Raw genomic sequence first — 72,089 nt, 5'->3', positions numbered from 1 at the left:
TAATGTGGACCTTTTTGGCTTATATGCTCTATTGTATGTTGTCTATGGTGTTCTGATGTATGAGTTACTTTTTGATAAATACTTGAGGTGCGTGCAAATTCTCATTTTATTCATTGTCCAGGGAGGAGGTGATTTTACTATTAAAGGCATTTGTATATTTATATTCAGCGACTCAAACAATCTTCTAGCTCTAATTGGAAAAGGTGGTGGATGGTTATCTATAAATACATCTCTTAATTCAAAATAATTTTTTTGTTGGAGAATCACTAGTTTGAATTCTTAGAGCACTTTTCATTATTACTAGCAGTTCACCACATTCAACTTGTAACAATGATTTTGGTGACGATCTAAAGGCTCCTGAGCATATTCTAAGGCCTTCATTGTGAACAGGGTCTAATATTTTCAGCGCTGTGCCCGATGCTGAGCCATATACTTCGCTTCCATAATCAATGATGGACAGACCTGTTGCTTTATGCAGTAGAGTAAGGGTATGTCTATCGGCTCCCCAAGTAGTGTTTGATAGTTTTCTAATTAGATTTAATGCTCTTTTACTTTTAGATTTTATACATGTAATGTGGCCTTTCCAGTTCAAGTGAGTATCAAATACTAATCCCAAAAATTTTGCTGTTTGGCCAATTTGTATACTGTGGTTTCTGATTTTTAAATCTATTTCTTCACCTTTTTTCCATTTTTTATTTTTATAACACATGATTGCTTGAGTTTTATCTATGGAAAATTTAAAGCCTACAGACGAGGCCCATTCATCTATTTTTACTATGCTTTTATTAATGATTCGTTCTGCATGTTTTATTCGAGATGCTGAATAATATATGGCAAAATCATCCATATACAGGTTACTTTTAGTGCCAATAAGTAGATTTTTACTGATGTCATTAATTGCTAAAGTAAACAGTGTGTCACTAAGGACGCTTCCCTGTGGAACACAATTTTCAAGTGGAAATGTTCTAGACAGATCATCATCAATTCTCACCTGAAAACCGTGATGTGTCAAAAAGTTCTGTATAAACCTAGGTAAATGTCCACAGATGTTGTTGTTTTGTAAAGTTTTTAACATAGCATACTTCCATGTAGTATTGTATGCTTTTTCAATGTCAAAGAAGACAGCTACAGTAATTTGCTTCCGTTCAAAACCTCTACGTATATGGTCTTCTAAGTTAGAGAGAGAATCTAATGTAGATCTGTTACACTGTGACCCGAACTGAGTGGGAGTCAGAATTTTATTTTCTCGAATGTGCCACGTTAGTCGAGCATTTACCATTTTCTCTAACAATTTGCATAAGCAGCTTGTTAAAGAAATTGGTCCATAATTATTTACATTGCTGGGATCCTTTCCAGGTTTAGGGATAGGAATTATAATAGCTTTACACCATTCATCTGGAAATAAATTTCGAAGCCATGAATGATTACAAAACTGTAATAAGTATGACTTTGCCAAAGGTGCTAAGTGGCAGATCATCTCAAAACAAAAATTGTCTCTTCCAGGAGCAGACTTATTGCTGTTTGAAAGAATATATTCCAACTCTGACATATTAAATTTTCTATTATAATATATATCTTCTATTGTTTCAAAATTTATTGCTATTAATTCTATTTCATTTTTCTTAGAGCAGAAGTGTTCATCTAAATTTTTATCACTACTTAAATTTGCTAAATTTTCTCCCATTATATTACTTATTTCTTTTGGATCAAGTGTTCTTTTCCCATCTTTTAATATGGCATGTCTAGGTAGTTTAACATGGGTACCATTTATTTCCCTGAATTTTTCCCAAATTTTTTGTATAGGAGTATTATTAAAGAGATCTGATACGTATTTCCTCCTTGAAATGATTCTTCCTTGAATTATAAGTTTCTTTTTTAAATTTAGCAGATATTTTGTTGTATAGAGGTTTTAACGTATGAAATTCTAGTAACAATATAGTAATTTTTTGTACATTTCCTTCTAATTTCGGTAATATTTTATTTATTTTACTAAACTCTCTATTAAAATTATCTAATCGTCTTCCTATTGAGTGTTTTATATTTATTAATTCTGTTAACTTTTTGGACCACCATGGAACTTTGTGTTTTGTTGGATGGGGGTTTTGACTTTGGTATTGTTTTATCAGCAGCATTTTTAAGGAAATCAATAAGAAATTTATTAGTTTCACTATGGTCTTTTAACTATTCAGATGGTGGGATATTTCCAGTGTGCATTTCATATCGCTCCCAATCTGCTTTACAAATGTTATAGTGAGGGGCATGTTTTGCAGGATTATTTTGTAATAAGGAAATTAATATTGGGAAATTATCAATGGTGTGCAAGTCACCAACTGTATTCAAATCTAATCTGTCAACTATACTTGTTGTACATAAAGTTAAGTCTACTGAGGAAAATGTTCCATGTGCTTTTGAAAGATATGTGCTAATTTCATCATCATTTATACAGCACATGTCGTTTGAATCCATGAACTCTTCTATTTTATTACCTGTTCTATTTGAGTTTGTAAAATTACAGTCCCATATTGGATTGTGAGCATTAAAATCACCTACTATTAATGTAGGTTCCTTGGTATTGTTAAGTAAATCTGTAAGTTTATAAATGTCGTAATTTTTATTTGGTTGGTTGTATAAATTATAAATTATGTAATTATCGCTTTTTATTCGTATTTTAATACTTGATATTTGCAAGTCAGTATAATTCACAGGTACTCTGTCATGACATACTTTGTTATGTATATATATATATATATATATATATATATATATATAATATCATATATATATATATATATATCATATATAAGTGATAAATAACAGGTATATATATATGGACCCATTCAACGACTCCAGTCCATCAAGATGGCGCGGTGGTAACGCCCACTGGAGACGGTTCCATGTCAAGGGTTCTTACCTGTTCATTTATCACTATATAAATTCCCCTTCGATAATTCTCATCGGATACTCGAGGCTTTTTAAAATATATTCATCATAAATTATTTATATATATATATATACAGGCAGTCCCGGTTTACGACGGTTCCGCCACGACGTTCGAGGTTACGACAAATATATTCATCAGAAATTATTTCCGACTTCGACACATGTTCCGCCGATCCGACGGAAGAAATTTGGCCCCAAAACGGCAGAATAATCATAATTTGAAGGTTTTTTTATGTAAAACTCAATAATAATGCAGTTTACGTCGTTTTCAATGCACCCAGAGCATTAAAAGTAAGGTTTTCTTATGATTTTTGACGATTTTCGACGATTTTCCGGTTCTGACGATTTTCGGTTACAAGAACGGAACCAGAACCCACGGAAACTGGGGACCACCTGTATATATATATATAGCAGTACCTAAATTTCCTTCTTTTTCTCTAGATGTAGATACTAAGGTATATCTGCCTATTGTTGATATTGTTGACATGTTGTAAACATAGTATCATTGGTTCATATTCCCTTAGTAATCGTTGTATTTCTCCCAAATGCAATCTGGTCTGTAGACCATTTACATTCCATTGTATAATATAATTATTGAAAGTATTACGTTAGTGTGTTTAAGTGTTATTTTCTTTTTGTGGATCATCAATTTGCATTTTTTCTAAAATGCTTACAATATTTATTTTTTTTTCTTTATAAGACATTGTGTGTCCAATGCACATACAGCCCTTTTCATGGGTGTCTAAACTAGTAGTTTCTTTATTTCTATACCTTATAAAATTTCATACAGTGTTTGATAAACTGTCCTTTGTTATCAGATAATTTTAAAAGTACAGATATCTTCCAAACACCACTTACTAAAACATTACCATGCTGGAAACAGAGCCAAGTCATACCTGACAGAGTGGAATAACTTACCTCTAGATCAATCATTTCCCTTGGCATTGGTGCCTCAGGATTTTCACCAGTGTCGAGCACTGGAATTCCATCCTTCCGGATCTCACGCTCAAGATAACGTAGCTTCCGCTCCATCTCATCACACCTTCGTACTTCATTAACGAACTTACGTTGAAATGCATTTACGTCAGGATTTAACTGAAAAGGATCAATGTAAAAGGTTAACTCAGGTTTCAAACTTCAACGTATTTCAATGAAATAAATTAACTTCATATTGTAAAATTTATGTACATGTGGCTTTAATTTTAGAAAATCAGTTATCTATTGTCCATACATCGATGTTATCCACTAGTTCCAAAGCACCCAATACAGATACATTTAATATTATTATATAGGCTACAGTAAACAAAAATAAACAAAAGCCTTCTGTATGGTTGTCAATGTTGAGCAAGCAGAAGAAGACTATTGTAATGCTGTTAACAGTTATTAGCACAATGAGAAAGGGGTATTATGGGGGTGGTAGGCTGGGTAAGTGCTTTGGGAAAAGGGGGGGAGCTGGGTGGGGAGGGCTAAGAGGGCCCTTGTTTGCATGGGAGCTTTCATGAATTACTGGCCTTAAAGTAACAACGACATTACAGGTCATTTTGTTTGTTGCTTTTGCTTAGCTTAGTACTGTAGGAGGAAGGAGGGATAAGCTTGGGTAAGCACCTACTGGGTGGGAGGGCCTGGAGAGCTGAGTGGGGAGGGCTGGGCAGGCCTTCATCCAATTGAGAGCTTTTGCAACCGTTATTGGCTTGGCTTGACAGCAAACTGTCATTTACCATATCATTTTGCTTATTGCTGCTGAGTGGCTGAGAAAGATACATCATGACTACAATAATGTCTGGTAGAAGCTATGTGGGTGGGGAGCTCGTGTGCTTCTAAGGTTTCGTGTTATTGCTCAAAAGCAACAATATTATTACACAACATTATGTCATGATATCTTCATAAGTGTTTCCTTCTCTCAATGGCTGCCTTCACCGTTACCAACACACTTTGTAGCAAAGTGCGCTCCACTAATTTGTCCAGCTGTGTGTTATTTCTCAGTAATCATGTATTAAACAGTAACTGTGTAGCGCCTTGTGGTGCAATGGTTCCTGCACACCTGATTGCTTTTGTGGGCATACCTACAGTGTTGCAGATGCTGTTATTGCTATGTGTGGTGCTCTGTCTTTTGTGCATGATCCCACCAACTCTTAAGGGGGCCAGGAGGGTGCTTACCCTTCAGAAAAAGCTGGAAATCATTGGGATATTCAAAGCCAGCCCGTCTATGGCTCACATCATGGTTGAGTACACCATAGCATGGTTTACCTTGCAGGATATTAAGCATTCCATGGACAAGCTGAAGAAGTATGTAACGGACTTTGGGAAGAAGACATCCAGGAGGCAAGGCCACAAGGTCATGGCCATGTCTCACCAAGAGAAGACTGAACACTCAACCTTGATCTGGGTCAAGAGCAAAGGTCGACTGGGGTGCACGCGTGTGTGGTGCTGAGTTGAAAGTTGCAGCTACAAATTATGCAGTTATGCATGGGGTTGCAGACTCTTCTGAGGGTTGGTTGTTCTGGTCCAAATTTGATGTGGGCTTTCTGACAAGAAGACTCAAGGCAATGCCTTGGATGTTTCCAAGGTGGAAATAGAGGAATTCTGGCAGATGTTAAAAGACTTGATGAAAAAGGCTTTACTTTGAGTCAAATCTATGATGCTGACAAAACTGCTCTATCTTACTGCTCCTTGTTCACTAATACTGGCTGATAAATAGGAAAAGAATTTACCTGATCACATGCTTTCAAAGTGAACATATGTCTGGTTTATTATATAAAAATGATTCTGGTAGTCACTGTTTCAAACAATAGTTGGACATGTGAAGCAATCTTGTGTCCTGAGTGGGTTGATGGCCAGTCTCCCAGTGATTCGGTATCATTCAGCGGATGATTCCATGAACATTTTTGTAAGGCAACCCAAATGGTTGGTGATGAAGGTTGTATTAGGGTCATGTTTCCACCTTCTAATACAACTGCATTCATACAACCAACGGAACAGAGGATCTTGGATGATTGAGTTGAAGGAAAACCCCAACATTGACTACAATTGTTTCCCCAAGGCCCTGGAGATGGCTGCAAAAGGTCAAGAAATTTGGTGGCTGGTGACTGTGAAGCAGAACTGTCATTCTTTTTGATAGCTTCTTCATACCACCATCTACCCAAGCCCATCACCATTTACTTTTTGTTAACTCAGTCATTCAGCTTTTATTTTGTGTAGTGCTGTAAAGTGTTTTGTCTGCTGTTTTGAAGCAAACAGAGAATGTATACTCTGCTGAGAAGAGGCAAAACAAAGGGGGAAAAAGGTATGAACTTAACATTTTCCATCCTCACTTTTTCCCAAATAAAGTTTTAAACTCATAGCGTATGGTAGTGTACTTATGTACCATATTATGTGTTGTTGATATGCATACAGTGTAGTGTATGGATACGGTACTGTTAACTGACAAAATAAGGAAAAAAGGGTAGGTAGGAACTTATGGTTTTACATCCATACAGCATTTTAAAGTGACAAAGTAGGGGAAATAAGTACAGTACTGTACAAAATTACCGTACTATTTTATGTACAGTTATTTTTACCATACTGTACCTAGAAATTTCCAATATCCGTAAGGGCCTTGGACTTATTATTGCTAATAAATGAGGGATTACTTATAAGAAATACTTTCCATAATCAAGTCAATTATGGTATCCCTCATGTTTGTGGCAGTTCTATAAGTTATGAATTCTAACTTGGTGGTCTAGTTAATCAACCTAATTGATAATCCTTATGTTTGGTCTTTCTCAGACTAGTACTGTACTAGTAAATCTGAACCAAACTTTAAGTTGACCATACAGTTCTTTACAATAAAACCAGATATCTTCATAAACTTCACATAAAGGCAATATCCCACCTGTCTATCTAACACCATTACAATAATTCTACAGACAACACTTAAAATTACACAAGCATTCCTATCAACACAATGTGAAAATGCTTTGTATTCACCTGGACCTGCTTAATTTAATCAAAACTGCTAAGGCAATGTAATACCTATTTATAACTAGTGGTAGTTATACATATGCTGTCTTAAAAAGAAATCCCATATCCAGCAGTATAACCTCTTCTTTCTTGAGAAGATATCACTTCTTTTAGGGTCTGACATAAGGTTTCTCTTACACATTCTTTCACTTTTCCAACAAAAGCTATATCAGGACTAAGTCCATGAACTGAGTGACTGAACTTTTACCCTCAAGTTCAAACAATATAAAAATGAAAAGAGGTCATAAACTTCCATAATGAAAAACATCATGCTCTGATCATCATGACTTTGTGAGGGATTCAAATAATAAAATAGATGCTCTATGAAATGAAATAAAAAAAAAATAATCTTGAAAGCCCAATGTCTTCAATATTCAGCTGACATCACAATGTGTTTCCAAGTCACGTAGGAATACAGTACTGTACTACTAATCTTACGCCAAACTATCATAATGCAGATAACCTAAGCTTTTACTTGAAGAGAGAAAAAAAAAAAGACAAAAAATTCTCATATACAGTACTGAGTTTTACTACTTTACAGATAATTTTAACAGCAATGTTCACTATTTAAACTGGATACAGTACATGTAACCACATCATTGTTGCACTTACATCTCTGAACTGCACCAACCCAAGCTCGCCAAGCTCTGACACACACGTGTATGCAGATTCACTCTGAAGGAAGAGCTGGCATAAGGCCATCTCTTCACTCCGAAATAACGACCCCATGGCTGCCTTTTACTGCACACACCACAGCAGCCACCACCTGCAAAAAAAAAAAAAAAAAATTCAAAGTTCATGTAAGATGAAGACTGAATTCATTCACAGATCTAGAGAAATCAATAAATGCTATACAAACAGCAAAGGTAATACAGTACAGTTCTGACCCAGACCTTACTAATGCCCAAGTAATAAACAATAAGAATGCAGTGTAACATGATTATCATTTCAGTTACATTTACTCATCATTAATTATTCCTCCTCAAAGTACTACGTGAATGCTAATATGGTTACCAATGAGTTCCCCTCAAAAATATGAGTAACAGATACATAAACATGGGAATTAAATAAGTATAAAGGTACATGACACAAGATTTCCAAATGCTATATCTAGTAATGTTTCTGACAGATTAATTTTAAACTTCTTGCTAGTGATGCTAATGATAAGAAGACCATCTTTAAGTTTCAAAATGCTTAGCTAGCTATAAAAGGATGATGGTTATTGCAAATCAAGTACAGTAATATCTTTACCACTTGTGCACACTAGATTTAAACAGCGCTGATGCCAATGGAGGCTTGTAACAAACTTTTATCTTGACTCAGAAGTTATTAATTGGGATGCTCTTGATAAAGAACACTTCTGTACACATCATATTGTAAGTTAGCCAAGCATAACTTTGATTCAAATCTTATTTAACATAGCCTAGGCTAGCTTAGACAAGCAAGCTAATAGTACATACAAAACAAAGGCCTAGAAACCTTCACGTTAGGTCAAGTTTAAATTAGGATATAGGCTGCAGTCGGCCCCCTGGATTCATGGGCTCACGATTCGTGGACTCACCTCTTCACGGATTTCTCTATGGAACATATATATATACACATTATTCACAGAAAATTTCCCTATTCGCAGTATTTTTCATAGAGAAATATTCACAGACTACAGTATTTTCATATGATTTCGTGACTCAATGCACTTTTTGTGATAAAACTATTAAAATATTAAGGTATAAGCATTTTCAGAGGGTTTTTTGGTGTTTTGAACTATCAAAATAGGCAGTTTTGGTGTTTTGAACTTTCAAAATAGGCAGTTTTGGTGTTTTGAACTATCAAAATAGGCAGTTTTGGTATTTTGAACTATCAAAATAGGCAGTTTTGGTGTTTTGAACTATCAAAATAGGCAGTTTTGCTGTTTTGAACTATCAAAATAGGCAGTTTTGCTGTTTTGAACTATCAAAATAGGCAGTTTTGCTGTTTTGAACTATCAAAATAGGCAGTTTTGCTGTTTTGAACTATCAAAATAGGCAGTTTTGGTGTTTTGAACTATCAAAATAGGCAGTTATAAGTATTTTTAGAGGGGTTTTAAGTATTCACAGACTTTAGCTATTCACAGGGGGTAATGGTACACATCCTCCACATATACCGGGGGTCAACTGTATACTATTTTACTTATTTCTAGCTCAAACTGAATTTATGTCAGAAATGGTCAAATGGTGGTAATTTTGGCAATTTTTCCCAATGAAATGAAGGGAACGGGTAAAATATTATGTATTCGTCATGTAATCACCATTAATTATGTAAAGCTCACATCATTTCTAAATCCAGTATTACTGTACTGTTTTTAACATATCCATTTGGAGTTCCTGACATTTAGAGGTGGCATTCACTATTCATTAGTGTTCGTAAGAGCTTTTTTCTGTTCAGTAATAATTACCAGTTTTTTCTAACCAATTGAAACTTGATAAAATTCTTATGCTAAAGTACCAAGATACTTTATAAGTTCTGCCAGTTTTCAAAAGTTACTTTATTTTAAAAATGATTGCCTCTTGTGTAACATGTGATGATGGTAATCTTTAGTGACATTCTACACTACAGATGAAAAATAGCTTTTTATCCATAATAGAAACTTGGTTGGATGAAAGTTGATTACCCTAGCAATGGAACAAGAGGAAATTTTTGCCTTCTAGCTGTATAACTCCCAACCTCAAGACAAGAATTAAGCTGAGTACATAATAACAGAGATGAGGGTACTCCTCTTGCAAGTCAGAACCCAGTGAGCAATTTACAGTGGTGATGAATCTCTGGAATTTATTTTATGATTTTTGGAACTCTAGGACAGATTAGGATAGGGTCTAAGGAGGGCAAAGTCCTCAAAACCAGGTAAGGACACAGCCTCATAAAAAATATGAAGGCTCAATTACTTTTCCGAGTACAGTACGTATAGTGACATTTACCTGAACACATTCATTCCATAATTTCTTAGACAACAGTTAAAACCGGAAGGAGCCTGAAGTGCAAGTGCTATTCATGAGTGGTTCTGAGCTTCTGTTTTTCTGTTACATAATAATTACCTACAATATCCAGCCAATAAAAAATTACATTTTTATGATAAAATAGTTTTATATATATTTACCATGTAACTACATAGCTAGCAGTTTCTAACTATCACGGCAGCTTAGTTTTGAAATTTGCGGTGGTGTTGTACTGTTTTGGTGTAGGTAACTCGGTCCGGCCCACTTTCAGGGAAGGATAGGTACAACACAGCTGAAGAGCTCAAATTGTTTGTGCCCTATGTCCATGAGAGGGGAGGAGGGAGGGCTCTGATCATGTAGCTACTTGGTACGTATATATAAACCTTTATTTTATCAGAAAAATGCCATTTTTGTATAAATAACTTACCAAGTAACTACATACCTGAATCCCACATCAACAAGAGGTGGGATACATGGACATATACTACTCAAAAACACTCAGTAATGGAGATGAATTTGAAATAGAAAAGTAGCTAGCATTGGTAAAATGCTTGTTGCAACCTTACCTAGTGAGAGAGCTACAGCAAGAAGATACTGCCTCTGGTCAGTGCTCATCTCAACCTGTAATGGCGTGGCGGTAAAGACAACGGGCCCCTCTACTTCAGTAGGAGCTTTGCAGCCGAGGATTACTCCAATGGCTGCCAAAGCATTACAATATAAAACAAGAGCTCTTGCCCTGGGTGCAGTACCACAAAAACAACCAGATAACTTAGTTACTCACACACCACATAAAATCAAATAAGCACTTCCCATCCATTAAAAGACAACGACTGGTGGGTACTCCAGGTACACATTAATCCCCAAGCTCCCCATAACTCGACAACCTGGTGAGGAGATAGCAGAATAGAAGGAATACCTCCTATCCTTCTTCCCCCAATACCATGCCAGCCAAGGATAACGGACCTAAGGTACTGCAGTTATCACATACTGTTTCTACATCACGTAAATAGAAAATGATATTTTAATAATAAAATAAGGTTTGTTCATACTTACCTGGCAGATATATATATAGCTGTATTTCTCCTAAACCGACAGAATTTTGCAACTCGCTGCACACGCAGTGTGGCCAGGTGAAGTACTCATTCCCGCCGCTGGGAGGCGGGAATCGAACCATTCCCATTTTCTATTCAGATTTTCTAGTGCCAATGTCTCAAGAGGGGAGGCGGGTGGGCACTAAAAATATATATTTCGTTAGAGGCATGAACAAACCTGGCTTTATTATTAAAATATCATTTGTTCATGACACTTACCTGCCAGACATATATATAGCTGAATCACCGTAGGGGAGGTGGGAAGAGACAGAATAGGATTTAGGAAACAAATAAATGTAGTGGCGATTGACGCCTGTTCCTTACCTGTCAGCATAGCTGACTTCGAGGTTATCTGTCACCCAAGCCTGCTTGCTTTTTCTAGAGTCTCCAGCAAGGTAGGGGACCTATAGTTGAGAGATCTAGATGACCTGTCCACGGAGCGTGACTTCACAATAGGACTAGACTGATGACCACAGAGAGGAAGAAGGAGCAACGACCAACCACCTGACCGCCCTATCTAAGGTAATGAACCTAACATAGGCTAAAAAATTGGGACGTCCATCTCAATGGCCACCCAACAACCAAAAATACAACAACAAGATTAAAAAATACTACCTAACCCCTAAAGGATAGGATGAGTATTGCCTCTTCTCCCAACATTGTGTCTGCGAAACGTACGGTCCCAGCGAAGAGCAAAGTTTCAAATGTCGCCTTCACATCCCGCAAGTAATGCGGTTTAACACTGAATTACTTCAAGCAGAAGGTGGCACCAAGAATATCATTCAGAGACATATTCTTTTGAAAGCCAACGTCGCTGGGAGTAGCTCTAACTTCATGAGCCTTTATTTTCAGAAGTCTCATGTCACCTTCTAGGCAGGAGGAATGAGCTTCTAATAGTATACTTAAAAAGAATGCTAAGGCATTCTTAGACATGGGAAGATCAGGTCTTCAATCTAACACCACAGACTGTCCTGATGAGCCTCTAGTCTCCTTGGTCTTAAGCAGGAGAACTTGAGAGCTCCTGACAGGACACAGGACTCTTCTGACTTCTTGCCCAAGCAACCCCGTCAAACCTTTGATCTCAAACGATTTGGGCTACAAGGATTTGAAGGATTTTCAAGCTCTGGCTAAGAACAGTGATTTAGGGAGCATACAGCATTAGGACCCTAAAGCCAATATGTTTTGCTAATTTATTGCACTTCACATCCTCTTAGCTGTCGCCAGAGCCGTTAGGAAGACAGCTTTCCCAGTCACGTTCTTAAGGGAAGCTGAAGACAGAGGTTCAAAAGCACTTGACATAAGAAACTTCAGGACAACATCCAGATTCCAAGAAGGCGTCCTGAGTTGAGGAATTTTGACAGTCTCAAGGATCTCAGTAGATCAAGAAGATCCCTTGTTGTCGCATGTTCGTGCCGCCTCTGTGCCTAAAAACTGCCGATAGCATACTCCTATAGCCCCCACAGTCGAGACTGCCAGTTTATTCTATGCCTAAGATAAAAAAGGAAGTCAGTTATTTGTGGTATAGAGGTCGTGGTCGCAGGGAAACTCCTTTACCCTGCATCTCCATCTCCTAAAACAGCCCACTTGGGTACTGGTAGAATCGCATTCGAAGAAGGTCTCCTGGCATTGGCGAGTGGCCTGCCACAGCTCTGAAAACCTCTGCTTCAGCCAACTTCGCGACAGTCTGAACGTTATCAGACTCAGAGCGGAGAGGTTTGTGGACCTTCAAATGCGGCTGCCTGAGAAGGTCCACCTCGTGGAAGCGTTTGGAAAGTCCACCAGGCCGTCCTCCAAATGCGGGAACCAATCCGGGCTGTAAGGGGCCATAAAGTCATCCTGCTCCTTCTGACGTTGCACTTCCTATCAATTTCCCAGGATCTTGAAGGGAGTGGGTGTTTAGTGCCTGAGGCCTTCCAGTCCCAGAGGAGGGCGCCCATGGCTAACGCCTCCTGGGTCTAGGACAGGAGAGCAATAAGGGGTCGGCCGTCCGGACGTAGAAAGAGGTCCACTAGAGGACGCCCCCACATCCTCCACAACTCTAAACATACCTCCTGTGAACATTAGTCCACTCGGCCGGTAGTGTCGATTTTGCCGAATCGAGAAGGTCTGCTCGATATTCTCCACCGCAATGAACCTCGTGAGAATAGTGACCCTTCGGCATGAGTCCAAAGTGCAGGATCTCGCTAGGATGAACAGGGAATCCAGATCGAAAGTACCCCTGTTTTTTGAGGCACCCAGAGCTGTGGTATTGTCCGAATTTACTTGGACAATTCTGCCTGAAACTTGGGCTTCGAAGAATTGAAGAGCCAGAAAGATAGCACCCAATTCCTTGAGATTTATGTGCCAGGACACCTGTCTCCCCTCCAGGTGCTCGACTTCCTCCCCTCCTCCTAGTGTTGGTTCCCCATCCTTCCCTGGACGCGTCGGAAAACAACACTAGGTCGGGGCTCTGAAGACGAAGAGAAACCCCTTCTGCAAGCTTTAAGGGGTCGAACCACCACCTCAGATGATCCTTGATTAAAGGAGATATCGTCAAAGTCTCTTCCAGATTCTCCTTGTCCCTCCAGTTCTCCGCCATGAAAAACTGGAGCGGTCTGAGATGAAGCCTCCCCAGGGAAACAAACTTCTCCAGCGAGGAAATGGTCCCCAGTAAATCATCCATGCCTCCTCACCGAAAGCATGTTTTTCCCTAGAAAGGACTTAAACTTTTCCTGCGGCAGCAGCTACCGCTCGATGGAAAAGCTCGGAAGCCACTGAATCCATCTGAATCCCCAGATAGACGATGGACTGCGCCAGCCGGGATCAGATGGGACTTTCTTGGTTCACAAGAAGTCCCAGGACTTCGCCAAATTCAGCGGCCAAAGTCAGGTCCTGCAGACACTTCCCCGGTAGCAGTGTCGCATGAGCCAATCGTCCAGGTAGAACGACACACGAACACCCGCCTGTGAAGCCACTGCAACGCGCTTTTCATGATCACCGTGGAAGATCATGGGAGTAGTGCACAACCAAGCAGATAGCTCTGAACTGAAGACTCGCCCCCAGCACAAACCTCAGGTACTTCTTGACTGAGGATGGTATGGGAACATGGAAGTGACATGATCCTGTAAGTCCAGAGAGACCATCCAGTCCCCTGGTCTTAAGCCCTAGAACCGATTTCTGGGCTGCCTATCTTGGAATCTTCCTTCGAAATAAAGCCATTCAAGACGCTACATCCAAGACCGGCCCCCCACTCTCCGACTGTTTCGGGACTAAGCACAGCTCGGTTGTAGAACCCCGAGAATCCAACTTCAGAACTTGTTCCACGGCTCTCTTCTCTAACAACTGCTCCAGGAGGTCTAAAAGAATCTGTTGCTTCTCTCGGTGGTAAGAAGGCGACAGATCCCTGGGCGACGTGCAAAGGGGTGGTAACATGAGAAAGGGGATCTTGTAACCCTTCTCTAGAACACTTAGTGACTGGCAAAGGCTCGCCGCCTCCAGGCTCCCGGCAAATAAAGAAGCCTGGCTCCTACTGGGTGTCTGGAGGCGAAGGAGTCACTTTTTCCCTAGGTTTAGAGGGGGCTTTCCTCTGGTGAAACCTTCTTCTCGCGGAGACGCATCTAGAGGTACAGTTCCTCCTCACAAAGGGCTTCTTCTTCCTGGCGGACAAAACTGAAGCAGAAGAAGAAGAAGGAGCTGGAGGACGTCTCGAAGAATGAGCTAACAGATCTTGCGTGGCCTTCTCCTTAAGACTTGCGGAGATGTCCCGAATCAAAGACTGGGGGAACAGATGGTTGGACAAAGGGGCGAACAATAACTCTGTTCTTTAAGTGTAAGGAGAGACAGAGACTTAGCTGTGAAGTCGAAACAAGGCCCTCTTTCTTTAAGAGGTCTACCAAAAGTGAGACGCCAGTTCTTCAGATCCATCCCTGACTGCCTTGTCCATACAGTTAAGGACACTCAGGGAGAGCTCCTCAGGTACTGAATCCGAGTCTGCAAGATCTAAAGCCCCCAAGACCAGTCCAAAAAATTAAACACCTCCATGGTGCGAAGAGACCCTTGAGATGATGATCTGTCTCTGACAAAGTCCAAGAAACCTTAGCAGTAGACAGATGTGACCTTCAGGAAGCGTCGACAAGACTGGTGAAATCCCCTTGAGAAGAGGAAGGAACTCTAGGGCTGATATCTTCTCCCGTCTCATACCACATACCAGCCTTGCCGGAAAGCTTAGACGGAGGCACTGCGAAAGAGGTCTTGCCATGGGACTTCCGTTCCTCCATCCACACGTTGACTTTCTTGAAAGCCCTCTTGGTCGCCAACGAGGAAGTCATCTTCAAAAACCCCGGCGCTCTCCTTGCTTTGGAAGAAGCTAACTGAGAAGGCGGAGAGAGAGGAGCCGAAGGTTTAAACTTGTCTCCGAACAAGTCTTTAAGCAATCCGGTCAAAACTTGATAATCGGAAGTAGAGGAAGCAGATGAGGGCTCGACGTCAGCAGGATCCGAATCGCCAGAAACCTCTCCCGCCACAGCCGGAGAAGCAACCGAGTCACCCAACACTTTAGGGGAACGAAGGCCTTGAGGTCCGATACGAAGAGATCTTTCTTCGCTTCCCAGACGAAGATAATGCCCGCAACGCCCTGAAGAGCAACCGAAGGGACGCCCCAGAGCGCCCTGGAGAGCGCCCTGAAGAAGCGCCCACACGGGCGCCACGCCAAAAACCAGAAGAGCGCCCTGGCTCTAGCCGGCCCTGCACAGAAGGCTGGCCCTGAAGAGCTGCCAACAAGGCCCCGGGAAGCAGTCACAAGGCCACGTTGATTTAGTCACGACGGGAACTTGAGAGCTAAGAGAGCACAAGGCGACGACACAGGCGAAGGAGACGGTAATCTAAAGAGGGAGCAGGAGAAGGAGACTTCTTGACCTCTTGACAGGCAAAGTCAAGTCTCATACTGACGAGGAGCAGAGTCCTCCTGTAATAAGAGAATACAACTGCCGCTGCATCTCCAACAAAATCTTCTTAGATGGAGAAGAATCAAGTCTGGGAGGAGAGACAATCCTATGGGAAGACGATGGGCGAGGGGGATTTCTTCCTCACAGGAGCAAGAAAGGTTCTCTCCTTAGAGCGACTGGGGCGCTCAGAAACGTCCTCATCAGACGAAATCCTAGTCCTCTTCTGCGGAGGAAAAGCTTCAAAATAACCAGCAGACGAAGAAGACTGACGAGAAGCGTCCTCTTGAACACAGCTCCTCTTGAGAGGACGAGAGTCCTTACGAGAGTTCCACCCCTTACGAGGGGAGGACGCCTCGGAGGACGAAAAGCAGTCCTTGAGAATGCGCGCCGAAGCACGATCTCTGGCAGCCTGAAGCGGCTAAATAGACCTGCCAAAGGGACGTCAGATCGGTGGGAAGCCCCGCTCTTTCTTGCAGCTTTCTCTCGACATACCTCTTCCTGAGTCCTGGGTCTGACACGTCCAGGCCTAGAAGCATTATGAAGTCGATCTGGACGCCCCTCCACAACACTGGGGAGCACTACACTCACAGCACTTTTGAAGAGATGTCACTTTGTTTTCGAGCGCACGGATGGAATTCATGATCTCCGCCAGGCCAAACCCTCCGCAGACACAACATCAGGGCCCGAAGGCAAAACCACAGGGACAGGTGCAACATCAACTACATTAGGATTATCAGGAGAGGAAATAACCTGACTTTACACACACTCCTGGAGGAAGAAGACCTCCTGACCCTGTCGCTCCAACTTATGTAACATAATGTAATCATAAGACTTCCAGCTCGCATCTGATAAAGGTTCACACTCCTTACATCGATCATCTATAAGACAAACATGCCCCCTACACTTCAAGCAAACCAGTGAGGGTTCATCAAGCTTTCGCAGCCTCACCTACAATCACTCATGCAACATACACGAAACTAGCAGAACTAGGTCCAGACATATTTAAAGAAAAGTCATACAAAATCAACAACAGTCCAGAAAAGCTGCAGCTAATCCACAGTCCAAGATTCAAAACCAAAAGTCAAGAGAATACTTAAGTGGGAATAAGCAAGTTAACGAAATCCAGAGGCGGAGGTACTGTAACAGATGTTAACAGTACGGCCGACAGAGAAAATCTGAATAGAAAATGGGAATGGTTCCCGATTCCGCCTCCCAGCGGCGGAATGAGTACTAACCACCTGGCCACACTGCATGTGCCGCGAGTTTTGAAATTCTGTCGGTTTTCGGAGAAATACAGCTATATACATATCTGCCAGGTAAGTGTCATGAACAAACTGGTGAACACTGACTTGCACCTCCAAAAAGTGGATTGCACAATTGTGGAAAGAGATAAGTTGCGTTTGAAGGCCAGTGAAGTGGCTACTGCCTTACTCTCGTGGACATTGACTTTACAAACAGGAAAGTCATTTTCTCGAGTTTTCGAGTGAGACTCGGAGATTAAATCCTTCAAGAAAAACGGCAAAGCATTCATGGACAGCAGACAGGATGGGTCCTTGAACGAGCACCCGAGGTTAGGAGATGTACCTCCGATTCTCTTAGTTCTCTCGAGATAATGCCTTAACGCTCTTACTGGACAAAGAGCTCTCTCTTGGTCTGTTGGTATGAGGATGTCCGTCAAGCTCTTGATAGTGAACAAATGGGGCAAGGGATTGTCCCACAATGAACGAGCAGACCTCATCTCCTTGCACAAAACCAATTTTCTTGTTCAAGGCCCGCAGTTCACTAATCCTCTTAGTTGTAGCCAAAGCTACTACAAAGATTGTTTTCCTAGTTAGATTCCTAAGGGATGAGGATTGAAGAGGTTCAAATGGAGGGCCCGAAAGCCATTTTAGAACAACATCTAAGTTCCAAGACATCACGGCTGTCTTTTCTTGTTTCGAAGTGTCTAAGGACTTAATCAGATCACTGATGTCTTTTTCTGCAGACAAATCTAAACCTCTATGCCTAAAAACTGAGTTTAGAGAAAGTCTGCAATTTGCACTATAGAGGTAGAAGTAGAAGAGACGTCATGTCTTCTACACCAGCTGCGGGAGACTGCCCACTTGGCCCCGTAGACCTTAGAGGAAGACTGGCGTCTATACTTTGCAATCGCCTCTGCAGCCGGTCTTGAAATGCCCTTCGCTCTGACAAGCTTCCTGACAATCTGAAGCCTGTCAGAGCAAGAGTAGATAAGCCTTGGTGGAACCAATGAAAATGCGGTTGCCTGAGTAGACTTCGTCTCTGTGGCAGAAGTCTTGGGAAATCCACCAGTAGCTTGAGGTGGTCTGGAAACCGCTCCTGTGGCCAAAATGGAGCTACAAGGGTCATCGCCGTGTTGTGTGAGAGAAACTTGTTGAAGGCATCTCACCAAACTGAATGGTGGTAAGGTGTATACATCCAGGTTCGACCAGTCCTAGAGCATTGCATCTGTTGCCCATGCAAGAGGGTCCGGGGCTGGCGAACAATGAAAGGGAAGGCTTTCGCCATCGTTTCCACAGGTCGGTGCACACCTGCAGATTCAGTGTCCATTCCCTAGGTAAGACCTGTTGGTAATGACTTAACTTGTCCACTAAGACATTTAATTTGCCATGGATAAATCGTGCGACAATCTTGGTGTGATTGCCCTTACCCCAGAGGAGGAGATCATTGGCCGCTTCGCAAAGGGAGAAGGAGTGAGTCCCTCCCTGGTTCATTATGTAAGCTAGTGTAGTTGTATTGTCCGAATGCACTATGACTGTGCTGTCGAATGCCGCTGCTGCAAAATACTGGAGGGCCAAGTAAACTGCCTTCAGCTCCTTCACATTGATATGGAGTCTTCTCTCGGCTTGGGAACACGTCCCTGAAACTTCCATATCCTCCAGAAGAGCCCCCTACCCCAGATCCGATGCATCTGAGTATAAGGTGAGGTTAGGGCTCAGAGGATGCAGTGACTTCCCTTCTGAAAACCTTCCTTCTATGAGCCACCACTGGGAAAACAAGAGAGTTTGGAAGGGTCTTCCTGTGCCAACAGGCCTTTAGGAAGAATTGAAACACTCCTGTTTGGAGTCTTCCCAAAGGCACGAACTTCTTGATGGAAAGAGTGCCCAGCAAACTCATCCATTTGTTGGCTGAGCATGACGGGAGAGAGAGGAAGTTTCGTACTGTCCAGAGGCAGGATTTGACCCTTTTGTTGGATGGAAAAGCCTGAAAACTCAGAGTCGATCTTCGGGACTAACTGAGACTTGTCCAAGTTGATTAAAAGGCCCAACTATTGGGCCAAGAGAAGTGTCTTCTGAAGGTCCTCCGTGCATCTTGCTCTTGAGGGGAAGCATAGGAGCCAATTGTCTAGCTATAAACAAATGTTGACCCCCATGAGATGGAGCCACTTTGCTAGAGGGGCAAGAACCTGGGTGAAAACTTTAGGACCTGTAGAGAGGCTGAAGCACAGAGCCCACTCTGCCCTGGAATACGAATCTTAGATACTTCCTGGAGTCCGGATGTACTGGTACATGGAAGTATGAGTCCTGCATGTCTATGGTTGCCATCCAATCTCCCTGGCTGATGGAAGACAGGGCTGAATGGTTTGTTTCCATTTTGAATTTTGTAGTTTGAACAAAGGAATTCAGGGCGCTGACATCCAGGATAGGCCTCCAATCTCCCGATGATTTGGGGACGACAGACAGACAGTTGTAAAAACCCTCTGTGCTTACGTCTTTGACCACTTCTATAGCTCTCTTCCTGAACAGAGACTAGACTTCTTGTGACAGGACCGAAAACCTCCCCCATGAGCCTATGGAGTAGGCTGTCAAGTTGATGGGAGAGGACACTACGGGAAGTTTCTCCCTGAACGGGATGGAATATCCCTCTCTGAGGACTTTTAAGACCCATGGCTCGACATTTCTGGCTTTCCACTTGCTCCAAAAGTGGAGAAGCCTGGCTCCCACTGGAATATGGATGACAGGATCCTCACTTGCGAGAGGAGATCTTGACTGATGACTTCTTAGTAGGTTGAACTGACTGAGGTTTGTACATGGGAGGGGCTGGAACTTTGCTCTGCCGCCTCGAAAGGGCTGCTCCTGCAGCAGAGTGACTGTCCTTGATGTAAAAGAGACCATCAGAACAATGCCCTGTCTCCTCAGGAGACATGGATGAAACTCGATCGTAATTAAAATGGGAGAGAAAGTATTTTAACCAAAACTACTGGGCATGAAAGAACACATTACTGTTATTTTTACATCGATAAAGAATAAATACGTAAAGCTTGTATTATGATGAAATCAAGTGAAAATAGTGAACGTAATCTTGAATTTTTTTACACAAAACAAACGCCCCCAAACGGCCATAGTCATCTACTAACGAAAATAGATAAATTAATTTCACATCGAGACGTATTTTAGCTATATTTCGACGTAAAAACACTTCGTATAATGAAAAATAACCTTGCCCCATATAAATAAAGTATCTAGAGATACATTTACGCTAACTAGAAGCAAGAAAAGCTTTCTAAACTGAATTAAACACGGCGAAATAAACGCCGCGTAAACCAAAACATCGATCGCTATAATCATAATTTATAATACAAAAGCAATATAAGAATACAGTATGTACAATATTATTGGATACAGTGAATTAAGGCACAACATTTTAAAAGATCCATGGAAAAGTCATTTGTATAATAGGTTATGTGAATATAAAATAGAGTATAATGTAGGCTACGCCACCATGTGTGTAAACAATATACCATAGTATAGGCCAGCGGTTTCCAACCCTTTCTAATTCTCGGACCCCTTCATTGAATGGCACATTCTCTGCGGCCCCCCCCTTCCTTAAATACTGAAATCAGTACAATTTTCATATTTGCAAAACATTACTTTCATTATCTTTTATAATTGTTTAATAATTAATTCCTTAATATAGAATTTGAAACAGTTTATATATTTAGACAACTAAATTTCATATTTATATCTGAAATATTTTCTCAGTATTTTGAAATTCTGAATTCCACCATAATTAATAGTTTTCAGATATAATTATCCCCTTCATCAAGCCCTTCCAGCCCGCCCAGGGGGGCACTCCCCACAGGTTGGAAACCACTGGTGTAGGCTAAGCTAATTCCTGTTTGTTATTCAATTTCTCTTTGTATTGAATTATCATGAGTCACTTTGCATGAAGCTCCAGAATTAGCTGATATTAATTACTATACCGTGTATGGAAAGAGTATATTTTATAGTGTAGGCTAGGCTACCATCGCCCGTGAATATGGGGGTTTACTGTAACTGTATAATTAGCAACACAATAATTAGCATAACCTTCTCAGTCAACTTCAAGTTGGGAGGGCCTTTGGCCCCAAACCAGATAAGGTTAGGTTGGGTCGACTGTACTTAACCTCAGAACTGACATGTTACTATATGCTGGGTATCCTGGACTGCTATCGCACATGCATAGTGTTCTAGGGGAACTTTTGGTAAAAAGTGGAGTTTCCTTCACTTGGGGGGGGGATAAGTAATGTGCCTACTAGGTTAGGTTGGGTTAGTAAAGTTACTTTTATAATAGGTTTCCTTGGCTGTTCCTTCTTGAACATATGGCTCCCTAATGACTTGTGCATGAGTGGAACCATTCCATAACAACATGACAGTCCAGTCTTTCTCCCAGCGATTTCTCCCACCCAAGCCTTTGTGTTCCCAAAAGGTCCCAACCCATGATGGATAGAGATACAAGGGTAAAACTTTACTTCATTTGCACAGACTGATTCCTGCCAGTTGCCAACCGGGACAGGTTACCACCTTGTTCAGGGGGTCCAGGGGGGGCAAAGCTCCCCTGACCAGGTCATGGCATGTCCCCCTCAGTTAGGTTAGGTAGGTAAGATCTGGTTAGGTCAGGACCTGGAATTATAGGAAAGGTTATGTGTATTTATGAGGAACCTGTCCCAGTCGACGACTGGTGGGAATCAGGCTGTGCGACTGAAGTAAAGTTTTACCAATATGACTGACAATAAACACCACCACCTCCTTCATCAGCAACACTCAAAGTGGTAGATCTTAGTAGTAGCTCCGTGGCGGCAATTTCCTTCTGACTTGACTTTTTCTACAGTTGTTTGGTTGCTAATTATGGATTTACCTTCAATTTTTGTCACACAAATGTAATGAACCTGTAACTAACCCCTGAAGTCCACCCAGCAAGTGGTTTCCATATGCGATCTTCACAAGACAGAGCATGGGTACGTCTGTTTAATGGTTCATATCCCGTCCGGCAAGTGCAATAACTTGTTAACATATGGGTAACCGTCCTGGGCCAGTACTAAACACGGCGAAGGGACATTCTGTTTGGCCGACAACAAACAAATACACCGCCAATATCAGAAGCCCTAAAAGTGTAGAAAAAGAAAACAGTTTCCAAGGTAAAAACAGGCGTGGAGCTAATACTTAGAATTACCCTAAAAGGTTAGGAAAAATCAATTACCAGGGTAATAGTCTGTGCGGAGCTGTTCTATGTTTTACTTTTTTTTTCAAAAGGGTATGGCCTCCCGACCTCATACAAATTCCTAGAAAGGAACCTGCACTAGGACTCAACCTTACCTGTATCTAGGATAAACTACACTGGTTACACTTTATAAACAGGCTGGACTCGAGTGCAGTACCCTATGCGCAGAATTTGGCAACACCGGCAATAACCGTAAGAGAATGGCAGAGTTACTGTTCCAAAACAATGGAAGCACTGGGTTAAGGGCTACCTGAGTTTGCCTACAATACCTAAAGAGAATCGTGACAATTTTGCGGTAGGGCCGACTTTGCAGTTCTCCCTCAATATGTGCGGAAATATTACGGAAAAGAGGTGAAATGAAGCCTCTTACAAACCAGAAATGATTCTAATAAAGATACTCACCAAATTGGCTATACAGAGACACGGAAAAGGAAAATATATACGGTAAATATTAAATTTGAAACATTGCCAATCGTACGTCGCCTCTGAACGAACAGAGTGACAGCCCACTGCTTGATGATGAGAAATCGATTCGATACTTCCAGTGACTGTTTATCGCAGCCTATGAAAAGGATGCGCTGAAAGTAGTGTGTCTTTATTTCATTCCACGAATTTATTCTTCTTTCATAATCTATTTTTTTAATTGTTTACTTTCAATTATCGATAACATTTTTTTATTTAAACAATAATTTTCATACAGTTTTATGATGAAAATAACTAAACTACTCGTAAAGGTCATTGAAACTTAAGAACTTGGAAAACTTAAATTTCATTACTTAATTTTATATAAATAGTATATTCGCAGGCTTATTATGCAGAATTTGAAGAGTGGAGCATCCATGCAGCTTCATTGGAGAATCTTTTTTTACTGACACCATCTCGCGAGTTGCGTTTTCCCGTAAGTGGCTGTCAGGTTGGTGACGTAATGTGTACAATTTTATTCTCTGAAAAATAATACATCGCACCACTATTTCATGACACATTTTCTGTATAGTCTGTCCACTAATAATTTTATGAAATACATAAGTAAATCCATTGCTACGTCATTCAAACGCAAAAATATGCAAACATATAGTATGTGTACGTCTATAGGTTATACAAAACTGAGCATAGATACAGAAGTGTCTCACTGTGAGATGTACATTTCTATTTAAAATTTCAAATCAGTATTAAATAACCGATAACGCTTCTGATATAATTATAAATTTTAGTGGCTCTGTGGTTAACGACCTCGGCTCAACAGGAGATCGCCTCAATCGATCCCTAGGGAAAACGTCTTTGGGCCGGATTTCTGAAAAGTGCCGACGGTGATGGGTAAAGGACATGGGAATAGCAATATCATCCCAAAAAGGCTTGCTAAGAACAAGAACGTTAACGGCCCATGGAGCCACGCCCTCTAAAGAGCAGAAGCTCATGTCGGAAAAAATGGCCAGTGACCGACCGCATTAGTTAAATTACTGTTGTGTGATGGACCGCAGCAATTACTCGTACATTCTTTGTATAATTCGAAACTGACGCTATTTTTCCTATTTTGAAATCCGTCGAACCCTCGACAGTTAACCAAAAAGTAGGAATTTGATAATCCTCTTAATAATTATGGAGCAATTAGTTCTCGAGTATGGGTCCTCTTTTCGAAGTGTACGTTAACGATAGAAAACCAAAAGATTATTTCGTGAATCGGAAAAACTTTATATATGTCTTTTTGACTTCAGCTTCATAGCAAGTGATAGACTAAAAATTATAGTTTATTGGATGATTTAACCCTATACAAGTTCACTTTAAAAGCAGTAGATAATTAGACAACCGATCCATTGTAACTCTAATTGTTACTAGTTCATAATTTATCTATTGGCTAAAAATTTTCTTTTTTCCTTTGTTTCTGACAGAAAATTTATTTATCTATTGTCGCGAAAAAGTTCAGTGCACGGGATTTTTTCGCTTCAAACTCCCGCCGATTCTACGGGCTCACAGAATGGCGGGAACTTGTAAAGTCCCCGCTCAACGCGTTCTCTCTAATGAACATCCCGTTTTCTGCGGTGCCTTCACATTCGACCTAGGGTCGGCCGAACACAAATTATTATCATTATCGTGAATTGTATATTTTATTGTCTGTTCAAGTGACCATGCATTATGTATGTGTAACAGAGTATTTTTGTAACAGACCAGATATTGTTAATCATTATGTTTTCTGTAGAGAAATAGTTTGACCTCAGGTCACCTGTAAATCTTTGTACCCACGGTCTCTGCGTTATACGCAGACGTCTGCTCGCCGCTTTATAAGCGGGTCGCTTCATCAATAAACTAGCAGTACTTGTCTTCCTGCTCATTATTTCACACCTCTCTCACAGGGGTGACCCCCCGGAGTGGTTCCCAGAAGCCATTAATGGACCCAAACGGCAACTTAGTCTTGGCCCGATGAACCAACCCATGCCCCTAACGGACTAACTACGGCGCTCCAACAAAGTGTTCGGGCAGTACCGACCCTCGTCGGCAGGTCACCGGCGCCATTAGTGGACCCACACGGCATGCTCCCAAGCATGTATTGATGCGAGTGTTCCCTCACACTCCAAGTGAGAGTGCGGAATGAGCATGGACGCAGACATTCCCAACCACATACAAATTACCACGAACTTCTCGGAGGCAGATGTCTCCCTCGTGCAACCCGTTCCTGCGTGCCCCTCCACGCCGGTACCTGCAACCCGCGCGATGACCCCCCTGATGGACCAATCAAAGGCGGCCCTCAGCATAAGGCTGCCGTCATTCACCCATCAAAATGCAGCGTCCTGGTTCTACAGGGTCAAGGGGCAATTCAGGGTAGCAGGCCTAACCAACGAGGTGTTGAAGGTGGACATCGCCATCAACTTCCTCTTGGAGGAAATATGCAAGAAGATTGCCCCATGGTTAATGACGACGCTGAGCCCCGCCACCTTCCAGGAGTTAAAAGCCACTCTCATCGAGACCTGATCCCTGCCAGTCTCTGAGAGAGCCCTGCACTCTCGACCTTGCCCTCAACCCCCAGCAGCAGGGAAACCTCTTGGGAACGTGGCATGCCATCCGGGACCTCCTCCCCCTCCCCAAGACTGACAGCAGCAGCAGGCGCAAAGAGATCAGCCTGTCGAGGGAGATCTTCCTGTGGCAGCTACTACCAGAGGTCTGTGGGCAGATCACAGAGGCATACACCCTGCTGGTCGAGGACCTGATCAGGGTGGCGCAGCAGCTAATGGACTCCATGAAGGCGGCAAAGTGGGTGTCCACACAAGCACATCCCATCAACTGCCTCCAGCCGGAGAACCCCACCACGGAGGGCATCAACGTCGTCACCCAGAGGAAGCCACCCCACCAGCAGAAGGGGGAGAGGCTGGGGCTTTGCTATTACCACCAGAGGTTCGGGAAAGCTGCCTGGAAATGCGAAGCCCCCTGCCTTTTCTTCCCTCCAAAAAAACGGGGCCTTGCACCAGTAGGCTTTTACATCCGAGACACCATCTCCGGCAGGATGATGTTGATCGACATCGGAGCCATGCGGTCAGCGTTCCCGCCTCCCAGAGAGGACCGCAGACGTCCGCCAGACCCAGCTGCCTCCCTGACGGCCGCCAACGAGCCCCCATCCTCTCCTACGGCACCAAACTCCTGTCGATCTCCATTCTTGGACGGTGGTACAGATGGAAATTCGTTGTCGCAGACGTTAGGACCCCACTCCTGGGTGCAGACTTCTTGTAAAGTCCCCGCTCAACACGTTCTCTGTAATGAACATCCCATTTTCAGCGGTGCCTTCACATTCGACCTAGGGTCGGCCAAACACAAATTATTATCATTATTGTGAATTGTATATTTGATTGTCTGTTCAAGTGCCCATGCATTATGTATATGTAACAGAGTATTTTTGTAACAGACCTGACATTGTTAATCATTATGTTTTCTGTATGTACAGTACCTGTCCTGTTTTTGTAGAGAAATAGTCTGACCTCAACAATAAACTAGCAGTACTTGTCTTCCTGCTCATTAATTCACACCTCTCTCACAAACTTCCTAGACAAGGCACATCATAAACGCAACTGTTATTACACATTTTGTTGAAATGCACGTACGGCCGCAGTATACGTCATGTTTTGTCTTGTCGCTTGTTGAGTGATTTGTTGTGAGTTTGGGGGCTTTAGGCCCGAGTAGCTGAAGGTAGGTTAGCCCAGTTAGCAACCGCCTGGACAGGGAAGTGTGACTGTCGCTCGCTTGTTTCTGTCTTGTCATCTCAGGGGTCTTGTTCTTAGCAGACATGTGTGTTTGGGCTCCTAAGGGTTTGCGTAAGGTTAGTAACTGTGAGTGCTCCCATGTGGTTATAGGGAGAATGATTCGGTAAGAATAACTGTTTGGGCGTTTGTATGCTGCGATGGCGTTGCATTAGTTGTGATTAAATTTCAGTGGTTTCATTGAGTTTGAGGGCAGTTGTGTGGCCCACCTGTTTCGTGTTGCAGGTACGGAGATTGCTAGTTCATTAGTGTCTTTTTTTGAGGGGTTTTGTGTGTTTGTTATGTAAGGGTGATGATTGAGAGGTTTTATTTTTGTAAATAAATTGAGAAAACCTGGTACGTGACTTGTTTATCCTTTCATGGGGCTAATGCTAAGTTCACACATTCATGTATCAAGGCACGCATGCCCACGCAAGGCTGAAAATTGGTAAGTACGTAAATACAACGTAAATGCTATGTAAATGCGCCAGTATGCAGTGCAACCGTTACGCACCACCCGGCCGTACGCCAGGAGTCACAAACCTTTTGACCTGTTCAAAACCATGCTTGGGTGGCCACGTCAACTGTCATTTAGCATGGCCCAACCCACACAACCTGGTGCCAACCTTGTGGTGACTGCGTGGCCGCTAGGACCTTACCTGTGGTTCCCCACCGCTCCAGGGTTCCCGCCTTCCACCGTGTGGGTCTTCACATAGCGTGGGAGTAGATGCTGCAACTGTGCCACGCTGCACACATCCGAGACGAATTGGCAACGCTGTGACCTGGGATAAAAGGGGCAGGTGGCGCACTTGTGGGTCAATTGACACCACGTTTCTGAATAATTTTCAGTCTTAATTTTAAGTTTATTTGTTATGTATGTGTGGATGTGTATAATACTTATATTTATTGTATGCTTGTGTAATGTATTTTTGTACGAGTGGCTGTATATTTTTCTGATATTTATGTGTATGTTTGTGTTTTATATTAAATAAATATATATTTGCAATATCATGTCTGGCTCTATCCTCTTTCCAATTACTAAGTACTGATGAGAATATATCATGGATTTGAAAAATATCTTTTATTAAATTAACTAGCACAAATATAAGTACACAAATAAGGAGGGTAAAATGAACCTGAAAAGACTTTCTAAGTCCAAAATAGCCTACTATATGTAACATATGGGCAAAGAAACAAAATTACAACAGACAGAAAAAAATAAGCAAATATCGGAGAGAAGGTACTTTCAAAAAGATAGAATTATCATATCAGAAAAGAATCAATGTTAAGTAATTACAAAGGGCAAAATAACTGCAACACATACAAGTACGGAAATATCAAGTTTCGAACTAAATGCATGAACAGACATTTAAGTAAATACAGTGAGTTAAACAATAAAGCATACAGGAAAGTAACAACAATGTTCTTTTCATTCTGAGCTTCCAAACCTTTTGAATATTAATTGGAATCATACTAATAAGATAACACAGATAGCTATGAAAAGAAAGCAAACTGATTGTGTCTGTATCTCCAGGTATAACTAATAAGGTGAAAATTTTAAATATGGTTAATTCTGATAAAATCATGAGTATGAATGCAGCAGTTATCATCAAGATATGTGATGCAATTACTGTGCTTTTTTAATAAGACACAGCCCTATGAGATTGACACATAAAAAAAAATTATAAAAATAACGGAATTCCCAGCTATCACATCAGAGATCAAACATTTATTTCTGTACAAACACACACACACACATATACATGCATAAAAATGATAATAAACATTGAAAGGAATGAATGAATGAACTGTTGAGACAGAAGGGTCGATTATCACTAAGAAAAGATGTTTTAGAAAATGACGGTTACATAGTCTGGTAACAGAATCCCAAAGGCGTTCTCCACCGTCCTGCGTGCCCTACGTGGGGACAACGTGAGGTTGATGTAACTCAGTAATGCACAACGTTACACATATGGTATACGTACGTCAGTGTTACGTACTCTGCCACGCACTACTTTTCGCTGTGCCGCCGCTTGTTTGGCCACTTCCGGCAAACATCATGTCACGCTTACGCAGTGCGCACATTTGCGGCGTACTACAGTATAATACGCTTGTTCTACGCACATCGGCCAATGTCGTGTATCCAGTTGGGCGAGGCTTATTCACCTTGCATTTGGTCACGTTTCACAATTTTCGGCCGCGCGTGGCCATGCGTGCCTTGATACGTGAATGTGTGACCTTAGCATAAGTCACTTTCGTAGTTCGTGGGTTGATCATGCAGTCTATCGGCACAAAGAAAATAGTGACGTCTGTCGAGGAAATTCCCGACATCTATGCTCATTCCTCGCTATTTTTTTTTCTTTAAACAACCAAACTAAATAGTTAATTAGAGAAGCATTTGAATGTTACTAAATAAGAAGAATTCCGACTAATACTTTATTTGTTTTTGTAAAGCTACAAAACAACTGGGATATCATTACAGACTTCCAAATCCCAGGGCAGTCTATAACCGTACAAGCTCATCGAACAGACTTATCAACACTCACTCCTCAGAAAAAGTCCATGGAATGTTCAGAAGTGCGGAGAGAACTCAACACCATAGGCCTCCGTGGTGTTGATTCTGATCCAATAAAGAGCACGTGGAAAACGAATGAAAATTTGTATAAAATTAAATACATTATTACTTATATAAATGATATATATTATAAGTCAGAACGCATACCACACTCCCTTGAGGGGCTCTTTCCAAATGTTTCCAGAGAGACCACATCAACCTCTAGAATACTCTTTCTGAAAACAACTGGCAACTACATATGTATGACTCGTTTCATAGAAACAGACAAAAACCACTAGGTTTAAAATTTCTCCTTGACAAGGAACCCTCGTTGTGAATGACTCTGATTTCATTAGTATTCATTCAGTTTGTGTAATTCTTCTTTCCTACTAAGTACATATCATAGCATAAAAATTACCCCACAGGAATTCATTACAAATTCAGGATGGCATAGGTTGGAATTTTCTATATAAAAAAATAGGTTTCCTAACATGTCATTACCAAGAAATCAGGTATGTTCATTTTATTCTTTATCTACTCATTACTATTTTTTATAGATCATTACCAAGATACTTATCATGTTCTTTTCTATTAGAGCCACTTCCCATCTTATCTATAAAATTCGCTTTATTTATTACTCTAATATCAAAAGTTTGCAAAGACGGGCAACTTGTCTCAATTTATGCGACGCTTTCATTACCGTTGACAACGGTTCTTCCACCGCCATTATCAATCGAAGAAAAATCGTGGGAACAAGCTGAATGAAGCAGTATGTTACAGAAAAAGACTGGGAGTAAATATCATCCAATGCAGGTGGTGTCATACAAATTCTCACTAGACAACGTAAGTATGAATACTATTTTAAGCCACAAACTCCAAGTCTTGATTAATGAGACTGGTTTGTCCTAAATTACGATTTTGCTGATAGCTCATGCAGCGTTATGTAGGCTACCTCGGACAACCTGAACAAGAAGGAAAAGAAGAGGAAAGCGTGCGTCACATGGAGATCCTGCTTTGAGTCAACTCGACTCGACCACAGTTATAATTAGTTAAATCGCTTTCATAATGCTAGAAAAAAGAAGTGTTGACATCAAACTACCCCAAAATATCTTCCTGCTATTTGCCAAATCTTCCCTTTACTCGATAACCACAGTTGAGCTGAATACCCAACGAGCCTTGGAGAGAGAGAGAGAGAGAGAGAGAGAGAGAGAGAAACTTGTGCTTCCGAGAAATCACAGTTTATAACAAGGTCCGCCAGATTTAATGTCATACAGCTTCATCCTTGAATTTCTTCTAAAGACATGGTATTCAATTAACGATGCAATATATACAAGCTTAAGTGTGTAAGTAGAGATCTTAGATTGTCTGAAAAATTTTCGAGTTCACAGCTACAAAATGAGGACAGCGTCCTGAAATTGAAGGAAATCATCGTTTTCAAATAAATAGTCAACACCTTTATCCTCTCTACAGACAAAGAAACGAAAACTTAAACTAAACAATGGAGATCTTGATATGAAGTGAACTTGAAAGATAAGATACAGATGACGCAGTTCGCGTTTTTATCAAGTTTATCTCGTATAACATGGATACTATCGGCATTAGCTTATCTTTACATAGATTGTTACCGACGATCACTTAGATACAAGCAGACTTTTCTAGACTTGAAATATACTGACAAACTCGAGACAGATCTAGACAAACATATCTGATACACAAGGAAGTCCTCTTACAAACCACGAAACTTCCAAATCTTCATTCAACCAACATCTTAATAAAAAGTCACTAATATACTGAGGCTGCTTTCAAGAGCCACGGTAGAGAGTATGTTTTTCAGCCAGGTGTAGCATGTTTTCCTTAAAACCGATATGAGACATCTTTTGTTTCTTCTCCTAAAAGAGTTCCCTTTGAGATGCTCTGGACAGAAATGAAGTTATGTACGGCTCGTACAGAAGACCACTTGACAACGGCGGAAGATCACGAAGGAAATGACTGTTATAGATGCTGTCGATTGCAGATGTAGCAGACGACGACGTCACCGCAACAGGTAAATTTGGTAAACTTGGAATCGCTGGCAAGTTGGACAGGTTTAAGTTGCTGGGTATTGCTGAGGGCGAAACCTGGCTTGAAATTCCATGCTGAAAATACAAAGTCATTTAGAAAGGCAATGCCAGCAATGTAAAATTTGCTGAAATGACCGCCGACTCTAATTCTGACATATTTGAGGCCCAGTATATATATATATATATATATATATATATATATATATATATATATATATATATATATATATATATATATATATATATATATATATATACTGTATATATATACACATACATACATATACTGCACATATATTTGTATGTATATATATATATATATATATATATATATATATATATATATATATATATATATTATCTGAGTGTTAAATTATTTGTCAGTGTCTGTGAATAACAGTTGTCAGTATGTTTCATAAAAGTCCTTATCTGTTAAGTGAGATTAAGGAAATCAGTCGTTACTTCACTCTACCTGATGCAGAACAAAAAATGGACGGTGTAAGAAAGTGCTAAACTTACAAAGTATTCAGTCAAGTTCACTCTTGAGTTTATCGCTCTGGGTCCTATCTAATACTGTAGCCTTTTCTATTGATACTATTCTTTTTCAGGTTGCTTGGCGCAAACACCAGTAAACCTCACAGTTTTCTATAACTTTTCTTTGTCACGGAGAACGAAATTTTGGTTCTATACATTAGCATTTTCATCTTTCGTTCAATCTCTGTTCTCCCATTTGTACTATTTTTTTTTTTCTGAATACCCGTTATCATCATTCTTAGACATCGCAGATAGTCATGAAAACATAACGTAAATTATATTTTACCAACAATACTTTCACAGCAGACCACTCAGCTTTTGCGAAACACTAACATAAACTTCTCTTTCGTCGTTAATTTCTAAACGCTTCTAAAAGAAATTGCAGCCCAGACCCTGCACTCCCAACGTCCTCCGCATAGAATCTTGTCAGTCCTAAAGAAATTTTTTCTTCAAATTCATGTGGGCCACCTCTCTCACTTTTTCTTTTGAAAATATTACTTAATTCTTCAACATTGAAAATTGCATTTTTTAAAATAATTTGATCATCCTCTCTTTAAAATGAAACTCGGTGCCTTTGTAGTCATCGAACTTGAATTTGGGCAGCCATACCCATCTCGAACTCTCCACCACGAAAAAATCTGCCCCATGCACCTTCAACAGTGCTTGAAAGCTCGCTGTTCTTCCTTTAGCATGCTTTCTGTTATGGCTTACTTTACCAAACCCTTCATAAAGCTTTCAGGAATAGTAAGTAATGTTATGTCCTTTTAATATTTGCATTTTCCAGTTTTGCCTTTGTTTCCACATGCAGGCATTAGAAATAGATCCATAACTCAGCTATCTCGTGCACTTCACACGTTTTTACTGAAGGAATTTTAAATAGCAAGATTACAGATAAACAAATTCACATTCCCTTTAATGCGTTCATTACCTGGTCGTTTGCTTGTTCATTAGTGACATCATTACTTCCTTGGGATTTGAGCGTCAAGTCGTAGTAGCGCATGCGCTGCTGTATCTCTGGATCAGTTGTGTTAAACTTATAAATGAGTTTTGTGCCATCGATGTGGAACAGGATCCCTCTCTTGTAGTAGGTCCTGTTGGGGAGAGAGACGCCATAATAATATTTTAACAACGAAGGCCAACTGAACTGCCTACTTACAGTATATGCACTTTCCTAGCCTAGGCTAAAAATGAATTAGTAAATTAATAAATAAATAGATAAAAAAAAGAATGAAGAAGGGAGGAGCTTAATTACGGAGGTGATAAACTGCAACCTGAAGGAAGAGAAGTAATATGTCAGAACAACAACTAGAGCAGTGGTTCTTAAACTTTTTTGCCTTGCGGCCCCTCTGCATTTCATGTATACAGTGGATCCCACGCCTCCCTACCCCTGAAATTTTTACCAACCATAAACTATATTTTGGCATGTTTTGAGATAATAATTAGAAAATATATGGAAGCAGTGATAATGTTTTTGGCAATTTTGCAATTATCACAAATAAAAAAATAATAGGTACCATCTGGCAACCCTGCTTGCGCCCACCTTGGAAGCTTCTGGCGACCCCAGTTTAAGAATCACTGAACTAGAGAATGCTAACGCTTGGTATAAAGGGAATACTTTAGAGATACATAATGGCATGCGGTACATTTGATTTCGTACAAATCTCTATTTCATTAAAGAAATATATTATGTAGGTGGTGGATCATAACTATCGCGATAAAATGCGCAAGTATGAAAATGGTAACAGCCAAGGTCGGTAGATATAACCTATAGATCTTGGTAATAGCCAACGGTAACGGTCACACACACACATACATACCCGTGTTTCTGTTTGACTCATTTCGTCTATTAATGGTCATATTTCTCACTCTGTCATTAACTGACATGATGTCACTCATTTTTATGTTTATATTGAACGATATATCTAAATTTAATTATATTAAAAAAATGAACAAAGTTGGATGTAACCAAATCTCCAAGAAAGCTTTTTTCCAAATTAATGAGAATAGTTTCTAATTCAATACTGAGCACATACAAGTATAAAAGTGATGAAACGGCTGACAGAATTACTTCCTTAGCTGAAGTTAACTTTATACCTAGCAATTTGTCGGGTTAGGAGCGATTCTATGCAAACATGAAATGTTTGGTTCTATGTTTACAATGAGTCAGTTACAGGACTCACTATTGAGAGAGAGAGAGAGAGAGAGAGAGAGAGAGAGATGTTAATCCACGATTCTGACAGCTGTAGAACATTCGAATCAATGCAGTACAATCATTTCTTGCATTGAACACTACCCGAGCGTTTAACAGATCATGATAAAAATGACAAGAGATTGTAAAGCCCGATCCGTAAGAAGAAATGCAATGTAATTAATGTTCTACGGGTATTAGCTTGGGATTACATTGAGTTAAGATTTATGAAATCAAAAACCGTTCCCTTACCTCATCCCTCTGGACATCTTTTCGTAATTCATGTTGGAGTTTTTGCGCGCCATACCCCAGAGCTGGGCTACCATGTCGGATTCCATTATTCTTAAAAAAGAAAAAAGAGTAATGAGTTTTAATTGTACAAACATGTATACTTATGATAAAGACACTCTCAATAGGCATTTATCTTTACATTAATAAATTTTTTTTCACTGAGAACATGGAATCAGATTTTTTCCTGGGAAGCGTAACATCTGATTACACACACACACATTATATATATATATATATATATATATATATATATATATATATATATATATATATATATATATATATATATATATATATATATATATATATATATGTAAATCTCCGCTTAACTCCAACCTCTTGCCTCTTCGCTCCCATCAAAGCACAGCAAGTCTGGGTCTTCCAACTCTTCTGATGGCCACAGGCGCCCGACCAGCTGACACGTCACGCACAGTTCTAGTGCGAACAACGGTCATGTCTAAGCCATCTTCTCCATCTCCGTTTCCTCGCTATTTCATCTACCTCTGGAACTTCCTTGACTTCTCTTAAACCATCATTCTAACTCTATTCCGCCATCTGATTCCAAATATTCTTCTTAAAGCTTTATTCGGTAATCGACAAAATCTTTTATGCATACTTACATCATTATACTAAGATTCATGTTCATGTAGCGGTACAGATTGTGTTAGACTTTATGTCTAACCTTACTTTCGTATGCAGTTTCAGTCTAATTGATTTCTAAATTTTATTCAGACTGCCGATTTTTCACATTCCTTTTTTAGTGTTTCACTAAATTCCAACTAAAGAACTTCCTCATTGGACGGGTCGATATCGTACTCGGCTAGCACTCTGTTGGGCCCGCGTTCGACTCTCCGGCCGGCCAATGAAGAATTAGAGGAATTTATTTCTCGTGATGGAAATTCATTTCTCGCTATAATGTGGTTCGGATTCCACAATAAGCTGTAGGTCCCGTTGCTAGGTAACCAATTGGTTCTTAGCCACGTAAAATAAGTCTAATCCTTGGGCCAGCCCTCTCTAGGAGAGCTGTTAATCAGCTCAGTGGTCTGGTTAAACTAAGGTATACTTTACATTTTCCAACTCAAGAGAACCTACAATGGATATCAGAAAAAAAAATTGAAGGATTTATTCTAAGTAACTTTTTGTCCATCTAATGTTATTCCGGGTTTTGTGCGTACTCTATCCTCAGCAATTACGTTGTCTTATATTTGAGTACTCTCTCTTTAGAGATACGATGCATCCTATTAAGCAAGCTATATAAATATTTTGGGGTTTTGACGATTAAAATACCATCATCTGCATATTCTGAGTCTGTCGAATTTCCTTCGTTTCTCCACTCCGAACACTAATTTTTGATCCAGCTCCTACCTTTTGTTAAACCAATTGGTTCAACTCGAAGCTTTGTTCAATTCAGTTTTAAAGCCTATATAATATATATTCTTAGACTTTTCATTATAACCACAGCAACTGCCACGCCTTATAGTTTCCGCATTCAGTCAGGTCACCTCTCTTTGGTACCTTAGCCACGACTTCCAGTTCCAAGTCAGTAGGCTTTGTTTCTTCATTCCACATTCCACAAAGCAAACTAGTTTGTATACGAGGCGTTATTTCACTTCCAGGTAAAGCAAGTTCTTCAGTGATTCCATCACAATCAGATGTTTTTCATCTGCTAAGTTTCTTTATTATTGATTTCACTTCAAAAAGTGTGAATTCATTCACTGGCACATTAAAGTCTTCTTCAGCTTCTGGTATATCAGTGAAAGTAACCCCCTCACATCTCTTAGTATTGTCATCACAAAAATGTCCCTTCCAACGTTGCCTCTCTTCTGTTATTGTTATCATTTGCCCACCCTGCCTTTTGACAGTAGATGGATCATATTAATAATTCTGTCGGCTCAAAACCAATGTCTCTTCCTGGATACATGGCTTTGTTAACATCATCAGATTGTTTGTCTAAATATTCTCTCTTATCTCTTCTCGATCTTCGTTAGATTTCACTATCTAAGACCTGAGTCTATTGCAAAGGACATACGGATATTTCCAGTAATGACCGACTTCCCTGAAGAGAGGCTAATCAGAGAAATACTGTTCCAACGACTGGTCACTACACTTTCGTCTAGCTGGTGATTGAAAAATTGAACCCGTGTGTATAATTATTGTCAGTAGGTTATGTAACCAATCGTCTGTTTCTCACATCCATCTGAGCTCACTGTAGATTTTAAAGGCCCATCTTTCTAGCACGTCCGCTATCCTGTATTTTAGCACTACTTGGTTTTCCCTCCTTGCTTACAAAATACTAGGGGTTTTCACCTCTACCTGACATTTGCCTCATATGCCCTTCTGACCAGTCTAGTCTCCCATTCTTTCCACTTGTCCAGACTGTTTATTAACAAACTGATATGATCCACAGGCTACTTCCATGAAGCAAGTTATCTTAGAAGTATTTTTACATGTTTTAGGTCGTCCTGACACACACACACACACACACACACACACATATATATATATATATATATATATATATCTAATTTCATATATATGTGTGTGTGTAATTAGGTATGCGAATACTCTTCAGTGTTACGTAAAACTGTTGTAATCACATAGCGTGAGTGAGATGTGTAAATACATAACTACCTGAATATTCCAGCTGGTCTATCTAGCCAGCGGATGTAGATAGGGCTGTAATGTGGATTGTGCAGCAGATCTAACAGAAACCGCCACAGCAGTACCCGGGATCCTGTGCTGCATCCTGACGCGTTACATCCGAGCCCCATCCTGTTGCTATTACTGGAGTCTGAAGGAGACAACGGAGAAAAGGATGTTAGCGCCATATACGGCCACTGAACCTCGCGGTGTTTTTCGGCAAAAGGAGAGATAAACAATACGACGTGCGAGATAATTGCGGACAAACATTGCGAAAGTCCCGTGAAGCTTGATTGCTTGTTTGTGGACTTCGCTTCTCTTACGTCTTACCTCCATTGAACAAGCTTGGCGTCGTTGGTGTGTTTGGCGTCGATGGCGTCAGGGGTTCCGTCAGGGCCAAGGCCAAGCTGTTGGGGGTGCTCGGAACTGGAATAGACGAAGGCGAATGGGGGTCCCTCTTCTCCAAAGGGGAAGGGGGATTGGAACGAAGGGTTGTCGTAAGTGGGAGGGGGGCGCCGCTCTCCAGAAGCTGTGGTGGGGACGCCAAGTTCAAAGGAGATTCATCGTCCTGTCAAAAGATTTTAAAAGATGACCAGTTTTGCTATGGACTGCAACGTTTTATATGTAACTAAACAATCACATAGCCTTTGCCTTATTTCACTGACACGAAGTAGCATCTCAAAGTTGGGAGAGGAAGAAATTTGGCAATGAGACATTGTGTAGATAACAAAATGTCTTATATGGCTTACAATTTTCTTCATTAATCGTCAACACAGAAAAAAACGATCATGACAAAGATGAAAAAGACAGTTTTTGATGCTAAGATCCCTAACACATACTTAGAGAGAACGCTGTACAAACCATCGATTATATGATTAGATAAAAATAAAATTCATACTGACATGCAAGTATAATTTTTCTGCCATTAAAATTTTAACTCTAAATGCATAGTCAGCAATACCAGTTATTAACGTCAATCTAGCATGATCTTTTTCCAGAAAGCATTGTACATTTAAAAAAAAATCAAATGTATTTTTACTCGAACTTAGTTAACGTCAGACGTGTTTCTGCTTTTAACACAAAATAAATGTAGTTTTACTTAGATTCAGTTAATATATTATTTAAGGCAAATATAGTTAGCCTCTGATCAGGAGTTATAAGAAGATAGTTTTTATAATACCCGAAAATAGTTTTACTCAGATTCAATAAATATAAGGTTTTTTAGATGTACAAAAGAAATCTATTTTTAATTAGATTCAGTCAATATGGAATCTTTAATATTAGGCAAAGGTGGTTTTACGCAGATTCAATTATCATAAGATTTACTTCCATTCACTAAAATTAGGATACTTTTATGCACTGTAAAAGCTTTTTTTTTAAGTAGCCAGTATAAGATCTTTAAACACAAAACAAAAGTAGTATCACTGAAATCCAGTCACTTTAAAATCCCTTCTTAATCAAATTAAATAGAGCTTAAATTATATTTAGTAAATATCAAATCTCGTAATACAAATTGGATATAATTTTACTAAAAGTAAACTTATATAAGATTTTTAAAAAAGTAAACGTGATTTACTTAGAATTTTTCAACGGATCTTTTTTATGCAAAGTAAAGATAGTTTTATAAAGATTAAGTAAATATACGAACTTTTAGTGATTTAATAATTTTTTGTATTAAATAAATGTAGTTGTACCTAGATTAAGTTAATTTAAATTCTTTTTTATACTGAGTAAAAGTAATTTTAATAAAATTTGGTCAACATAAAATATTTTCATGCAAATGAATATTTTACTTACATTTAGTAAATATAAAGAGATTTTGTTGTAAACGAGGCAAATACTGTTAATCAAACTGAGTGATGAAAGACCTTTTTATATGAGGCAAATGGAGTTTTAATCAAATTCAGTTGGTATAAGAATTCTCTTTGTACAAAGCAAATGTAGTAGTTTTCTTAGATTTAGTCAAAACAACAACTTTATTTTTATACTGAGTAAATGTAGTTTTGCCCTTTTCGGTTAATTTACTAAAGGGGGAAAATTAAAAAGGAGAGAAAATTTACAGCAGTTGAGCCGTGTAGATCAGGCCTCGGCGGGGAACGGTTTTGGGGTGAGGACCTTGGCGGAGCCGAATTCGGAGGACTCGGGTGACTCCTCCCGAAGAAGGAAGTGGAAGGCAGATTCGGAGGGGCAGATCCCGGTGGCACTGGGGACATGGACGAAGCGGAGGAGTGCGGCGGTTCGCCTTCCTTGCCCACGGGTATCGGGGCTATCTTGAAGCGCTTTCGGCTCTGTATAACGGACAGGAAAGAGACAATAAGATAAATGGCCTTCCGTTTGGATGTCGTAACGGCCGTGATTATAAGCATTTTCTCTTCTCTCTCTTTTTCTTTCCATTTGTATTTGTGATCAAAGCTTTCCCCGTGACCTAATCCATCATTACTTGATGAGTTAAAGAAGTATAGCAGTGTTATCATTTGCATATATAGGCTACAGGTTTATGGAATTCTGATTGTATATGACAAACACACTTGTGTACGTAAGTTTGTGTGAATTTATGTGCTGAATCGATAGGCACATGCACACGCACACACACACATATGTGTGTGTGCATGTGCACACGCATATCCCGAATGAAGTAGGGCATCTCCTCACATGCATCTCATGGTAAGTGGAAGAACTGTTGTGCCTCTTCTCGCCCCGCAGATCCTCGGGCCCCTGATGCGACGACGAGTGATGCGAAGACACCGGGATCGGCGAGAAAGTGAATTTCTTGGGAGAGGGCGGCCGGTAGAGCCTCTGGCGAAGAGCGCTGAAGGGCGGCTGCAATGACGCCAAGGACGTCGGGGGCAGGGGGCTGCTCCCCGATGTGCTGGACACCCTCAGTCCGCAGATTTCGAGGTCGTCTGCCAACTGAAGTTTCAACAGCATTATTCAATAGTCTTTGTACACTATTTATTATTATTATTATTATTACTATTATCAAAATAGTTTTACCGGACCACTGAGCTGATCATCAGCTCTCACGGGGCTGGCCCGTACAATTTGTTTTTATTTATATTTTGTATTTATAATTTGTCAATTAAATTACTAAACATTAATGCCATTAATTTTATAGTTTAACAGAGAGATCTACCAATATACATGCACTTTTAAATAGACATAACTACATACACACACACGTATATATAATATAAACTATGATAGTTGATTTTGTATTATACATTTGCAATTTTTATTTAAAATAAAACTAAAGATTTGCGTGAACGGATCAAATTGTTCAAGTTTGTGCCTTATCTGCCTCTCTATAATTTGTCTATTAAGCTGGGAACTTATCCGTTTAACATTATAAGTATATTAGTTTGAAGATTAAGTTTGACAGACATCAATGTTTACCTATCCCAGCTTGCTGACTATCTATCTATCTCATCTTACAGTTTATCAGTCTATCTATCTACATGTCTATCTACTTATTAACTATCTATTTATGAACCTCTATTTGCTGGACAAAGGAAGGATCTTGAGGGATGGTAGAAAGAAGTTCCCAACCTTGACAACATGGTTCACGTCCTGCGCAGGAATGGTGACGGAGCCGTTGTAACAGAAGTTGATGACGAACTTGAGGTGTCTCGGGTTAGCGTCGCGAACGACGATCACTGGATGTTGGCCGGACGGAACGAGGTGAAAGTGGGACACTGTGATAGTGTCTGGAGTGAAAGATCAGGTGCCTTGGAGTGTACTCTTGCAGATGAATAGACCACCAGTAAGGAAGAAGACAGAATGTTTTTATTTAAGGAATAGGAGAAAAGAAGAAGAATGTGTTTTTATTTAAGGAATGGAGGAATATAAAAATCAGAAGAAGAAAACATGTGTTTTTATTTAATGTAAAGATGAAGGGAAAAATATTAAAACACGAAGAATGTATTTTTTTGGATTTAAAGAAGAATATAAGAAAAGAAGAAAAATGTTATGTTTATTTAAGGAATATGGAAGTGAGGAGGAGGAAAGAATGAGATGCATTTTTATTTAAGGAATATGAAAAGAAGAAAAAGAATGTGTTTTTATTCAAATGGATATGAAAAGAAGAACGAATGTATTTTTATTTATTTAAGGAATATGAAAAGAAGAAGAATGTGTTTTTATTTAAGGTATTTAAGGAATATAAAAGAAGAAGAATGTGTTTTTATTTAAGGAATATGAAAAGAAGAAAAATGTATGTTTATTTAAGGACATGAGAAGGGAAGACGAATGCATTTTTATTTAAGGAATATGAAAAGAAGAAGAATGTGTTTTTATTCAAGGATATAAAAAGAAGAAGAATGTATTTTTATTTAAGGGTATGAAAAGAAGAAGAATGTGTTGTTATTTAAGGAATATGAAAAGAAGAAGAATATGTTTTCATTTAAGGATATGAAAAGAAGAAGAATGTGTTTTTATTAAGGATATGAAAAGAAGAAGAATGTGTTGTTATTTAAGTAATATGAAAAGAAGAAGAATGTGTTTTTATTTGAGGAATATGGAAAGAAGAAGAATGTATTTTTATTTAAGGATATGAAAAGAAGAAGAATGTATTTTTATTTAAGGAGATGACAAGAAGAAGAATGTATTTTTATTTAAGGAGATGAAAAGAAGAAGAATGTGTTTTTATCTGAGGAATATGGAAAGAAGAAAAATGTATTTTTATTTAAGGAGATGAAAAGAAAAAGAATGTGTTGCTATTTAAGGAATATGAAAAGAAGAAGAATGTGTTTTTATTTGAGGAATATGGAAAGAAGAATGTATTTTTATTCAAGGACATGAAAAGAAGAGGAATGTGTCTTTATTTAAGGAATATAGAAGAAGAAGAATGTTTTTTTTATTTGAGGAATATGGAAGGAAGAATAATGTATTTTTATTTAAGGAGATGAAAAGAGAAAGAATGTATTTTTATTTAAGGATATGAAAAGAAGAAGAATGTGTTGTTATTTAAGGAATATGAAAAGAAGAAGAATGTGTTTTTATTTGAGGAATATGGAAAAAAGAAGAATGTATTTTTATTCCAGGATATGAAAAGAAGAAAAATTATGAAAAGAAGAAGAATGTGTTTTTATTTAAGGATATGAAGAGAAGATGTGTTGTTATTTAAGGAATATAGAAAGAAGAAGAATGTGTTTTTATTTGAGGAATATGGAAAGAAGAAGAATGTATTTTTATTTAAGGATATGAAAAGAAGAAGAATGTATTTTTATTGAAGGAGGTGAAAAGAAGAAGAATGTGTTTCCATTTAAGGATATGAAAATATGAAGAATGCATTTTTATTTAAGGATAAAAGAAAGGAATAAGAATGTGTTTTTATTTGAGGAATAAGAAAAGAAGAATGTATTTTTATTTTAGGGTATGAAAAGAAGAAGAATGTGTTTTTATTTAAGGAATATGAAAAGAAGAAGAATGTATTTTTATTTAATGAATATGAAAAGAAGAAGAATGTATTTTTATTTAAGGATATGAAAAGAAGAAGAATTTATTTTTATTTAAGGAATATGAAAAGAAGAAGAATGTGTTTTTATTTGAGGAATATGGAAAGAAGAATAATGTATTTTTATTTAAGGAATATGAAAAGAAGAAAAATGTAATTTTATTTAATGAATATGAAAAGAAGAAAAATGTATTTTTATTTAAGGATATGAAAAGAAGAAGAATGTGTTTTTATTTAAGGAATATGAAAAGAAGAGGAATGTGTTTTTATTTGAGGAATATGGAAAGAAGAAGAATGCATTTTTATTTAAGGAGATGAAAAGAAGAAGAATGTGTTGTTATTTAAGGAGATGAAAAGAAGAAAATGTGTTTTTATTTAGGGAGATGAAAAGAAGAAGAATGTATTTTTAAGGAATATGGAAAGAAGAAGAATGTATTTTTATTTAACGATATTAAAAGAAGAAGAATGTGCTTTTGTTTATGGAACATGAAGAGAAGAAGAATGTATTTTTATTTAAGGAATATGAAAAGAAGAAGAATGTATTTCTATTTAAGGGCTATGAAAAGAAGAAGAATGTACTTTTATTTAAGGAATATGAAAAGAAGAAGAATGTATTTTTATTTAAGGGATATGAAAAGAAGAAGAATGTATTTTTATTTAAGGAATATAAAAAGAAGAAGAATGTATTTTTATTTAAGGGATATGAAAAGAAGAAGAATGTACTTTTATTTAATGAATATGAAAAGAAGAAGAATGTGTTTTTATTTAATGGATATGAAAAGAAGAAGAATTTATTTTTATGTAAGTAATATGAAAAGAAGAAGAATTTATTTCTATGTAAGTAATATGAAAAGAAGAAGAATGCGTTTTTATTTAAGGAATGTAAAGCGACTAGACTGAGATCACATGAACGGTGAATGGCTGAATTAGCTAGCCGTAAATATCACTGAGTAAATTGGCATGGTGTCTCTAATCAAGTGATGAAAGATGCCCATTTTTCAGGGAATGGTGACTGGCTCTGTTAACATGAAGAAGACTGAATTGCTGTGTTAAACGGAAATGGATATACTATGAGGTTAATTGTTCCTTTTGTTTTGTATCTTTAATTAAAATGGTGACTATTCGTGTTTTTGAGAATAGAGTGAATCTTTTTGTGATATGTCTACCCTTTCATTTTTAATATTAATCCTTAATTCTAAGAATGTAAAGAAAGAATATTCGTTTTTGAGTAGATTTATCATTACAGACACTTTAATTGGTCACCATATATATATATATATATATATATATATATATATATATATATATATATATATATATATATATATACTGTATATGTATATACTATATATATATGTATGTATGTATATGCATATAGTATATATATATTTGTATATACATATATATATATATATATATATATATATATATATATATATATATATATATATAAGAATATTTGAATACATAATAATATTTGAATATATATATATATATATATATATATATATATATATATATATATATTTAGGATAGATTTAGAAAAAAATTATTCCTCCTGGATTTTTTATTTACTTCATTCCTTAAAATTTTCAATTTAACAGGCAACGTGAAGATAAAATTGTACTGGACAAGTGAAATAGGGAATACTCTGACCATAGAGTTTTTGCAAGCCGTGCTCTGTGTGTAGAGAGAGAGAGAGAGAGAGAGAGAGAGAGAGAGAGAGAGAATGATAGTGTGTTTTTACTTATTACATACGAACATGTGAATACGTATACTGAAAACGTACCGTCTAAACTGAATTCGTGCAAAGAAGTGCAGCAGTGGATTCTTTGTAGAAATGTTCACATATTGTGAAAAAAATCAAAGTCAACAACAACTGAACAGCTAACAACTGTTCACTGAAATTTGTAAAGATCATGATTTTATTATAATGGAGTCAGCTGTTCAGTCAAATCATCCACTTTTCTGAAGAGATAATCCTTAATTGACACAAAAATAAAGTGGAACAAAAAGCAAGCGTGTTCCCTTTAGGGAAAACATCCTGTGGCACTAGAAGTGTCAAATGTCAAGACCATGAAGTCGTAAGTTGCACGACCTACTTGTTAAGGACGTTCTCATTTACATGTAGATGAAGGGGACTCGAGTCCCTTTAAAGTACGGGCGAATTAATAAACAAACTGACAAAGAATAAACAATGATAACAAAAAAAGTGAAACAGCAAACTAAATTATTATGCAAAAAAGGGAAATTAGATTATATTTTTTATTCAGATTTTCCTTTAAAATAACAGGTAAAAAATGCGCCGAAGTTTCTTCGGTGCAATCGAGTTTTCCGTACAGCGTATACAGCAGTATGAAACTCTCAGCCACGGCCCATGAAACTTTCAGCCACAGCCAGGTGGTGGCCTGTGTTTTTGTCACCTATAGTGGTGCCAGACGCACGATTATGACTACATTAACCTTAAATAAAATAAAAACTACTAAAGCTAGAGGGCTGCAATTTGGTATGTTTGGTGACTGGAGGGTGGATGATCAACATGCCAATTTGCAGCCTTCTCGCCTCAGGAGTTTTTAAGATCTGATAGCGGACAGAAAAAGTGCGGACGGACAGACAATAGCCATCTCAATCGTTTTCTTTGACAGAAAACTAAAAATAAACTTATAGTCATTAGAGTTAAGAGAATTATAACTTTGTTCGCTTTCAAATTACTCTGATTTCATTTACAAGTATCTGTTTTCCCTAGAGGATCAAACCTTTGCAGCTAAAGATTATGAGGCCTCTGAACACCGCGTTCGCAGCTTCTGTCTTTGCTGAATCATTTAACCAGGGAAAATTTGGAAAAGCGTTATGCATCACTTATCTGCAGTTCGGATGCTATTTTGACTATTCACAAAATTATGAAATGCGACTTTGGAATAAATCTGTGTGAACGCGTGCACACACCCACTTGCACTCACACAAATATATATATATATATATATATATATATATATATATATATATATATATATATATATATATATATATATATATATATATATATATATATATATATATATATATATATATATATATATATGTGTGTGTGTGTGTGTGTGTGTGTGTGTGTGTGTGTGTGTGTGTGTGTGTGTTTTTGGGTGAGTGTGAGTGGGTGTGTGCATTCTTTAACATAGATGTCTTCCAAAGGCGTATTTCATAAATTTATTAACAATTAAAAATATTATCCTGACCGCAGTTAACAAACGCATAACGCTATATCAAAGAGTCTCCAGTTACATGATTCAGCAACTACGGAGAAAATATAAGACCGAGGCGTTCATGAAACCTCATAGTCTTTATATAAAGAGGTTTACTCCTTTAGTAAAAGAGATACTTGCAAATTAGAATCTGAACGAGAATAAAATTATTGGTTTCTTACTTCTAATGATTAACAAAATTATTTCCTTTTTAAAATAACCTCTGAATAAGAATGCATTCCATAATTTCTCTTTTTGTTCATTAATTTAGTTTGTTGTTGATCTTTTTTGTTTGTTGTTGATCTTTTTTGTTAGTACAGTATGGTTACTTAAACAAGAAGATGTCTGAATAACCCACTGCAACATACATGAGCCAATTTTCCTCGGCAAATTCAGGAGGACTGTACCTGTAACACTGAGCTGAAGAACTTGCTGGCGGCAGCCAGCACTATTCTGTGAGCGGGCAGGGTGAAGCCCTTGGTGGCGACGGTGACGTCAGCGGAGGCTGGGTCTTGTTCCATCCTCGCCACTTGCTGCACGAGATAGTTCGCGTGCCCCTCCCAACAGACTCGGTACTCGTCCTCGTCGTTTGACGCAGGAGGGGTTGGCCACCTATAAAATAAACACTAAAGTTGATGGATGATCCATATTCATACTCATCCACGCATACATACATAAATAAATAAGTAAATAAATAAGTATATACATACATATATATATATATATATATATATATATATATATATATATATATATATATATATATATATATATATATATATATATATACTTACATACATACATACATACACACACACACACACACACACACACACACACATATATATATATATATATATATATATATATATATATATATATATATATATATATATATATATATATATATATATATATATATATATATATATATATATATATATATATATATATATATATATGTATGTGTGTGTGTGTGTGTGTGTGTGTGTGCTCATTCATTCGAAGTTTTTGTTTCATAAGAACAATATAGGATGGCAAAATAGTGAACGATAAGTAAAACTAGTTTACTCAGTGTAAAAGCATCTTCGCCAACAGACAATAATTAACATCATAATCCCAGTATTGTAGTATACAATTAACAAAATGAAACAATCTGAAAAAATCGGCTTTTCAAAGAAGAATTTGGACCCAAGAAAATAAAAGGAAATACTATCACATTACAAACTGCCTTATTGTTTGGTGGAATATAACTTTCATGCTTTTGCTTTCATGTATGTATGTATGTATGTATGTATGTATGTATGTGTATGTATGTATGTATGTGTAAAGCCTTTCAGAAATCGATTAGATATTAATTATCTCAAGAAGAAATCTTTAATGTTCATTGGTATAGAAATATATTTCTCGTTTACTTGCTTTTTGTTTTCTGTTTTTGTTATTTAATTATGTTTATTCGTAATTTACTACAATTCTTACGACAGTTTTAGTTTTCTGTAAAAGAAAACTGTTGCGATGGCTATTTGTCTGTCCGCCCGCACTTTTTCTGTCCGCCATCAGACCTTAAAAACTACTGAGGCTAGAGGGCTGCAAATGGGTATGTTAATCATCCACCCTCCAATCATCAAACATACCAAATTGCAGCCCTCTAGCCTCAATAGTTTTTTTATTTTATTTAAGGTTAAAGTTAGCCATAATTGTACTTCTGGCACTGCTGTAGGTACCAACAACAGGCCACCACTGGACCGTGGCTGAGGCCACCACCTAACCGTGGCTGCGTGTCATGGGTCGCGGCTAAGAGTTTCACAGGCCGTGGCTGAAAGTTTCATACATTATACGCTGTACAGAAAACTCGATTGCGCAGTGTCTTCGGCGCATTTTTTTCATGTTTATTTGTTGTCGCATTACCAATGTGTGTTGCAAAAGCTTGCCCAGCAAATTTGGCACTTATTTTTTTTTGTTTTTCAGTTCAGTCTTATTATACAGCGAGAGATTCGAATGAAAGGGTGCCTGTGGTCTTCATTTATTGGGTCATGTTGACAGTGATTCATTTGGACTGGTTTTCATTTTAATAAAGAGGATTTAAGAAAGACAAAAAAATTATTTACTTTAATTGTCAAGATTATACGGGTTTTATTCTGTACGGACCATCAGTGTGTTGACGTGAAAGGTTGTCCTACATACATAACCAGCACATACAAACACGCGTACACACACTCGCGTGAGAGAGAGAGAGAGAGAGAGAGAGAGAGAGAGAGAGAGAGAGATTTCAATTTGAGCACCATCCGTTCTGTGAATTAGGAATAGCTGTTGTCATTCGCGCTTGGCTGTTATCACTTGGACGAGTTTGGAAACATCCTGAATTTCTCCACGGCACAGGATAACAAGGTATGATAGCGTCCCAGACTGCCCTACCTGCCTGCGCTGGCTACTCTAGTTACCCCGATAATTCCCCTGCTATGGTCCCCAGCATCCTCTGGCTTCGGTGTCAGTCGACTCGGCTGAGTCCCCCTGCCGAAGGCCCCGCCATAACGCCCCCTGCCAGCCATTTCCCTTACCGCTATCTCTCTCTCTCTCTCTCTCTCTCTCTCTCTCAATTCCAACAGGTCCCTCGTTCTTATCTCGCCCAAATCCGTAGTTCGAAGCTGAAAACCTAGTCTTTGAGAGTCTCTCTCTCTCTCTCTCTCTCTCTCTTCCCAGTGCCAGTGATAGCGGGTTCAGCTGGCAACTGAACAGACCTACGTTCAATCCCCGATCCGGACGAGGAGTGAACGGCATGGGCGCATTTCCTAAAAATCCAGTATGCCTCTGTTAACCTAAGCAGTGATTGTTAGCTGACACAACCGCCGAAAATGAATATTACTTGGTAAAATGTATCCCATCATTTTATCCATTCTCTCTCATGTCATTTTATTCTGCATTTAAATCTCTCTCTCTCTCTCTCTCTCTCTCATTTTACACCATCTTATAATGCATTCCAGAAATCACTGATACTGCACGAAAGAATCATGCTTTACACTAGATATATGATAATTAGAATTATACAAAAACGTGGAAGTGAATCATTTTGTCATGGTTCCTTCTATTCTCCTTATTGACTTCGTCATATCCACAGACAAGAACAGGTTTCTTTTCTTTTTCCGCTTCGAACAAGGGAATGGAAAAATTCTTTGTTTACCAACAAGAAACTCGTCCCTCTCCGCCATCGTTTTCAATTAAGAGAGAGAGAGAGAGAGAGAGAGAGAGAGAGAGAGAGAGAGAGAGAGAGAGAGACAAAAACTATATAGTGGTTACAATTTCATTTGACATTCGAAAGGTTTGGTAGATTATGGACCATTGTAGCTAAGTTTGTTGCTACTACTATTATTGTTGTTTTCATTTTAAAATCTTGCTCTTGGTCATTAGACAGCTGGACAAAGATGAAATAGCTAAAAAAGTGGACCGCATCAGTACCCCGTATGCCAATCAGTTTATAGCTAATTCTACCATGGCCAATCCTGTAAGTTTTCTAGAGATATTCAGGCTACACCTGAGTAATTCAGTACTCTATCCTCTCTCTATATTTTCATCCCTAATCACCCACACTACAGAAAATAAAAAAAAAAAACTTTATGCGGTAAAGAAGAATCGGAGAATGTGTGAATTAATATAACAATTTATTTGGAGATGTGGCGTTCAGGAATCAATAATCCCTTAATTACTACTGCTACCAATATTATCAGTATGGTGATTATTAATATCCTTATTATATTAATCAATTATATTGAAAAGAAGTGAGACGTAACACATGACCAACAACAGCATGATTAATTACGTTAAATTGTACGATGTCGCACCGTTTTCTATTTTGTCAATAAAAGCCCCGTCCATTGATGATGGAGAACTTTAGTCTGTTCTTTTTTGAATCATGATCTCTGCCTGTGTGTCGATTTTCACGCCAGTTCGACGGAAGGACAGGGACTGACCACGAAACCATCCAAACAGCTAGTTCGGACTCATCCGTTCCTGTTTAATCTCGATACATTACGTGGACCTACACATAACTGGCGGATATGAACTAGCAGATTCAGATAAAAAGCTAACCACCGCAATGATTTACGCGAGAGAGAGAGAGAGAGAGAGAGAGAGAGAGAGAGAGAGAGAGAGTACGGAATCAAAAATAAAACCTGTCTTTGTTAAGCCAAGAAGGATATATGTATACATACACGCAGACACAAACACACACACAAACATGAAAAAGGACCTACTGAAAATCCGGAACTCATGTCTTTTTTTGTCCTTTATCGTCCACAAATTTTTACTCTCCTCCAGCCTTCCTTTTCATATGTCTTATCCAAGTAAGTCTGGGTCTTCCAGATCTTCAGGTGTCCACAGGAGCCCAGCTGACCTGTCTCCCTGGGACTGAGCGAAGGACGTGTCCAAGCCATCTCCATCTCCCTTCCATCATTATCTCACATGCATGCAAAACTTTGGTGATTTAGGCCTACCTTATGGTGTCATTTTTCACCCTTTCCTGCCATCTGACTTCTAATATTCTTCTAAAATCTTTATTCTAAAATAGACAAAATATTTTCTATATCGTTTCGTTGTCACACCTTTATTCATGTCTGTATAGCAATACAGATCGTACTCTAGTCTTATTTTCAGATGTGGTTTTAGTCTATTTGATTTCCAAATCTTATCCAGCCTCTAATTGTTTGATTTACCTATCTTAGTATTGCACTAAATTTCAACTTAAAAGAACTTGCACTGGATATCAGTGCTCAAAATATTTAAGTCTTATTAATCATTTTATTATCTACTGTTATTTCACCTCTTTGTACATATTCTTTCCTTTTAATTTCTGTTTTTCTTAGATTTTTTTTTGAGTCCCGTCTTTCCTAGATATATGATGTATTATATTAAGTAAAGTTGAATAACATCCTATAGTGGCACTCCAAAGTTTACTGAAAATTCGTTTGACAAGACCCCATTAACTTTTCTCCCATTTTGGTTACAGAAAACGTTCAGTTAGTCTTACACATTTAGAAGGATTGCCATAGTGACCAACGATCTTCCAAAACATCGGTGTATAGACGCTGTCAGAGGTCTTTTCATAATTAACAAAAGTCACCAGAGGAGGATTTTTAAATTCCCGTACACTGCTGCACGATATGTCCTAACACAAATACTGGTACTACTTTGGCTTGTTATCTACGCGTCACCTCCGCGGTATTATAGTACTAAACATTGCGGAAGTTCATGGGACGCCGCGTTTAGTACTAGCCCCTCGGGTATCAAAGTATTATATACACCCATTTCCATATTGTGTGGTCGACAAATTACACTAATAAACGATATCTTTGATCCCCGACGGGCTAGTACTAAACACGGAGTCCCATTGAGCTTCCGCCATGTTTAGTAATAGCGCCTCGGAGGTGACGCGTATACAGATGACAAGCCAAAATAGCACCCAAATATTTAATCTGTGCAACTCCCCATTTTCTAAAACCAGCAGGTTCATCTTTAAGTTTATTATCAAGTTTTTTCTCCATCCTACTGAAAATAAGCCGATTGAATATTTTCTTTACTAGCTGCATAAGGTCAGTGCTACTATAGTTACCACAATCTGTCAGGTCACTACTCTTTGGAACCTTTGCCATGATTTCCAGTTCCAAATAATCAGGCTTTGTTTCCTCCCTCCAGATTCCGCAAAAGTCAAGTTAGTATACGAGAAATCATTTCAGTCTCGGCTAAGATAATCTCTGCAGTGATTGTCAGAACCTGGCGTTTTCCATCGAAGTTGTCTTACTATGGATCCCACTTCAATAACTACGAATTAAATCATAAGCGCATCTAGGCTATTGATCAAATGATCCCTCTCATACTTCTTATTCACGACCTCACAAAAATGTTCCTCCCAGCGGCGTCGTCTTTCTTTCTCTTCTGACGTTATCTTTGATCCAAACCTCCTTTTGAAAGGTAATTTCTTCCTATTCTTTCGCCCATGGATCTTTTACTGAATGCATGGCTTTGTCAACAACATCAACCCTCCTTTTCCAAGTGTTCTCTTACCTCCTCATTATCTTTATTTAACTTCACTATCTATACTTAAGTACTTGTGACTTTCTACTTTGTGTTCTTTATCTCTTCCTTGAAATTTGTTTACAAGTACCTTTTTTATTAACAAAGGATCCCTACTGAGTGCGATTATGTGGTAAGTGAAGAAGTGACTTATTGGGCATATACAGTACAAGTGGGAGTCACGACTTTGGCTGAATAGTAATCAGTCATTGTTAACGTGCTGGTCCTGTAATAAAAGAAGTCAAGACACCGGCTAATTTCAACGCCTTTAGTCCGCTATTAAGCATAATCTGGTGAGCTAATCCTTTGAAAAATATACCTAAAGATATTTTGCTAAATTAAATCCGATTACCAGTACCCTTACGGATTCAGTCAGAAGGACCTTCAAAACTAAAATGGACTCTTGAATGCCGGACGTAGGAGTAAGGCGTCTGTTCCTCTGACCTTAAAAGACGAAAAAAAAAAAAAAAAAAAAGAGAAGACAACGTCACGGGCGTCGTTGTCATTGTCGCCTCCGAACTCTCTTCCTTTAGGTGAAGTGACTCACAAACTTCAGCGTCTTTCTCCTGTTGCAACAGCAGTTCAGACGTCCACGGTTGCGAAATTAATTCACGACGACACCATCTGGCATAGGCTGATCCGCATTATCACCAGGGCAAAGCTGGACCATTCTTCACTGCCTTTAACTTTTTTTCCACCCCCTTAGTCTTTTGGGATCTTTCCCAGAATGTGACCCCCAAGGGTTTTCGGGGCTCGTTATCTAGGACTAATATTTCTTGGGGTCATCATCTTTATGATATTCACAGTCTTTTGTTTATGTTTTTACAATATCCCCAACGGACTTGTACTAAACACGCCGCAAAGGTGGGTACATAACGGGTTAAAACCCTTGGGGGTCAATATCTAGGAAAGATCCGTCATTTGTAACCTAGTTGTCCAACTTTAATAACAACAATCTTGACGTCAAATAATATACTTCCTCCAAAAAAACTGATATTGTTTCACATGAGTCTAAATTCCATGCTTTTACTGCTAGCCCTCAAAGGACTTGTCGAATGTTGAAGTGTTAGTCTCTCTTAATAGCAAAAGCGGCACCGAATAGCGAGTCCGTGAGATTTGAGACTGACGGAACGAATGCTATCGGACATTTTTCATCTGATTCTATTGTTCCACACTTCAGTGTCGACTTCTTGCTAGTTAAAAGATGCCGCTATCACGGCCTTATGCTTTTGATCAAAATGTCTTGCAAGATATTAGTCCTTTCATTTTAATATGAGTTTTTTTTTTTTTTCAGGGAAAGCTCAGGTATGGCGACAGGCCATATTCATCATACCCTTCACTAAATGAAACCAAGAGACTTTTGGCAACGGATGATGCCGTCCCTTCATTTTCAGAAACAAAATAATTTACTGGTCTCTTTTGGCTTTTTATCTCTTTCTGTCTCTCTCTCTCTCTCTCTCTGCTAAGACCACGAAAGGGCACGACTAAGAACTGCGCATATCTGGACAAAGAGGAAATGAGGAAAAGGACGCTCGCTGCACTGAGGAAGGTTGCCAATTGGGACTTTCAATAGTGGTTTGTGACTCATGCTTACGAATAGTTTCATTCCGCGAAGAATTGCAACTAAAATATAAAAAGACAGTCGAAAATGTTATAGGTTTCATTTCAAATGTTTAAAACTAGTAATGGGGCTAGAGCGGCATCGGTTATATGCCCACACACACACACACACACACACACACACACACACACACATTACACACATATATATATATATATATATATATATATATATATATATATATATATATATATATATATATATATATATATATATGTGTGTGTGTGTGTGTGTGTGTGTGTGTGTGTGTGTGTGTTTATGTATATATATATGCATATATGTATATATATACATATATACATTAAATTTCATAAGTTTGTTCCCTGTCTGTCTGTCTGTATAAGCTTCCAAGCCCCACGCTCTGCCTGACTGATGTTCATGGCACTCTATGTGCCGTCAGCCTCTGTTATTTATTGGAGGTCAATGACCATCGACATACATTTTTAGCGAATGTACATAAGAACTGACGAACACATTGTTACCCCGTACCCCACGAAGTAAATGAAACCCACTTCATGGGACGAGTTCTCATTATCTACATTTAAGGAAATGCCTTTCTGAGTGTGTGTGAAAGTGAGTGTTGCGGTTAATTGCGAATAACGATGACGTCGTTGGCCTGCTTCCTGACTAGAATACAGTGACGGCGAAGACGCAGATAACGAAAACTAGAGGAAGGCGTTCGATGCAGTGTTCTTTTCGCTTCAGATGCTTTGCTAGAACCCCCAGCACAAGATTGCAGAAAAGCAAACATAAAGAGGAATGATTAGTAGAATTCACGGATGCTTTCTCAGAGGCCGACTAATCATTCATAAAGTAAATTTTACATTGATATGACGCCACAATACGAACTGGCTACCTGAAAATACTTACTAAAAATGTGTGAAACCTGTTTTTTTTTTTTATCGCACACGTCCATATGGCCAGTTCTCGAAACTTACTTTAACAAAAACCTTCAGGATGTCAACTCATCGTTCTTTGCCGCCATGTTTCCTACTGTTCAGACGGACAGAGCTGGAGAAAGAGGAAAAACCCATGGAAGAACAATTACGGATTTGTTTATTGTTGAGAAGTAAAGGAATCAGGATGCTTTTTGTTTGGAATAGCAAAGCCCCAACCTACTAGAAGGCGATAAAGAAGAAATGCAAATGGTGACAGAAAACATTGATTCCTCAACTCAGAACATTTTCATACTTACGACTTAACTGACAAGAAATGAAGTCAATCTTCGTTAAATGGGCAAACCCCTAGATTCTATACTAGTCTTGGTTTTTGTAGGTCAGATGGTCTAAAACGGAATTAAAGGGAGAGAGAGAGAGAGAGAGAGAGAGAGAGAGAGAGAGAGAGAGAGAGAGAGAGAGATTAGTCTCAGAATGATATACAGGAGGTAGGAGAATGTCCATACCAAGAAAGACACTCGCAAAGTCAGTGTTAGTATTTAAGGGAAGTGATGACATATCTGCCCAGAGACGTTTCATAATCTTTGTCCTTTTGTCCTTTGCTTTCCGCCTTCTCTCTCTCTCTCTCTCTCTCTCTCTCTCTCTCTCTCTCTCATATTTTTCCATGGTGTTCCGTTGATGTCCCGATTGACTTGTAACGATAATAATTATGAGACAGAAAAAGGCAAATCATAATATCGATTAAGATGGTGCTGACAAAATTAAATAATAATAATAATAATAATAATAATAATAATAATAATAATAATAATAATAATAATAATTATTATTATTATTATTATTATTATTATTATTATTATTATTATTATTATTATTATTATTATTATGCAGCATGAGCTTACATTCCAGCCAAAACACCATGACCCTGTTAGGAAAGTTTTCAGAAAATAGGATGCCCATAACGCGAGGGGGGAAAAAAATAATAGAGAAGAGTAACACAAAGAGAAAGATCAAAGTCTACAACAAATTAATAAATGCAAAAAACAGATAGGGAAAAATGACACTGGCATTTACATATACATTTGCAGTCTTGACTCAGAAATCAATAGTCATTATTAAGACACAGGATTCTGATATTAAGTGCATTTACGTATACCATTTTGCCAAACGTATTTTCCCCGTACGTTCGTCCTGCTATTTCTATTCTCTAGAGTCTAGAGTCTAGACCATGCCTACGCAGGCGCTCTACAACCAGGCCATGGGAAAATGCCTACATATTCCTATTCTTGTCTTATCTTTCATAACCGTCTTGGAATTCCCTCGTAATCTCTTTCTCCCGCCCCCCCATCTGGAAGGGTCATCTCTCCCTGTGAAGGAAAAATACACGTAATTTTCCACTTTGTACGGTATATCGTTCTCGCAAAACAGTATCGTTCATGTTTGAATTTGAATTTGTATATTTCTATGTTTATGTGTAAACTTGCACAAAAATGGTAAAAAAATCCATACATGTTGCATCTATATTTTTATGTATTTTTTATATAAATCAATACACTCACATATATATTCGTATATCCTTTTCCTTCTTCTCAGCTTAATCTCTAGGCAGGGTTGTTTTTTTTTAAATTAGTTTCTCGAGCTGTTTCTAACTCGATCAGTTCATTTCCTTGTTGGTTTTGGCATGTTTGTTACGCGAGAATGCCTTCCTAACTCCAGACCCCCATATTTATCTGGCCCCAGGACCGGCACTGAGTTGGGCTTTGTATATAGGCCGCTATATATATATATATATATATATATATATATATATATATATATATATATATATATATATATATATATATATATATATATATATATATATATATATCAAAATATGCCAGCAATAAACTACTGCTCGCTGATCTTCAGTCAGTCAGTGCCTTTTTACATTTGGTGTTAAGAGCGTGCATACACCTCCTCTACTAATTCATTCTCTTCTTCAATAGTTATTATATCTTATCACCTTCCAATCTCCCTTTCCGCATTCCTTTGCTTCGTGATTCATAAACAGCTGAGGTCTCCAGTCAGTCTCTCTTGAAGGCATTTCCAATCTGTCTTATTCTCCAGTTTGATTCAGGTTCTTACGTTCCAGTTTTCTTATTTAGAATTTATCCTTTGTATCTATATACAGGGAGATTCTTAGCGCACCTATACGTCTGGGACTGGGAACTGTATCTAAATTGCTTCTATCCGTTTATGTTGTAGAATTCAAGGAAAATCCGTTGGCTAAATACACTTAAGGCTAGCCACTTCCTTGCAGCGCACAGTTCTTAGCTGGCCAAGCCCAGCGACTCTTGCCGTTGCTCACTGGTTTCTCTAACCAAGGTCATCCACTATTATAGACGTCCAGAGCAGATGGTGAGAATGCAGAGCTCTCAGCGCAATAACACTCTCCGTCATTCCGCTGCCAATCATTCCTGGTGCTCCTCCTGAGAAAGGCCAAAGTTTGCGATTGCGGATCTAGCATTACCTACAGAGGTGTCAACCTACAGGGCCGCTGGTGCTTGTGCCCTTCAGGGTTCGGGGCCCTAATCTAGCTGAGCCAGCTGGAACTGGGGCCTCACTAGGAGGCAGGAAGGTAAGCCCCTGAAGGTGGGAAAGTCATATATACATACATATGTATCTATCTATCTATCTATCTATCTATCTATATATATATATATATATATATATATATATAATAAAAGTCACCAAGCAATTGAAATAAATAAACAGTTAAGAGCAAACGCATAACGCTCGTAAGCACGAAGTAAAGAAAAGAAACGATTCTATAAGGCGTCGCCCGCTATTTATGCCATTTCAGTTCCCTTCGGACGTTCGGGCATTTGGATAGCCTTCCCAGGCAGCCTACAAATTAAAAGGCAGGAATAAGTCGAAAAAATGTATAGATATCCCTACTTATCCTTGATCTGAGGTTAGGTAAGGTTTACGATAAGTAATACTCGTGAATGAAGTATTAACTCTTTGTGGGGAATTATTGAAAATATACAAATGAATCTTGATATCTTGTTGAATATTATACTACTACTACTATTCTTTTCGCTGTTAATAATGGTGATATTTTTTTGTGGAGAACTTTATCACATTATGATATGTGATATAAATGATGATAACAATAGTGGTACTACTGCTAAGATGAATACGAATAAGAGAGATTATATCTTAAGCGATCTCCCTTGCAGTGGTTGTCTTATAGGCGTTGCTCCCCAGATTTGTAGCATCTGATAATGAGCGATGAAGTTGCCAGCCTCCCGCCCAGCGTCAAGTGCTCCAAGGCTGTATGTATGAAGCATTCGCGGCATGATGTATTTGGTGGTCTAAAACGGTTACCCCTCCAGGCACATATCCCCGTAGGGGGTTAGTGTCATCTGTGCACCTCATGAGGTGCACTGTGGGCATTACTTAAGGTTCTTTGCAGCGTGCCTTCGGCCCCTAGCTGCAACCCCATACGTTCCTTTTACTGGACATCCTTTCATATTCTCTTTCTTCCATCTTACTTTCCACCCTCTCCCAACAATTGATTCATAGTGCAACTGCGAGGTTTTCTTCCTGTTACACCTTTCAAACCTTTTACTGTCAATTTCCGTTTCAGCGCTGGATGACCTCATAGGTCCTATAGTGCTTGGCCTTTGGCCCAAATTCTGTATTTAGTTCAATTCAAACCACACATCGCTCCTTAACCTCGCTGCTCTCAATTCATAGTTTTCCAACCATTCTGTTCTACCCTGAGTATCCTACGACAGTGGAGAAAGAAAAAAAAAACATATGCCGGAACAAGGACGCTTTATCGGTCGTTGCTTTTTTTTTTTTGTTGAATTCGTTTCTCTTCCTCTTTCAGTATGTCTTGTCGCTCCTATGTACGCAACATGACCTCACCAAACAGGAAGATGAACTAGGTAGTTATCTTGAATGAACTCTACTTCCCCAAAAACGAACAGACTTGCATACGCATACATGCAAACATACTGTACGCGCACTCCCACAGATGCGAACACGTACACACCCAAATAACTTGGTTAACTGAATTCTTTTACGCTATTCATTATGTAGTTTTTCTTTATAGATTTATGTCGACTATCTTATTAATTTGCGTAAAATGCTCAACAACAATTTAATGTTAGGCTGGAGAGCAAAATCTGCTCTGTCATTTTGAATCCGCCTTGTTGTTTGTTTAATTTTCATAGTGAATAAAGACTCGAGAACAAATCACTACTTAAAAAGAAACTCAATGAACGATGTGACAGTTCCCGGTTTGTATTTCATAAATACGCCCAGATTTATAACGACATTCTTTCCTGTTCATTACTTTTTCTTTTAGATTGTTATTCTAACGCAAAACCGCGGAACAAATCCTTACACAGAGTATCTAGTTGAAAAAGAAGTCAGTCAAATTGCGGAATCTCCTGATGGGGCTTCCCGACCATGTCTGTATCATCTCAGTTTCATAACTACGTATGTGTGCGCCGCGTATACTCAAACAGTCTGCATCAACTGTAGCGTATACTCAAACAGTCTGCATCAACAGTAGCGTATACTCAAACAGTCTGCATCAACAGTAAAACAAAAATAGCAGATATTTAAATGGTGGTTTCGTTAACAGGAAAAACAGTGGGTAGGCAAAAAAGTCTGACACCAAGATTTAAGGGAAACAGAAAACTGTAAGTGGTTGTGTAAGAATGAAGATATTTGTTGTCTAATATCAGTTTGCTTTCCAGATTTTATATTCTACAGCCTGATGAGTTTCAGGTAACAAATCATGCTCATAATATTGCACGATATATATATATATATATATATATATATATATATATATATATATATATATATATATATATATATATATATATATATATATATATATATATATATGTATGTATATATATATATATATATATATATATATATATATATATATATATATATATATATATATATATATATGTATGTATATGTATGTATGTATATATATATATATATATATATATATATATATATATATATATATATATATATATACTGTATATATATTTATCTCTCCATCTCTATAACTACCCATCTCTTTAGAACATTCAGAAGTATATTTCCTCGTAAATTAATATCTATTGAATCATAGAAATGAAAATCAATTATACTAAAATTTTATTAGCTGAGCTTCCCAAGTGTTTTATTTTCGTCTTATCGTCATCATGAGAATCATAACAATTTCCTGTGCTACTACTGCCACCTCTGTTATCATTACTATTACTATTATTCCTGATCTCAACCCAGTTCTGAACTATTCGGACAGCATTGCCTCTGCTTAAGCATACAGTTTTTAAACTCATGTGTGGATATGTTGCGTAATGGATGACTGTCATTTAGAAGACGTGAACTGTGCTTTACTGAGCTCATTAAGTCGCTGTTATCGAAGACTCGATGAGACTCGATGTTACCGGCATTGAGAGAAGAATTCACACACGTGGATAGGTAAACATTTCCTTCGCCGTCTGTAAATACTGGGGGAAAAAGAAAAACAAAAAAGGCGAGACAATGAATCTCGGTATACGGAGCAGCAAATTGAAATGAATAAGATACAGAAAACGAGAAAGGTTCCCTGGTCAAACAAGCTACGATAACTTTATCTTTTAACAAGGTAACCTATTAAAATGATCTACTTTCTAACGCATTTTTTTCTTGCTCTTTGTGTTCATCTTTATTTTGAGATTTTATGCGCCCTTCTTGTTGGTAAGATATGATGGTATGTGGGAACTAAGGAAAAAGTCCTCATATTGTTCCAAAAGCAAAGGATAGTGAGGCCTCCCTGCTTCACTGGTGAAGTCCCTTACTTATTCCAACTAATTCGTTCTTTTGAAATGTCAAAACACCCAAACACCGTCGTTCTTATAACATGTGCAACGATATTATGCTGAAGGTGTTACTAGTAACTGAAGGATGAAGCAACACCGAAAAACCACAGAGGAATCATCTTTGTTAAAATGTCTTAGCTTTGCAAGTAAATTTGTTTTAACCATACTAATAATAAGGTTTGATTGGTAGGTACCTGACATGGCGTGTTTTACATCTTTAACAGTCAAAGCAACATTATTGCTTTGCCTTGAATATCCTGTGATTCAGTCAAATATCTCAACCGGATTATTTATGTATCTGATTTATCATGTATGGATATAAGCGTTTCAAATAATCAGTTGTTTCAATTTTTAGTTTCATTAGCAGTGCTTTGAATATTTAGAGAAAGAAACACATCAGTAGTATAGAAATAGAAGACTCAGACTTGACGATTTTTAAGTTTTATACTAAAAATTCATGATGACCTGGTCTGAGATAAGGGGAAAGATAACGAGATCGTTTTTCCGTGTTCACAGGGGAAGCGGCCAGTGCAGTACCGTATCGGTAAAAGTTTATTTGTTGTTCATGGACAGGTCGACGAGTTGAATCATGTAAGGCAGCGAGGGCAGACAAGTAAGGACAAGAATTGTACTGTACTTACTCCTCCTAGGATTATCACTACTACCGGACACAATTTGGAATTCGATGTAGCCGAAAGCATTGCAAAATACTCTGGCACAGAGGATTATTACTGAGAAGTGTTTACAGTACAGTATGAATAACAATTCGGCTGTAAAAGAACTTCGTTGCTGGCAAAGAAAATGTGTCAACATAGTATCCCTTGCAAAGTATTTCTGTATTTAAGAAACAGAGGATTATGGTGGACTATATAACAACTTGATAATTTTTTTTATTTTTTTGCCTCTCCAGTTTTCTGGTAATTGACTAAACTTTTCTTATTGACTATTTTTTTTTAAAGTTTGTATGCTGTGTTATTTTTGATACTATATAGAACACTACTTTTTCCACATTTATTTGAGAATGAGGAGGGGACATGAAGGGCTCGAATTAAAGTTCGATTGCACAAGAGATATTCATCTTGAGCCTTAGTCTTGATTTTCTTTTGATCTTCGACGCATTATGTTTGTGCAATATTGCACAAAAATAATGGACAGATTCCTCTGGCACATTCACGATACGTTGTTGTCCAGGGTAGACTACCTGTTCATGAAGCGGTGGTGTTGTTTTTCAAGAAAATAGCCTGAAAAATCTTTGATTGTATTGTCTAAGGACCCGGAACCAACCCATTAAATTTTGAGAGTGACGTTTGCTCATAGCCAAATAAGAGGAAGCTATGGTACCTCTCTTGTCTGGGTTTTACATATCATTCATTTTAACATAGTGATATTCTGTTCAGGTGAAGTTTGGCACCCACATTTTGGCTTGTTCCACGTGAGTGACCTGAGGCTATCCCATGCCATTTTGGTGGCGATCTAAATACAGAAACAGCTTTTTTTTTTTTTTAGAGATGGTTTCTCTCCCAAAATTTACTGGCCATTTTATTATCAAATAAAAAGCAATAAACACCCTACAAGAATAGAATCTCCAACCAATCATACATACGTACATACATACATACATCATATATGCGTATGCATTCTAAAATATTAAGCAATAAAGCCTGCTCAATACCGAATTAAATTTAACTTGGGAACTGCATCTGCATCGGCCAGGAATCTAACCTATGCCCTTGTGTGTGTTACACAGGGAGACAGTTGACTTGTCCACTGTGCCCTCTCAATAGCATAGTATACAAGTGAAACGTCTACCTCTGATTTAAACTCTGAAGGCATATGTTCGAATCCTGGCGGGGGCAAATGCACTTATCATAAATAATTCCCTTTGGGTGTAAGTTATTTCCAAGATGAAGTGAATCAAATAATAATGGGTATTTGTGGCTTAATATTTGAGAGAATAAAAAAGTCACACGTGAATTAATGATAAAACAGTATGTGCATGAGTGATTATGGTTTGAAATGTATGAAAGGTTACTAAACTTTTGCTATCTTTTGAGCGAGCCAGCCTCCACCTGAAATAGCAGTCACTTTGTTTCATAGTGTGAGTTCGAAGGTACCAAATTCGTAGTACTTTATGAAGCGCGATGCTTGAATGCTGTAAAATTACATAATATAAGCCTTTAGTTATTGTTGTTGTGGTTGCTATTGCTGTTGTAGATATTGTGAAGCTTTTTGTATTTTGATATTAATAAAGCAAAAAGAGACACATCTTATTTCCCACTGACATAATTTTATCAAAGGAACCAAAAACCGGAGTCACAACTCCGTCAGCATTCTCCTGTAGAAGACTCGCATCCTTCGTCTCGTTGTCGGTCATCACCAGAGCTTGCTTGACAGGTGTTTGGACAAAAGTAATTTTTCAAGCGTAAACTAAATCTGTTTTGACATACTTGCTTGTAGATTCTATTTTCTTTTTTTATCGTTTATTTTGTTAGTTAAGTGAATGACACTATGATGAGTAAATAAGAGGATTTTCTTTTTAATATTTGGTGTTAATGGGAGCGTTCAAAGTGTCTGTTAATTTTCATAATTCTTAAAACATGAATTCTCATCTCATGCTGAGTTAACTTGTAACTGTTTCTTATACTGCACGGTTTTGCCAAGCTATTTGTCATATACAGTAGTTCAAAGCTAATGTCTGCCGTATACAACAAGAAAACGAGATTATTAAAAGCATTATAGCCGGCACTAGTATCTGAATGATTGCATCACCAGAAGTAATTAGGACATAGATTTATCCAACATTTATATATATATATATATATATATATATATATATATACACACACACACACACACACACATATATATATATATATATATATATATATATATATATATATATATATATATATATATATATATATATATATTTACACACGCACACACACACACACACACACATATATATATATATATATATATATATATATATATATATATATATATATATATATATATATGCATTAAATAAAATGTCCTTCAATATCCAATTCGCTCTATCTCGGAAATAACACATATTTTCATGTATGTTACCCTCGGGTAACTTATATGAAAATATATTATTTCCGGGTAGAGCGAATTGGATACTGAAGGACATTTGTAGCCTAATGCTTGTACAGTATACGAATCACGGCGATGTGATAAAATTCAAATACCCACACACACACGCACACACAACACACACACACAACACACACACACACACACATATATATATATATATATATATATATATATATATATATATATATATATATATATATATATATATATATATATTCTGAGTGTATTTGTGAGTTTTTGGCTTCCTGTCTGTGTGTATACAAGTGCGTTTGTGAGAGAGGTAAAGGTAAAGATTGAATACGTGTGCTTATGTATGCGTGTAATACAACAGCCTAAGATATAAAGAAAACCTGGAAAATGCGGTGTTCAGTAATTTCCATAGATATTTTTTTTTTTTTACCACAACCCTTGAATCATTTATTTCATTATCTTTTCTTAAGCTTTGTTCCACGCAGGAAGTAGAAGTGGTTTTAATTCTATAATGGTTGGAAGTAAGTAATAACCGGAAATTATTTAATGCGAGTCAACACAATCTTACCTTGTTTTTACTTCCGATCCGGTGCAAATGTTACCTCTGTTTTGGCTTGAACTGTCAGCTCATAACATGTAGATAGATAGGTAGATAGATAGATAGACATAAAGCCTTAAATATGGAATAACTTTCTCCTTCTCCTGATGGCATATAATTATTTTAAAACTTGCCACGTACCTTGGAGTATAAATGAATCAGTAACCACGTTCGCATACGTACGTGACCGAGTCGCAACAAAGTCCTTCAGCTCATTTCAGAAAACTTTCAGTTAACTTAGTCGTGAAAATACCTACTGCACATCCAGTGAATTAAAATTTGTGGAATAAACTTTAAAAAATGGATGAGGCAAATCACCTTTCAAAAACTGATGAGGCAAATATTTCCTGTTTTATTGAGCTAAATAAATAAATCGTGACTTGTACATCCAAAAGATGGATTTTATAAAAGAAACCTCGAGAGAGCAGACGACCCTGACAATTTCTTTGATAATTTGTACCCCATCACTTCCAAATACGCGGAGTTCTCTAATGGATAGCTCCCTTTATTCTCAGTAATGTTACCATGAAGTCAACACCTCTACTTCGGTTATATCCCTGTAGGTATTAATTCTTTTTCCTTCAGCTCCATCCTCCGTCTTGTTACCAATCATAGTACAATGTCACAGCAGCCAGTTTTTGTAAGTATTACAACTTTATCACAAAAGATAAAAAATATCGAAGAAAATTAAGGGTGCACTAAAATCCCTCTTCAGTTCCGCTCATGTGACAAAGTTGGGAAAACGTTTCTATTTCAGACTTTAATATTCAGAATGAAAAGCTTTATTTTTTGGTATCTTCTATATATATATATATATATATATATATATATATATATATATATATATATATATATATATATATATATATATATATATATATCTGAATCACAAAAATATGGAACGTCATGAATATATAAATAAAGACAACATCCACGAAGGAAAGAGAAACAATGGCGTGCTGCAAGGCCTTTCGACTATAAGTCGAAAGGCCTTACAGCACTCCGTTGTTTCTCTTTTTCCTTCGTGGATTTTGTCTTCATATATATATATATATACACACACATATATATATATATATATATATATATATATATATATATATATATATATATATATATATATATATACATACATACTGTATATATGTGTGTGTCTCTATACACACACACACATATATATATATATATATATATATATATATAAACTAAGACTGGAAAATGAAAACGTGGAAAAACTTTGAAAGCAACATAAAAATTTCATAAATATAAATAATATATAATGAGAGTAACCGAGAGAGAGAGAAATGAGAGAGAGAGAAGAAATGCAAAATTAAAAATTATCGATAAGAATTTATAAAGCGAAATGATAAAGTATTTCATGGAACATAAAATTTCGAAAAATGTGAAATCTGCGTCTTTTCTTGTTGGAAAAAGAGACAATTTTTTTTAAGCTAATTAGACGAAATAGAAAAGCTAAATGAATATAAAATTTAGGTACAATTTTACGTTAATTTTTAAAGCTTAAGACTCCCCTTTAGAGTAAACGAACATGATTACTTTCACAGACAGCATGGAGATTTTGGCATGAGAAGATCAGCCCTGTACTAGAATTACTGACCGAAATAAATACATTTTGAATCTCAGTAACAAGAGTGGATGCTATAGTGGTCGATGAAAGGGACACTTAGTAACCGAAAACAAAGGAACCAGAAGGACTAGATTTTACGAAATTCAAAAAATCTATTGAGAAAAAATGAGATGCGAAGGAATTAGAGACTGGCAATACTTTAAGCCTTCAAATTCTTATGGAAAAATGGAAAATTGTAGAAAATAACAGATGAACTGAGAAATGACAATAACAGTAATTTTATTATCGCAAAGATTTGAAATGGAATCCAGGATAGATGTACTTGAGCAGAATTAATATACAACAGAATACCTTAAAATTAAAATGGAACATACAGCTGAGGTTAAACAAACTAAAGATAGATTTGTAACGGAGAGAAACTTTCAGCTTCAATATGGGAAGACTAAACCGATTCACCTGAATATGAAAATGAAAAGAGTTTTAGGCCAACAAATCTACCCACCAACTGAAATCAAACTAGATTTCTGGTCTATAGACTAGGAACAACAACTTTTACTGTTTAGCAGTAATGCTGCCGTTATTCTTACTGCTGTCATTTGCCGATAGCGTGATAGATGACTGTAATGCGAATGAATTACTTGACCAAATGCTAACTACCGAAAGGCACTTTAATAACAAAGTTCAATGGCAATAATAACGAGAAAATTATGTTCAGCAATATTTTATGATTGATTACTTAGCTGAGTAGTTATTCTTATCTATGAAAAGCGAAAATAATGATTACTTTAAACCTAGTTTATGAAAGCTATGCTAATCATTTTGACAATAATAAATACAAATGCAACTTTTGTTTAATGATAATTCAGTTTTTCATGGGTTACGTAACATTTAAACACTCACATTCGCACCAGTTTGACTTAACGGTCATCCATATACACGCGTATACTTCCATATACTTTCGATATCTAAGAAAAAAACTTTTTTTTTTTTAAATTCTGATTCACTTTCATAGGCAAACATTAAAACACACTCGCGCCATTTCCCTTTTGAGTAGAGGTCAACGGGACTGACGCCCTGACGTTTTTTCCCAGTCTAGATCAGAAGAAAACGAGAAAAACCGGGAAAACAAAAGCATGGAGAGATTTCCAAATCTAGTCAGCAGACATGGAGAAACATACATACATAATACATACATACGCACACACACACACACACACATATATATATATATATATATATATATATATATATATATATATATATATATATATATATATATATATATATATATATATATATATATATATATATATATATATATATGTATGTATATATATATATATATACATATATCATATATGCAGATATATGTATACATATATATACAGTATATATATATGCATATATTTCATATATATAAATACATATATATGTGTGTGTATATATGTATGTATTATGTATGTATGTAAGGTATGAACTTTTGTCAATTAAACAAACATGATTTTTTATATTCACAAACGTTAAGCCACAAATACCGTTTACTATCGAATTCACTATACCCTGGGAATAACTTATACCCGAGGGGAATTATGACTGATAAATGCTTCTGCACCGGCCATGATTCGAACCACGATCTGGTTCGAACCAGATCATGGTTCGAATCATGGCCGGTGCAGAAGCATTTGTCAGTCATAATTCCCCTCGGGTTTATGTTATTCTCCGAGTATAGTCATTTCGATAACAGACGGAATTTTTGGCTTAATAGTTGCGAATATGTATGGTATGAGTGCGTTTGTATGTCCATAAGCGGCGTATGAATAAACACCCTTTTTTTTCGTTGAGCTCCTAAGTGAAATTATTCGAATACTTGAAGTATTGTGATTCTTTGATTGTCATGACGTTAAGATGATTTTATTTTCTTTGTGATGTTCATCAAACAACAAAACATAAGCCTGTTCTTCTTGATTAATTTCAGAGTTCATTTCTAGTTTGTAATATCGCCGATCCAGTGTTATGCTCATGACCTAAACTGTTCGAGTTCCAGCTAAAATTTGAATTCAGTTGATTTTTCCAGAATCTTAAGCGATTTTTTTTTTTAAGATTAGCAGCAGTTATGACTTTCTCCTACCCTTGAAACTACTTCAGCTCTAAAATCATAATTTTATCGCAAGATTCGAATTTGAAATCTTCCAATAAAGCATTTCGTAGATTACCGGCTTTTTACCATTGTGCGAAGGTTTTTTCACTATTCAGCCTCGAATTCGAGACGACACGCCTTTTTTCTACATTCGCTGTTTATTGGAGTTATGTATTCCATTTGTGGATGTTGTGGAATAAAGTTTTTGTATGGTGTGGAGACTAAACAGCACGTTTCTTTTCCAGTTTCGGAACGAGAAACCATAAACTGAAATGAGGACTAGTAATAAGAGATACAGTACAGTGATAGACAGATAGACAGATAGTCAGATAGACTGATAAAACGACAGAGAAGACTGAAAGACGGAGAACTAAACAGACGAACAGTTACGCAACTAAGAAATACGTCACGGAAGGGAAGGCACACTAGAGGCAACGCTCTGCCAAGAACATTTATTATCGACCTACCTGTAAGCGGCATTCAGCAGGCAAAGTCGAGCCAGCGACCTGGGGTCAGGTTGAGGGAGCGATGCCACAGGTTCCATCTTGGGCATCAAGACCGGCGGAGAAGGCGGTAACTCTTGCTTGGGGCTGGAGGATGAGCCGTCTTTTCCTTCTTCAGGAGTTTCGGTGTTGGAGTTCAAGATGGCGTCGCACATCCTGTTCCATTTTGAAAAGGAACAAAGTGCCGATAAGCGCTTCAATTTGCCGTTATACTTTTTCTACAGCAGTTATAGGTAAGCTTTGTTTATTGATGTTCACATTCGTTTTGTTAGTTCTGGTTTCGCAGAAACTAATCAGCGACTCAGGTAACTACTTTAGATGTTACAGGCCAGAAAGTGATACAAAAACCTTACCTTATTGTCACTGATTCTCTCAGGTCAAGATGAAAATGATGATTCCTTAGATAACGTCAGTTTTCCAACATTGCCATCGAAACTGCGGTCTTTCCCATGTAGATAAAACGCTCTGAATGGGGATGTAAACAGTTTCCTTGTCCGGCAATCGTCGAAAGACGGTTTAAGAAACACGCAGACCAAAGGTGAAAAAGCTGTCCCCCAGGGCGTTAACCTGTCACCATTCTCTGAATCCACTTATTGTGACTAGGGTCAGAAGAGGGAATTTGGACGCTGAAAAGAAGACCGACAGAAGGGCCGACGAAGAAGGACAATGGCTTCACGCTGGGGCGGTCAGTAGATGTGGCTCTGCTGACAATCTGGCAGTAGTGGGTGCAGAGTGCCCGGGTGTCAGGAAAGGAACCCAGGCGGCTACTGGCACCGAGCATCGGAGGACACTTACTGGCTAAAGGGACGGAAACACATATCCAACAAATACTGTCCACAGCTATGCCCCCTCCCCATCGCCTCTCTCTCTCTCTCTCTCTCTCTCTCTCTCAAGCAAGGCAAGCTTATAAGCCGCTTTTTGCCCAGACGACATTTGAAATGGATTGCTATTAGTATGGATTTTCATTAAGGCAGCACAAAAGAAGAATATTATATTATGCGTATAGTTAATTACAGTAAACTTAAATGCTAGTTAGACATCAAAATAATGCTCTCTCTCTCTCAAGCAAGGTAAGCTTATAAGCCGCTTTTTGACCAGACGACATTTGAAATTGATTGCTATTAGTATGGATTTTCCTTAAGGCAGCACAAAAGAAGAATATTGTATTATGCGTACAGTTAGTTACAGTAAACTTAAATGCTAGTTAGACATCAAAATAATGCTCTCTCTCTCTCTCTCTCTCTCTCTCTCTCTCTCTCTCTCTCTCTCTCTCTCTCCTACGAATAACACAGCGTTGCATAGTTCTATATGACTCAAATAGTAATCTTTATAACAAATAATCGATTATGTGATGAAATATGCAAGAGAATATTGGGAATATATTAAATGGTCAATATACATAGTTGAACAAACACGCATTCAAGTCTTCTCACTGTACTGCACCATTCCGATACAACCAAGAAGTACCAAAGACTACAACGGCTTTACGCTCTCTTACATCAGGAAATGTCTTGTTTCAGATCCTGAGAAGGAATATTCTGTACATACTGGATTTCCTTCGGCTAATTTGTGTATTAAAATCTCATTTAAGCAATTAACTTTTCCAGGCTTTGCTACCTCTGGAGTTTTAACTATTTGCATGTGTCCAAAAGTTGAAATACCGCATATCATTATTATTATTATTTATATTACAACTCGGCTTATGAAATTATATATATTAATTTAGGCATAAAAGTGAAAGAATTGCATGGATCTTAGTTCACCTCTCGGAAAAGTTCTTATTTCGCTAAGTGCAAGGCAGGAGAATTTTTCAGAATACTCTTATTCAAATTCTTGATTTTCCAAGAAATTCCAGATTGCAATTTAAGCCGAGATTTGGTATACGTATTGCTGTTAAGTATGAAATATTGTCCAGAGTATCCCGTTTTTTATCTATGAGTCATTCAACTAGATTTTAAGTTACAGTGACTTCGTGTGAGATTTGGTCTCTTCACCGGTTCGTCATCAGGGCGATTTCACAAGGACAATTTTGAGGGTAATCTGAGAAAACTAACTTGCGTGGCAGCACGAGCTTTTGAGCCTTCGAACATCCCGTTGGGAATGTCTGAGGGATCAAAAGCCTTCTACTAGCAACGAGAATACGCTGAAGGTGCTGTCATTCGGGCTATTTTCTTTTGCATGCTGCAATGCTGCACCGACAACAATAATTTTCCGTACTTTGTGGAGCAGTCGAATATGCATTTAACCAAATAATGTACAGTACCTAACAGGCCTGCTATCCATTTCGTTAAAAAAAGGTTCATATAATAAAACGTTTTGCCTAAAGGAAAACTGCCACTTTTCCTTATATTGGCTTACACGCCAAGGGCCAAGCGTAAGCTTAACCTGATAACCGTTAGTTCACGACAAGTAATTCAAAGAACAAATGTATCTTAGAATTCATTATGCAGACAATTCCATCAGTTACGTATGATTATGTTTTACGAATTTCAATTATGCTGTCGTTGATTGGAAACGTATTAGATAGGCTATTTGTTTCGTGAAAAAAAATGTTCCCATCTTTGGGAGCAAGTTGACCAACATAAGAACGTCCTCTGTTTTGCTGCAATACTGACTACTGGCAACATTCAAAGAGATGCCAGAACAAGCGCCAGTGTGAAAATGTCTCTATTTATCCATAATTCTGCCAGAAACCACTAACGTTTTAACCATGTTTTCCTCACAGGTCACACCCTGAAATCTTGATTCGGTTCAAGTCCCCTTGTATGTTATTCAGGCGGTGTCTGTTATGGCGACGTATGGACTTTCATACCTCTGATTTTCGCGAGTTATTTTCCCTTGTGACGTGATTCTCAAGTAATGGCCTTCAGCTGTCCAAATTACCTTTAAATATTCCTAACACCTCAAAAGTCGTAAAAGATTAAGAATCACAAAATCACTTTGCCCAACATATCTCCGTCACCCATCTGGAAGTCAAAATGAAATATCAAAAAGAAATTTGCCCTGCTTTAATAGAATTTTTTGTTTGACTTCTATCAGATGAAATCTCTGGATCCAGGCGCTGTAAAGGCTTCTCCAGATGCCCTGAAAACTATTGACAGGAAAAATATTTTGTTTTCAATCTTCTTTGGTGTAGGGGGTGCAGCGGTGACATTAGGGCCACCTGGGTATCTTAATTCTCTCATCATGATCCCAGTGATCTTCAAATTTTTATACTCTTCTTTTTCGAAGCTGTCAAAGTTATACAAGGTCAAATTTTGGAACAGAATAGGAAGGAGAAAAATAAGAGTTATAAAAATGTAATCAGGTAGGGAATGTGTAATACCAATAATAATAACATTCTCGTGACCAAATAACCAGCGCAATGATTTTCGGAAAGAGGTTTAGCCACAAAACGACGGTCGCTTCCTGGAGCATCCACCCTTTAAGTAGAATAAAAATAAATAAATAAATAAATAAATAAAAAATTTTTAAAACACGCTTTCATTAAAATGCACTAAAAAGTACGAAATGTTTTGATACACACCAGGATTTTCTTACAATTAATCATACCTACAAATAAAAGCGTGGGCGCCAAACATGGAAGGAAATGCTGCAAGAAATAAAAAAAAACTAAATTTCTTTTCTTGTAGCATTATTTCCTTCCGTGTTTGGCGCCGACGCTTTTATTTCTGTAGACATGATTGATTGTAAGAAAATCCTGGTGTGTATCAAAAAATTATTTCGTACTTTCTAGTGCATTTTAATGAAAGCGTGTTTTAAAAAATGTTTTTTTTATATTTCTCTATTTTATACTTTTTAGTTTCGACAGAAATTGTCCAGACAATGAAGGTTTGAAAAATTCGCAGAGTTATTAACTTATTTTATTTAGTCAAAGAAGATGTGAAAAATCCGAAGAGTTTCATACAAATCCTGAGATTCTGGGAGAGGTCACTGTACGGTTACTAGAGGTCACTGGTGACCTACTCATCATGTAAGATTGTATTGTCACAGGGACTGGGGAACCATGCAAAATTTCAAGTACATCAAACGAACGGAACAGGTCGAAAAATGAGTTACAAGTTTTGACCCAAACAGACAGACGCAGAAGTAAGGTTGAATAAAA

The 72,089-nt window shown here is 37.9% G+C and overlaps 2 protein-coding genes across 3 annotated transcripts in view; both read right to left on the bottom strand.

Moving 5' to 3' along the window:
• LOC136841677 (V-type proton ATPase 116 kDa subunit a 1-like) overlaps positions 1-22,985 on the bottom strand; it is a 163,073-nt gene extending 140,088 nt beyond the window's left edge. The window contains exons 1-3 of one of the 2 annotated variants that reach the window (XM_067108868.1): positions 22,822-22,985; positions 7,552-7,705; positions 3,859-4,035 (exon numbers count right to left, since the gene is read on the bottom strand). In XM_067108868.1, the coding sequence (XP_066964969.1) occupies positions 3,859-4,035; positions 7,552-7,668 (294 nt within the window). In that variant the 5' untranslated portion in view covers positions 7,669-7,705; positions 22,822-22,985. The remainder of the gene's footprint in view (positions 1-3,858; positions 4,036-7,551; positions 7,706-22,821) is intronic. The other variant, XM_067108867.1, reaches the window with a different exon arrangement.
• Positions 22,986-29,061: 6,076 nt separating this feature from the next.
• On the bottom strand, positions 29,062-68,780 carry LOC136841676 (uncharacterized). Its single transcript, XM_067108866.1, has 11 exons — positions 68,338-68,780; positions 67,949-68,140; positions 46,005-46,209; positions 40,453-40,584; positions 39,559-39,816; positions 38,967-39,194; positions 37,237-37,474; positions 36,898-37,057; positions 34,228-34,317; positions 32,716-32,878; positions 29,062-31,328 (listed from the first exon to the last, which is right to left on the bottom strand). Exons 2-11 carry the CDS (start codon positions 68,137-68,139, stop codon positions 31,083-31,085), a joined length of 1,911 nt encoding a protein of 636 aa, XP_066964967.1. The 5' UTR covers position 68,140; positions 68,338-68,780; the 3' UTR covers positions 29,062-31,082.
• Positions 68,781-72,089: the final 3,309 nt, after the last annotated feature.

This window comes from Macrobrachium rosenbergii, chromosome 9, assembly GCF_040412425.1.
Source record: "Macrobrachium rosenbergii isolate ZJJX-2024 chromosome 9, ASM4041242v1, whole genome shotgun sequence".
In the NCBI taxonomy this organism is placed as follows: Eukaryota; Metazoa; Arthropoda; class Malacostraca; order Decapoda; family Palaemonidae; genus Macrobrachium; species Macrobrachium rosenbergii.
This window is presented reverse-complemented; position numbering and strand designations above follow the sequence as displayed.

Coding starts and splice junctions, on each gene's coding strand:
- LOC136841676 (XM_067108866.1), bottom strand. CDS start 68,139: ATGTGCGACGCCATCTTGAACTCCAACACCGAAACTCCTGAAGAAGGA. Junction 40,585..46,004: donor TCTTCAGCTCAGTGTTACAG/GTACAGTCCTCC, acceptor TCCCACTTTCAC/CTCGTTCCGTCCGGCCAACA. Junction 39,817..40,452: donor ACGTGAACCATGTTGTCAAG/GTTGGGAACTTC, acceptor TTGAAACTTCAG/TTGGCAGACGACCTCGAAAT.